Here is a 72089-nt window from a genome sequence, read left to right as displayed (position 1 = left end):
AACTGTGGAGTGTGATTTATTGACTGTTTGTCCAATTTTTGTTAATGAATAACCTCTAAGGGCCAAATTTATAATAACATCCTTCAGATCGGAACTAAATTCCTTCACCTTGCCCATTTGGAACACGCTGATAGATAGACGATAGGCCTACAACAATACCTACGCCAGCATTCCGCTTGACGGGGAGCGTTCAAACTTGCAAAACTGCATGTTCAAACTTGTTACGAAATTGCAAAGTGCACGAAATCGCCCGAATAGCGGTGGCGCTGTATGCGAGGAAGATTGAAACTCTTGCCTATACGAATAACAATGTTGCATGAAACAACGTGTTTTTTCTCTTTTCACACAAATTATATGCTCTGTTTATACACTTTGAACATACATTTTTTATTGACATTTGTTGGTGAAACCTACATTAACATTAATTTCCAGGTACATATGAAAATTGTTATATTTACTAGTAGATATGACATTTTTTCCTCGTAAATTCTATGTGTACGAATAACAATGTTACATACTGTATAATTCTACCTATGCAGTCATCACCTTGTCTTCATATTAACAATTTTTAATCCATTGTTGTTTTTAGTTTAACGATTATTGTCTTTCGTTACTTATTTTTTTCTTTTTTACTCAATATTTCTTTTTTACAAATTTTTGGGTCAAATCGAAATAATTTATTTTTCATTCACCATTTGACTTTTTGCTAACAAGTATTTTTCTATTTGTCTTTTTGTGCCAAATTTGTATTTTAAATTAGCATTCCCTTTTCACTCTCAACGTCTTTCCCCATATCTACCAAACACCCAGGCACGTATCTAGAAATATATTTCGGGAGGAGTCCGAACCAAGTGTATAATAATAATAATTTAAATTAATATGATTGTATTAAATTTATTAAATATATATATTAATTGACATTGTATTGTTATTACATTAGTAGGTAAAGAGACGCTATTAGAATAGATGTAACAGCACGTATTCATTATCTAGCTTACATATACGAGGCGTATTCGGAAAGTAAGTACCGAAAGGGTGTAAAAAATAAAGTAAAATTTTTCATACCTTTTTTTATTTGCATTGCATTCTACAGACCTTAAACTACTTTTCTACGTAGTTTCCACCATTGTTCAAGCATTTGTCGTAGCGTGGCACTAGTTTTTGTATCCTATCATCATAGAATGTTCCCGCCTGTGACGAAAGCTATCCATGCACTGCTGCTTCGACGTCGTCATCCTCGTCGAAACGCTGACCAGCAAGAAACTTCTTCTTCAGATGAAGAAAGAGAGGGTAGTCACTTGGTGCCAAGTCAGGGCTGTTGGCGGATGAACAAATTGTTCCCAGCCGAATGACGTGATGACATTTTGAGTTTGTTGGGCCGTATGCGGACGAGCATTGTCGTGAAGCAACACAATGCCTTCGCTAAGCATTCCACGCCTTTTGTTTTGAATTGCACGACACAACCGGATTAATGTGTCACAGCAGGCATCTTTGTTGATGGTCTGTCCTCTAGGCAAGAATTCTACCATTCTTGCATTGAGAAAACAAATCACAGACCGGACTTCACAGTCGGCGGGTCGATTGATCTTCTTGAACATTTCAAACCTTCAGAAAACTACGAATAAAAACCATGACCTGCTCCCACGCGTGCCCGTGGCTAACTAACGGATGAAGGACGTCAGCGAGAACTCACACGGTCGCGACTGCATTTCTACAGCGGCAATATTTGCAAACGGTACTTACTTTACGAATACGCCTCGTAGTTTAGATCGCCAAAATTAAGAAAATTAATGTAAAATACATAAAGAATTGAATATACATTCAATAACAAAAAAAATAATGTTAGATCGAGTTGGCGAAAAGTAAAGTTCATGATTAATATTTATGCATATTATTATAAGTAGTAATGTGCATAAATCTTCTTTGGTACTGTCGTTCAACATTATGATCCCAATGTAATCCAGTAAGTTCGGCGGAAATAACCATGGACTAAACAAGAAATGTTAAATAAGGGTATTTTCACTATTTAATTTTAGTATTTCGTAAATCTTTCGGAGGGGGGGGGGGTCCGGACCCCCCTAAATACGTCCTTGCAAACACCCTAAAAATGAAAATCACCACTTATTGTAGTAGATTTCTACATGACGATACAATATCGGAAAGGATATTTAGATTCAGTTGACGAAAAGTAAAGTTCCTTATTAATATATATATTATTATAATTAGTAGTGTCATTGGCATTGTCATTCAAAGCTGTGTGATCCAAAACTACTCCTTATTTCGTGTAAGTTCGGGGGAAATGAATAACGCTCGATTATACAACAAAGGCTAAACAAGTAGCCATATTTTCATTATTTAATTGTTTACTTGGTAAGTTTTTAGGGGGAGATGTCGGAACTCCCCCCTAAATACATCCTTGGGTCATAGGTGTGTGCACACCCTCTGATTAAGGGGGGCAAAAGCCTTGATGGAAGTTCAGTAGGAGAAAGAAAAACCTCATTCCATCTCACTGTTTTATTGTATGGATGGTTACTAAACAGGGGCGTATATAGTGTGTGTCCGGACCCACAGAAAAGCTCTCTATTGGAAGAATTCCAGCTTCCGTGGCACAGAAGTTCTCTGTTCCCCTTTATTTTCCTGTGGTTCATACTAATTTACATATAACCATGATTTCGTACAGCAGATTGAAAACAACTATACATAATATTTATGCATTTCCAATGTGTGATCAATTTATTCTGCGACCACAAAGGTGTAACTCAACTAGGGTAACGAATGAAATGTGTGAGTCTTAATAATGAGTAATTTGCTGGAGAACGAAGTGAGATAGTCCAATTTCATAGTAAATAAACTTGAAAGAAAGTAATAATTCTTTTCCCACAATTGACGCATGCGTCACTTCAGATCCAAGAAATGTAATATAAGCTTAGTTCAGCGCTCTCGTGTAAAATAAATACTTCTCCTATATGAAGAAATTAGAATGTAGAAATGCTCATGAATGTCGTCGCAGAGCAAGCTGTCCTTTTTCCAACAATTGACGCATGCGCAGCATGCACCGCATGCGTTCACGAGACGCCTCTGGTATAGAGTACAATACAAAGTCTACGAGAAACAGAATTTCATCAGTGGTTGACTGCCTTCTCTTTAGGAAGTTTTCTTGTTGACTTCTAGCCACATTTAAAACCTTGCATTCTGTTTTTTTTTTCTTTTTTGCATTTTGCCTGTCCGGGTTGTACTGTACTTTATATTTTAAATAGATTAATAGTGTTAATAACGTAAAGAGAATAATAGTGTTAACGGTAATAATATTTCTCTACACTAAATTTCTAAGTGAAAGTATTAGCAGGGGCAACATGGCCACCCCCTTCCCGTGCGCACGTCTATGCAGCTTACTTTCTGTCGTTTGCAAAAGAACATAGGTAGAAGACGTTCTTTTGTCACCGCTTCATGGTGAGATGTCAAAGGAGGACCGACAAGCAATTAAAAACTGCTTGAGAAGTGAAAGGCTTTGTTGCTGGGAAAGCATAATTAATAAGGCTCGTGCACACTGGACGTAATTTTACATTGAAATGACTTGTTGTGTGTAACGATTCTCATTTGCATCGTAGCGAAAGACAGGTTCTGCTTCAGAGCGTAAGCGTCAAGTTAATGTAATTCGAGAGACAGGGTAAATGTCTGGATCGTTAAGTTTGCGAACTTATTTGCTTCTTAGTGCAATGTTAGAAGGTAAAGCTTTCCTCTGTGCGTTATTGTACCATGCCATGGAAGTATAATGCAGGGTTGTTAAATATCCAGGAACTCAAAAATTCTAATGGTTTCTATTGGGTTCCGCGGCAGGACCGGAAACTTTTTCTCGCACAATTTAAATTCGGTCCAAGTTGCGTATTGTTTCATTGGAGAAAGGTTCCTGTGCCGTATTTTAATTGTTCCTGAAAAAAGGTTCGTGGACCGTATTTAAATTCTTCCGGGAAAAGGGTTCGTGGACCGAATTGAAATTCATTCTGAAAAAATGTTCCTGGACCGAATTTATATTCATCAGGAAAAATGTTTCTGGACCGAATTTAAATTCATCAGGTAAAATGTTTCTGGACCGAATTTAAATTCATCCGGAAAAAAGGTTCCTGGGCAATTGAAATTCATTCAAAAAAATGTTCCTGGACCAAATTTATATTCACCAGGGAAAATGTTTCTGGACCGAATTTATATTCATCAGGAAAAATGTTTCTGGATCGAATTTAAATTCTTCCGAAAAAAAAAGGTTCCTGGACAATTGAAATTCATTCTAAAAAATGTTCCTGGACCGAATTTAAATTCTTCCGGGAAAAGGGTTCGTGGACCGAATTGAAATTCATTCTGAAAAAATGTTCCTCGACCGAATTTATATTCATCAGGAAAAATGTTTCTGGACCGAATTTAAATTCATTAGGTAAAATGTTTCTGGACCGAATTTAAATTCATCCGGAAAAAAGGTTCCTAGACAATTGAAATTCATTCTAAAAAATGTTCCTGGACCGAATTTATATTCATCAGGAAAAATGTTTCTGGGCCGAATTTATATTCATCAGGAAAAATGTTTCTGGACCGAATTTAAATTCTTCAGGAAAAAGGTTCCTGGACCGAATTGAAATTCATTCTGAAAAAATGTTCCTGGACCGAATTTATATTCATCAGGAAAAATGTTTCTGGACCGAATTTAAATTCTTCCGGAAAAAGGGTTCCTGGACCGAATTGAAATTCATTCTAAAAAATGTTCCTGGACCGAATTTAAATTCTTCCGGGAAAAGGTTCCTGGACCGAATTGATATTCATTCTGAAAAAAGGTTCCTGGACAATTGAAATTCATTCTAAAAAATGTGCCTGGACCGAATTTAAATTCTTCCGGGAAAAGGGTTCCTGGACAATTGAAATTCATTCTAAAAAATGTTCCTGGAGCGAATTTATATTCATCAGGAAAAGTGTTTCTGGACCGAATTTAAATTCATCCGGAAAAAAGGTTCCTGGACCGAATTGAAATTCATTCTGAAAAAATGTTCCTGGACCGAATTTATATTCATCAGGAAAAATGTTTCTGGATCGAATTTAAATTCTTCCGGAAAAAAGGTTCCTGGACAATTGAAATTCATTCTAAAAAATGTTCCTGGACCGAATTTATATTCATCAGGAAAAATGTTTCTGGATCGAATTAAAATTCACCCAGAAAAAAAAGATTCCTGGACCGTATTTAAATTGATCGGGAAAAAAAGGTCCTGGACCGAATTGAAATACTTTACAGATAAAAGTTCTTTACGGTCCAGAACCCATTTACGCTTGCTGATTCTCTCCTGGACCGGAATTCAATTTTAAAATTTCTGGATCTTTAACGACCCTTGTATAATGGGCAGTGTATTTTCGCTACTATCGGATGGTGATGGTGATTGCTTTATTGTATTTCGCTTTCCTGAAACTTTTGGCACATGGGGATGGATACGATGAAATGAACGAAGGGACAGTCACAAACACACATGGCCCACACAGCACGAGGTCCCACAGAGGATTCTACTGGCCGTAAGTCTAGACGCCAGATCCTCGTTAGTCTAAAATGCAGTACAGGGTGTACCGCCAACGGCAAAGATAACGAGAGAGGTACGGGGATCGTTGCCCCGCATGTCCACCACGTATAAAAGCGCCTACAGGGTTTTTGGGATCGAACCTATGCTGTGCCAGCCTAAAGCAACTCGCTTATTTGAGAGGTACCTTTTATAACGGGTGATTCACAGGAAAATAACACATTTTGACATGTCCTTCCTGGACGTATGAACAGACTGCTGAAGTACACCATCCCGCCTGATAGATATGAATCTTGTGCTGGAAGTTACGAGATTAATGGAAGTGCATAAGAGAAATATTGTGCTATTACTGTGATTTTCGTTATGATGTATAACTTTGGTTCTTTTTAAATTGCATAATCAAGATAAATAGATTCTGAATTCATATGCTAAAACGTAAGTTGTGTGTTTTTGTTTCTATTTACTGCAAATCTTAATGTTTTCCCGTGCCCTGGGAGGTATCACGCGTATACGAATATACAGTCTCATGTTGCTCATTCTTAATTTGTATTGAGATAAATATGAATATATTATGAATATTAATATCCTATGGTTGAACCTGGCACGACCGTGTCAATTTCTTTTCTAATTTATTTCAACAAGAATGTTACAAAATACAATTTGTTATTCCACAAATGTAGAGTAACTTTGGGAGATTTCTACTCTACAGCAAATGCTGAAAATGTCCTCTCTGCTGCTCCAAGTCGGGGTTTGGTGCACAATCTCCGCACGGAGAATAGTGGGAGCAATTTTTTTCGAAGCGACTGTGAACACTGCAGAGTACGGACGCATCTTCATGGAGTTTGTGGAGCAACTGGACGATGTAGAGTTGAGTCAAGGATATTTTCAACAAGACGGCGCCACATGCCATACATCGAACAAATCCATGGAGATCATTGAAAGTTTTGTTAGCGACCGGATAATTTCCAAGAACCTGTGGCCACAGAGATCTCCGGATTTGACAACCTCGGACTACTTCCTATGGAGTTACTTAGAAGACAGTTTACGCCACACGCCCCCAGACTTTGGACGATTTGAAGCATAACATTGTACACGAAATCAACGGTATTGACAACAGCGTTCTCCAACGAGCGGCCAGCAACATGGGACGACGTGTTGCGTTGTGCTTGGAGCAGCAGGGAGGACATTTTCAGCATTTGCTGTAGAGGGTAGTAATCTCCCAAAGTTACTCTACATTTGTAGCATAACAAATTGTGTTTAGCAACATTCTTGTTGAAATAAATTAGGAAAGAAATGTGTTAGTTTTCTGTGAATCACCCTGTATGTAAGGGGACTCACCTCTGTGAAATAAGGAGAATACGAACGACATTCAATGTTTAACACTTCTGTTGACTGGATATGGCGGGGCCATGATAACAATAGAAAGGATGTTCGTTTATCTGTAGATTCCTGTAGAGATGATCGCTCCGCTGATTTGATAGATAAGGCACGTTCCTGAAATGAGACGTCTTTAGGGAGCGCAACTCCCAGCTTCTAACTTTAGCGTAGCACCGATATTCAACTATAACTTTCGGACTACAACTGGGGGCGAGATCTGTTATCGCGATCTATTTAAAGAGGATTCAAATTTCCGATCGTTAAAACCGTTGAGGCAGTTCCATACTGTCGTTAACGGTGCTTTTTGCATAAAGCTGACTTTACTTTATTTCATATGATTTCCTGTCGATTCCCGTGTCAGCGGGGTTTAAATATCCACTGAAGGTCGCGGTGTAATTTGCTTGTAACAAGTTACTTCCAGCGCTTCACTTCCAGCGCTTCAGCCGGGCCGCTTGGCGAAGTGATTCTATCACGCCAGTGTTCCCACGTTCGGATTACGCCGTTTTCATTCTCTTTTATTCAACATCCTGTGTTGTTGTTTTAAGGCATAGAATTCTGTTGATGCGAAGCACTGCTTGCTGACGTTTTCATTTCAGTTCATGATTATCACGTTCTGGAAAACAGACAGTAAAAATGGTGATGGACAATTCGCCTACTGTTTTTTTTATGCTGTTGGGTGTACTACGTGGATGGGAAGTCGACATTTGGGTGTCTTCACAAAGGGTTAGCTCTTACATCCCCGGGGAGCAGGGGCGGCGCCGGAGGGTGCGAAGGGGTGCTTGCCGGAGGTGTACAGAAGGTCGTTTCATGTCCATGGTAACAAAGTTAGAACCCACCTCACCTTAAGAAAATCCGTGACGCCACGAGCGGTGGTGCTCCACGTGATACCCCTGTCTTGCAGCAATGACCCTGCAGCGGAGTTTCCATTGGAGGAGACTGCGTTCAAGAACACATTGGTCCAAACGATCATATTCCTCCTGACAAGCTTTCCAAAGACCCTCATTTGTGCGGGGCCGTCTGCTTCCCAAGGCTCGTTTCAACATCGGAAACCCACAAAAATCCATGGAAGAGGCATCGGGGGATTTCACAGGGATGTCTGTAAAGGGGATTGCATGAATGCCCGTTTCACGTGCCATCCGATCCATGTATGCCTGCGTGGACTTCGCCGTATGACTGGAAACCTTGTCCTGGTGGATGACAACGCGAGATGTGTCGCTGCCATAGAGAGAAGGAATATCATGTCTGTAAAGTGGCTCCAAGAAATTCGTCTGGTAATAGGCTGCATTTATTTTAGCCTTTTCTTCCATTCTGCGCAGTGGAAGTTTGCCGTTATGGCAGTAACCACAAACAACCATGAACCCGCGTGGAAAACTTTCAGCACATTCACGTACCCACTCAGATCGACCTCTTGCATCACGTGGACGATAGTAGATGGCCCTTTTTTACCACATCCCGACAGATACACCCATGCTTCATCCAGGGACACCACATACTTCCAGCGGTCCCCTGCCAGATGGCGTTCGTAGAGCTTCCGACTGTTGGTCTTCCTCTCCTGGACATGTGAGGCACGCAACTTATGAACTTGAGCCTAGTGCTTCCGCACAAGTTGTAAATCTTGGGCTATGATGCGATTTACAGTTGCAGGGAAACATTGCACTGCCTGTGCAATCACTCTTTGCATTGCAGGGTTTTCACATCGCACCAAGGATCTCACTTTCCGCGCAACATCGGAGGAACGCTTGGGCTTCCGATATGTCCGAGGCCCACTTTGACTGGTTCCAGCAACAGGTACAGTGCAAGCTCTATGGCGATTGAACACTGCATTGATGCCATTCTTTGACACATGGAATGCTTTCATGTGGCACTGTTTAATCTGCCTATAACTATAACAAAAGTCGGAAAGGGCACAGATGTACCCCTTCCAAAAGACTGGAAGTTTTGGTGCCATATAAACACTCACTCACACACCAACCATCGTTTTTGCAAGTCAACACACAGTACTTTCGTCCTACTGGCTCTGGCTGCTCTGTGCTATGCCTACGTGCTGCTCCTTGGTGATTGAAATCGTTACCATCAACGTGAAACAACCTTCTGTAAATACCGGTTCAGACTTGTTACGGTCGCTCATATCTCAGAATCCCAGGATCTCAAGGCTCTCAGATGCTCCGAGACAAGGCTCGATAAATTGAGGCAGTTTTATGGATGTTGTGCTAAAATTCAGCAAGAATGAAACAACTCGCCAGTATTCTTCAGTTTCATTGGCATATTACCACAGATTCATACTAAAACTTGATTGGTATTTGATTTAGTGGCTAAGACATGCATGCACGTTTCATATTCTTTATTGTCATCATCGCACCCCTTAAATTTCATTCCGCACCCCCTCAGCACCCCAAGATGATTAATCCTGGACCGCCACTGCCGGGCAATGATTTATTTATTTATTTATTTACTTACTGCCCTCAACAGAGCTAAACCTCCAATTACAGACGGCAGAAAAAAGGGAGCGAATTTACAATATAGAGAAAGTCTCCAATTTTGTTAATTTTCGGTATACTAACTAATTTTGACCTCCTAATCACGAATCTGTTGGAAAAAACCGGGGGTCACGTCTGAAAATTTGAAAAAAAAGCCGATTGAATTTTTTTTATATACCTATAGGTGTAGGCTATATGCGTAGTTTTACGAACAAAAATGTAATCTCCTGGCATTGTGTCCAACCACGCCATTGTTTTACAAGAAAATGATTTATGATGTTCAATTCTAGTACGATCCCTATTTTTTCGATGAATTTAGTGGTGAAATGAGTGCTAATGGAACCTAACCTGACAGGCCTAACCTAACCTCGTGTGAATGGTTCGTGGGGCTACCCGTGGATGGTTTTTGGGGCTAACAAACAATTTTTCATCAAAATGTACAATTTCCAGACGTGACCCCCGGTTTTTTACAACAGATTCGTGATTAGGAGGCGAAAATTAGTTAGTGTACCGAAAATTAACGAAATTGGAGACTTTCTCTATATTGTAAATTCTTACCGAAAAAAGCAAAGAAAACAATACAATTAGCAAATATATAAACATACATCAACCGATAATACAAGTAATCAATAAGAAATTAAACAATCTGGCCCTTTCTCTTGTCTTTCACCATACAAGAACAAAGACTTGTGCAATAATTACAGACATAAAATACTTATAGATATATAATTGTAGAATGCAATGGAAAATAATGGGTAAAATAGTGATACCGGAATGATTACAGTGTATTTTTGTCATAATTCTGATTCAATCATTTGTTTATATAGTTTGAATGTCAATGATAAATCTAAGGCCTGGTTATTCATTGAAAGCGTATTATACAAATCACACATTCTACTTAATGGGCTGCTTTTATATTTCTCAGTTTTGGGAAGTTTCGGAATCAGTAAATTACTTTTTCTCGTAGTGATTAGCACAGCAACAACAAAACATAGTATAACATTGTTCAAAAATATGCATCCTTGTGAAAATCACATTACCAGAACCAAAAGTGTTGTTCAAAGAATTAACACTTTCACTTTGGGGGTGGGGAGATTTAAACTGGCTTTTGAGATGAGATGTTGTTAACTGTTAACTCGTCACCAACAGTACTGCATATGGCAGTAGCAAAGCTGATTTTTCCACACTTTCATCGTGTTGGATTTTCCTCAACACAGAATCCTTGTGAAGTTATTCGACGAGATGCTGAACAGTTTTAAAGCCAGCAAAGGCATTCACTATACGCACGGTCATGAAATAAGGCGGGTGGCAGAAGTGTGCGCTGTTGCCAAGTCGGAGCACAGCCTCGTGTGTTCGGATGTTTGAGAGAATGAAAGATCTCGTTGTAGAGTTGGCATGTGTAATCCATGCGATACAAACTGACAGTATTTGCTCCAAAGGCCAGGGATGACCAGGGGCCTCTGATCACTGAAATAAATGAATGAATGACTCCCTCCCTCCCTTTTTTAAAAATGAAAATTACGTCTTCGTATAGCAGTTTATAAGCAGCTATTATATTCCTCATGCAAATGAAATGTAACATGAAAAACGTGTGTCTGCTCATTTGTTTTTTAGATAACAACATTTTTATTTCAAAGTAGGCTATGTATTTACATTAAGAGGCCAACATAACAGTTTTATGCCGGCCTTGGTAGCCGAGCGTCTTGGGTGGACGGCTCAACTCACTTTGATCCGGAGGTCTCGGGTTCGAGTCCCGGCAAGGGCATGGGTGTGTTTTAATGTCTGCAACAGACTTGTAAAGAAAGGACATGTGACGGGTGCAAAGAACCTTAGTGTTGACGTACCCATAAAAATAGCGAATATTTACAATATTTAACAGTTTTATTTAATTATTTACGTAATTGCTAACAGAAATCGCAGGCAAATAGTTTTACTTTTTTGTTCTTGCTACAATATTTTACTTTTTAAATTTAATTTTACAGTAATAAATAAACACATAGCACGCCGTGCTTTAGCAATAATGCCTTTGATCAGAGCCGCTCCCGCTTTCGCAATACAGACTTTTCATAAGCTTCCCTTGCGTACTTTACTGCAAGCCAGTGTTGAATAAACTCAAAGACTTTAGAATTACTTTCCCCATATTCTTTGGATCAGAGGAAATTTCGAGGATAACTAAATATCGTACATATCAATATTGCCTGAAAGTCGTGTTTACGACCTCAAATTGTTCAGAATTCACTAAACAACATACTGGTATGATTGTCATATCACCTCGTTATTTTGAAACTCTTTTTAGTAAAAATGTTAACAATAGTCATAATTATATACTTAGTAATATATAGTAATAAACCATGTGTTTTTCTGTCTTTGTTCATAACCCCTCCAAAGTTGATGGTTTAGCGGTCTCAGCCCCCCAAATTTGATGGTCTAGAACATTTCAAATGTGCATTTAAAGTTAAGTTCATGTGGCACAATTCAGAGTAAACTTTACAAGAGAAGCAAAATAATACATTAGATCCTCTTAAGCAAAATTATTTGGGGGGCTCTGCCCCCACATCATTAACATTGGGGGGGGGGGGAGGCTCGAGTTCCCCCAAGCCCCATGGAGTCGGCGCCTATGGTACACAATGTGCATACAAACTGTTCAATGCAATTCTCAAGAGGATGAGCAAAAGTGCAATGTAATATGATATGAGTACAAATCAAACTATGATGGCGCCTATGGGAATGACACAAAAGTGCCCCCGAGAGAGGTCGGTCTGACGCTCGACCTAGGCAACGCAGCCCGGTTGACGTTGCCACACAGTGCGCAGGAACCAGCGACTTTTGTCCCGCCCTCGCTTTGCTTTTCCCATATGTGGCAACAGCGCAATTCTCCCCAACCACCTATTTCCATGGCCGTGCGTTTTAGAAGTCAAAATGCAAACATTTCACTCTGGCAAATTTGCAATCTTTAACTAGAAAGTATAACATGAAATAGAACAACATGTTTTCCGCACTCAGGCTTCTAGTTTACGTTCCACTTTGTGTCGTGAAATAATTCAGAGCCGCAAAATCTTATCAACGTGAGTATTTCAAGCGAAGGCAAACTTGATCACAGCGTAAACAACGTGGGGGCGATTTTAATCTTTGGTTCTCATAAAAAGGCCGTAAAAGATGTCCTGCCTGCAAGCATGAAAATATAAAAAAAGGAGGACGAAAATAAATATTAAATTCAACCAAGTGTCAGTGTGAAAGGCAAGAGGTGAAACTGTAACGCTCAATCTTTATTTGGTGGCCACTGTTGCCAATTTAGCTCTTTTGGGGCCAGATCTGGTTCTTTTGCGAACTCGTTTGGTTCCTCAAACTTCAAAATGATCCAAGAAGCTTTTTAGCTCCACGAGGGTAAATTTAGCTCCAAACCTACACCTTTTAGTATTAAGTTGTAATTAAAAAGTCCCTTTCCAAGCCAAATTAATTTATCTTCCTCCGCACAACAATCGTGTTTACGTCCACAAGAATCCGTCGGCAAGCATTGACCAGGGTTGTTAAAGTTTCTGGAATCTTAAATAAATTCAATTCCGGTCCAGGGGAGAAAATCGGCAAGCTTAAGTGGGTTCTGGATCGGTTCAGGAACCATTTTTCCAGATCGATTTAAATTCGGTCCAGGAACATTTTTTCCAGATCGATTTAAATTCGGTCCTGGAACCTTTTTTTCGGGAACCTTTTTTCCGGCTGAATTTAAATTCCGTCCAGGAACCTTTTTTCAATGAAAAAATACGCAACTTGTACCGAATTTAAATTGTACGAGAAGAAAGGTTCCGGTCCTGCAGCGGAACCCAATAGAACCCTTTAGAATTTACGGGTTCGTGAACCTTTAACAACCCTGGCATTGATTGATTGTTGTAAAACTGCAGTTGTTTACCATAGCTGTAATGAAGCTACTGTACCATTAAAATAACAACATTGCCTCGGTTTTAGTACAATTGCATAGATAACATATAGACGGATTCATTAAAAGTAGCGACCGAAGTTTGGAGGAAATGCTCTTGTCGCATTGTAATGCAACTTTTCCCCTGCAACCCAGTTTTCGCGAGGAAGCCTGACTGAAGCGTAGTCTTGTCACGTGTTGTGGTTTGCTGTTGTGTTTTGAAGATCTGTCTATTCCGCACCGCCAGTGGTACATAGTGTTACAACAAATCTTCAGTACAGATAATCAGAACAGTTGGCCAAAATCAAAATAAGGTTGATAGGGCCAGAAGAAAGAAGAAGGAGAATGTCTATTCCGATTTCTGTTCAGTAACATGTGCACGTGGGCCAGTGTGTATGAGTGTTCTTGTCAGTGTTAGCATGTTTAAAACAAAAAGTGTTTTAAGCAACTTGTTTTAAACATTTAAAACACACGGCTTTGTGTTTTCACAAATGTTTAAAACAAAGTGTTTTAAACATGTTTTTTTCAGGTCTTGTTTAAAACACATTTTGATACTTTATGTTTGATGTTTTTTTTGTTTTTTTACTTTTCCGTGCATATCGTGCATAGAAATCTGTCCAGTGGCTTAAAATGTACATTGAAGTAAGAAAGAAACACATCTTGATGAATACCCGTGGGACACGTTTGTAACACCTAGCTGTTTTCTTTACAAGTGTTTAAAACATTTTTACAATTGAATACTATGTGGATGAAACAGTTTTGATTCACGATGAAATGTCGTATTAAAGAAAACAGAGTAGTTACCACGTGGACTGAGTGGGGCCTGGTAACTTTGGCTAGAAACTACAAACGCGGTGTGAGCCATAAAATAAAGAAGGAGCACTGTGGATTAGTTGAAGCTTCTCGAACAGCCTACAACCGAGATTTAAGACCAACATAAATATGTATTTTAAGAAGTCAAGTGTCACTTTACAATAGGAACACAGTTCATCCTTGGATGATTAGCACATTCCTAATTAATCATTATTCTTAGAAAATAAGTCGTCTTGGCATTAAGTTTTAAACGTTTTATTTGTTTTAAACATGTTTTCTTCGGTTCTTATTTTAAAAAAATGTTTGTTTTGTTTCTTAAAATAACACAAATTTTGCCAATCCTGGTTCTTCTGAGGGAGAGAAAATGACAAGGATGATTGTTGCTTGCTCTTAAAGAAGATGGCAGTAAGAGTTATTATTTTTTGTAAATTGTCATCGCTTTAAAGTTATCCTCCCCTACTCCTTGATACCTAAGATTAATGTAGGAAGCAGTTTATCACACCTTCGAAAATCTAGCTCCTTGAAAGTCAATTTTGGCTCCAATTAAGGTGCAACTTAGCTCTTTTATGCCAATCTGGTTTGGCAACACTGTTTGGTGCTTAGTCTCTGTAAAAAGAGAAAATACAAGCGAGCTGCGATGTCTTTTATCGAGGCTTCTTCTCGAGATGGAAACTGTAGGAACAAGGAAGCGTGCCGAGCGAGCCTTGGAAATTCAAACCTCACGAAACTTGAAATGTGATTGTGATCTTTCAAGATTAATGTTGCACATTATTTCTACTCTAATTGTTCGAGGAGAATTTACTTATGAAGAGGACATTCTTACATGGTTTCGTTGTTGTACCAAGTTGTAATCAATATATCATGAGAACCTTGTAATAAAGCGACTGCAGCGCCTCTCGAGATTTAAAATGATATTTAAAATGAGATTAATTTAGTGGAGTTTTTGTTAATTGACGTCAAACTAGTATGCCATACACTATGAATAGGAAGCAAATATATGATTGATTGATTGATTTTGTGTTTACGTTATGCACTGTAAGGCTAATCGGGACCGGACCTACAGTTTAAAGTGTGATCCGAACCACTATGAGCCTCCTCCAGGTATCGAGCCCGGGACCCCTTGAGTACGACGTTACCACTATGCCATCAGGGAGGTTCGCAAGCAAATATATTTACGCATAGTGTAGGTATATGTTATTCTAAAAACAAAACACTGCCCTATTTGTGGATGTCATATTAAGCACATTTTGCGTAGCTTCTGTGCTTTTCTTTATCGAATTGTGACAAACGTGATGTCGAGTGACAGTGCTATGTGCATATCAAAACGGGCAACAAGATACTAAATTTATATTTGTACATTTTTTATAATTGACTGAACTTTCATACCAAGTTTTGCAGAAAATATTTCGAGTTGACTGATAGCATATGCAGCATACAACCTGAAAATAAAAATTAATATGTTCCACATTTCATGGTACAATTATGACACTGTGCAAATGAATCACAAGAAATCCAGTGAATTAGTTTCATTGAAAGATATTAAAGAAAATAATTACACGCCGTATTTGATTGTCTGGAACTAGTCAGGAAATGATAAAATGCACATAAACGTGATACAAGAATGAGCAGCCAGCAATCAACTCACTGTTTGCTGTAATGTAGGATATATTTTCAAAAGGCTAATGAATAACTAATTGCAAATTAGGTCATACATACAACGCATTTGCATTCAATGAAATGGAAATGAATGATAATAATCGTACAGTTTATGTTGGACATTTTTTATTATAAATGACTGTAGAATATTTCAGAATTAACCACATGGGGGCACTCCATTGTCACAGATGGAACACGAAGACTACATTTTTTACATTGAAGTAACTATTCTACTGATAGTTAAGCAACATTTTTCTTACAGTTTCTGTGCGATGAAATATCAAAAATTAAAACTGTTGATTGAACGTAACTACCCTTAAAATACTTTCCCAGATTTATAGTTGTAAGTGAACAATTTTGTATCACGGTTGGGACAAACGAGACACTGCCTCTTGACTTAATAAGAAATTTATTATAATTTCTGTGAAGTGTCAAATGATGAAAAATACATTATTTAAGACAAAGAGAGAAGGAATTGACCTTTGAATATTCTAGTGGAGTTGAGGGGGAAATGTAAGAGTTGAAGGAGCAATTAATTGTTATTTGAAGTCACAGGCGGGACAAATAGAAAACACAAGTATATCAAAAGTCAAAATATACGAATTTTATGTAAAATACCTTCCACCTTCTAACTTAATTATGAATACATTAATTTTTATGCAAATTACAATTTTAAATTGTTCACTCACAAGATAGGCTAAAGTTACAGCATGAGATTGAGGGGTATTTTGACATGGAATGCCCCATATTTAAAATATATATATATATATATATATATATATATAAGCTCCGTTGACTGGTATTTCCACAAGACTCGGAGAAAGCAAGGTTAGTTTTAAAATGACAATTACAGTAACTTTCTGAACATGTTTACTAGAATGCCAAGTCTTGAGGAGAGTCTTGGTGCACATTAGGGTGGGTTGAGAAACTTATTTTTCCCTAATTTCAAAATCATATACGACAAAAAAGTTGCATAGAATTCTTCCGTAATAAAAATTGAGTGTTCTTAATCAATCTTTCACCTGGACATCACGGTCCCCGATTTTGAAGGAGACCTATAAATTAAAACGAAATCTGCTTTTGTTTGATATTTTTGTTTATTGTACTGAAAATGTATATAGGCTAAATCATGGGCGGAGTTTGAGCTTTTGCTTTGGGGTAGCCAGACTCTGGGAGAAGCATGTGATGTACCTGAGGGTTATTGAATATTCCCTAGTTTATAAGGGGTTCGGAGGCCTTCCCCCGGAAAGTAAAAAAACGACAACTTAAAAACCCTGAGTTTTAGGCCTTGTAGATTTGAAAATGTTAAACTTCCTCGCTTAAGTAAACAAATATTAATTAGTATATTGGTTGTCAGTTTTAAGAGAAGCAAAACAGTACGATTATTGCATTTTGCATTTCATTAATTTTTATTGATACAATACTCGTATTACTTTAAAAAAGTTACGGTACAATAGTAAGCTTCAGAAATTTTAGAAAAAATAAATTGAAAAGTTCTTTTGATGCCTCAGCAGTACCTGTTGACTCAACACAAAATCATTTTACATTTTTCTTTCTTCAAACTGTACACATCAATCAAATCGTCTAAGACCCGCTATTGCGGCGCAATTACCGCACATGCCATCATGCCAAATGTCAAGATTTGCGGTATGGCTTCATAACAAAAATGTAGTAACTGAACTTAATCATGTGTTATTTTTTTCTTTTTTTAAGTTGGGGGGGGGCAGGCCCACCCTGGCCCCTCCAGAACTCCGCCTATGATATGTGGTAATAACCAGGGTTGTTAAAGGTCCAGTAATTGTAAATAAATTCAATTCCGGTCCAGGAGAGAAAATCAGCAAGCGTAAATGGGTTTTGGACCGTAAAGAATCTTTTTATCTGTAATGTATTTCAATTCGGTCCGAGAACCTTTTTAGTGGATGAATTTAAATACAGTTTCAATTAAACAATACGCAACTTGGACCGAATTTGAAAGGTTGCAGTCCTGTTGCGGAACGCCAATAGAACCCATTAGAATGTATAGTTGCCTGGACCTTCAACAACCCTGATAATAAGAAAATTTGTGCATTAACCAAAGTCCGGAGGTTGTAGTGAACCGCCCCTCCCTTATTAAGGCAGAGAGCAATCAAGTAATGAATATTCTGTGCTCATAACAAAGCTTTTCAGCCCCGTGATTTTGATTCTCGCAAAATAATAGCATGGGGGCTATTCACCGGATGTTTACAATTCTGTGCTTCCTTGGCCTGGGCGGGAACTTTACTTCCGGTTTTCAGTAGAATAACATGGAGTTCAAAGGTGTAAAGGCAGTGTCTTAAGAAAAGGCGACAATCATTGTGTGGCTTTTGGTCACAACACGAGGTTGGGAACAAATATTTTTTCTCAGGTATCTATGCATAGTTTTCAGACAGATACGATACGGAAAAATCAGTGAATTCAGGCACCAAAGCAAAAAGATTGGACACAAACAGGAGGGAATAGGCTCAATAGTCGACACTACATCACCGGAGTAAATCAAATGAAAATATTTTACGTGTTTCAAAAATCATAATTGTCTAACGCACATGTTTTGACTATATTTAAAAATTGAAACTGTTTATAATCATCCATAACTCCAAAAATTATAATTTAATGTATTCAATGTAAACTTTATTAGTAAAATTTTTACTAACTTCTAAAGTCTTTTCTTGAACGACACTGCAAAGTTAATAATTAAATACAATAACTGTGCATTTCAGTATTGTAACTGTTGTGCTATTATGCACTCCAATAGCATTAATAAATAAATAATAATACATTAAGAATAAAATTTCTTTATTTCATTAGTTTAGTAATTATTTATTGTATAACAGTTATAATAATTATTATTATTATTATTATTTCTACTATTCTACTGTTATTACTGGCCTTCACCCCCTACAAAAATGTCTGACGACGCTCTCTCTAAGCCATATGATAAAATTAAATGGGCTTTGTTTGACTACACAATGTCGAAAATTATACATTTCACTGTTGTAAAATTGAAGTATTTCAATGTTTATAATTTATGTAAGCTTTATTTCAACCTGCAGAAGTCGTAACACGAAACTGTTGGTAGATGATCAACATTGTCTTGGAAAGGACTACTATTTTTCCGTAAATCTTCATCCAAAGGATCCAGGAAATTGCCAATCTTTTCTAGGCACCTTTGTTTCTCTATATCACTCAAAAATTTCAAGTGATCCATTTTGTTTCCGATCTTTTATAAGAAAATATGCTCGGTGACGATCTGTATTTCACTTGTTTACATTGGAAAATTGCCCAAACCGGAAGTTCTTTCCCCGCCATCTATAATCGAATTGTCTGATCGATTATTGTTTGTTTCTTTAGGAATAAGCCCCATTTTCCACACACCCTAAATCACGTATTGCTTTGCGTATCCCTAAGCTTTGGCTTTCCGAGTTGATGAGCGTTAAATAGTCACGGCAGACGATCAAGCAACGAAGCTTGACGACAAATGTTCAGGATTTAAGCCCCGTGACTTGTTGCTCCGAAAGAAATAACCGTGCGGGACTCAATCAGTAGGATTCCTGGAGTGACACAGTCATGTTTCGCGAGCGTTCAGACAGGACATGCTAAACCCACAGCGTCTGAGCTCCACTTCGTGCTTGCTGGCAAGGAATGTTAGTGGAAGAGTGAGCACCAAATACTAACAAATATGATAGAAATCTCGTGCTTGTCAAAACATTCTAATTCGTCCGTTTCGAGCGCCCACGAGTGTTCTCGCGAATTATTCTATGCAACTGACGTAGGACTTGCTCACACTGATTTGGAAACCTGTAGAAATCTACCATAGAGAAACTGTTTAAGCTTGTTGAAACGAAGCAAGTGGTTTCATTGTTCTGGTGCTTTGTGGATGAGTGAAGTGTTTTTGTGCTGATAGAAATGGATATGAGAACCATGCTGTTCTCTGCTTGTGTTCTTCTGATGCTGTTTCTTCCTCTAGGTAAGTCACACCTCACAAACGAGATTGTTCTCAGTATGTTTTATGTCTGCTTGGTGAGCTACAATTCCAGGGATCAAGGGTTCGAATCCCGGTTCAGCATGGATGTTTGTGTTCGTCTGTACTGAATGAGTTTAGCAGGAACGTAGCTATGTTATTCAGTTTTGGGGGATGGGGGGGGGGGGGCAAATTTGAAATTTGTTAGTATGACACTTATGTATATATATTTGAAGTTTTTCTGTGTCTGGTGAGTGATTCCTCCTTCACTTATTATTTAGCCCTTATAGCACTCCTTCCTTTTACCCATATATATATATATATATATATATATATATATATATATATATACACATAAATTTTTGCTACATTAACGGATAAAAGTATAGACGTTAGCATGGTTTATTTTTTGCCAGGCCCAAGTTAACTGATAAAAAATATCATAAAAATAGGTATTCTTCCATTATAAATGGAAACGTACTACAACGCTTTAGAACTCTTTTCACATAGGAACAAATACACTTTGACCGCACCCACAGCAGATAGAAATATTAAATATCAGAACATTATCAGTTATAGGAGAACTCCCATACTATTGACGTTCGGCGGAGACTTCGATTCCATCGATAAGGGAAGAAATTTACAACAAAGGTTCGATTTTCTTGTTTCTAGGAACTTGTGGCAAGGCAGGCAGGTCATATGATTTTGGTTTTAATCCTGTAAGCAACCAAAAGGTGGAAATTTTGGTATACTACATTTGCTTCTGACGATTTTCTTCAAAATAGCAAATGTGTTCCCTGCGCAGTGATCCAGCTCTAATACAAATTTACCAGAAAGGTATGCAAGTATTAATTTATGATAATTTTAAATCGATCAGAATTTTGTTTGTTGCAACTGGTAGGACCAGACCCCCCTGGTCCCTCCCCTAACGACGTCCCTGGAGTTGAGATTAGTACATATGAGTTCGATGTGTGAGGAAAGCTGCCGCTTAGGAATTTGAAAAAAATAAACGCACGTATCGTGGTCTGCACAGTGTGCGTGTACACCACCACCGAAGGTATCAGGTTCGAATCCTAGTCTGGACATGACTATTCCATTGTGTTTGTCCGTTCATCAGCTTCATTTAATCATTCATCATCGGCGTCGCGACTAGCCTAAAGAGGCAGAAAAGCCAGATAGAACCAGAAACATGTGAAATTCAAAGAAACAATTGTCTTAGTACTATGAAACTCCACGACACACACACACACACATTTTCCTACATGATTCAAAATCTACCCTTGGTGCTGTAAACCCTAATGTAATTAGATAACTTATGTTCTTAAACAATAAGTGAATTGAGCAGTATGTTTAAAAATGCCAAAATATAACCACGGAAAGTAGTGAATTTTCACAGTAATCCATGAAACATGCATTCTAATGTTCATTGGATCATACATTTTGTAAACTTGTTACAATATAGCATGTACGAAAACTTGCTAACTTTCATCTACAGCACGCAATTGCCATGTAGTTAAAATAGTGACTCCGTACAAGGCCGCCGCAACAGTGCTTAAAGTGGGGGAAATGTTGGCTGGTGCTTTTCCCAAGTTGCGATTGGTTGGTTGATTGATTTGGTGTTTCAAGATCACTTTATGCACAGCAAGGCTAATCGGGATTGGACCTACAGTTTAAAGTGGAATGTGCCTCCACCGGGTATCGAACCCGGGACCCCTTGATTACAAGGCGACGACGCTATCCCAAGTTGAGAGAATTATCATAAAACATCCCGAGCACTAGGATAATGTACATAGACACTTAATGTACTGTCTTTCACGGCACTTTTCATCTATGTTTTCACGCTACAATATCAAAATTTGAAATAAATGACTCCAGAAATCTCGGGGGGAGGCAGTTGACCCCCCTGCGGGTGCCCTTGACATCATGCCTGTCATTGATTCCCTCGGAGCATTTATTGATATTTTGAGATAACAATTGTAACAAATAAAATAAAACGCCAGTCTCCCAGTGTATATGTCTGAAATTGTAAAGTGGAAGAGATAGTTAGCTTGAAGCAGGGTCGTTAAAGGTCCATGAATTCATAAATTCTAATGGTTTCTATTGGGTTCCGCTGCAGGACCGGAACCTTTTTTCTCGCACTATTTAAATTCGGTCCAAGTTGCGTATTGTTACATTGAAAAAAGGTTCCTGGACCGTATTTAAATTCATCCGGAAATAAGGTTCCCGGACCGTATTTAAATTGATCCGGAAAAAGGTTCCTGGACCGAATTCGGTAACATTATAGTATAAGGGAAACGGATTTCTTCAAATTTACAGGAGAAAGTACTTACACAAATCATTTTCTGTAGCGTTGTTGATGTTCGGGAATGTAGTTTTGATTCATTTTAATACGCGATATTGCCGCTGCTGCTACAAGCCGATGTTGTCCGTATTTGCTAAATTGGACGAAAGGAGTGCTAATGGAACCTAACCTAACAGGCCTAACCTAACCTAGTAGGCATACCTCGTCCCCGTGATGGTTCGTGGGGCTATCGTGAATTTTTGGGCTAACGTCAATGGTTTTTGGGGCTACCCGTGGATGGTTTGTGGGAAATAAGGAACAACAGTAAGTACTCGTTAATGTAAGAAATATACATTATTTTCGTTGGAAATTCATTATTTCACCTTAGAAAATGTTCCGCAATGCAGAATAGTACGTTAGCAATGTAAAAAAGTGCGAAATATATGATTTATAGGTGTTTCCCTTATACTATAATAGTACCCCGAATTGAAATGCTTTAGATATGAAAAGGTTATACACTGTCTAGAACTCATTTACGTTTGCTGCTTTTCTCTTCCAGTCAGGGATTGAATTTATTTACAATTCGTAGACAAGGATTGACCGATGAAAAGTTGCCTTCTAAAAATGTCCGCGAGTACGTTTTACATTGGAATGTCACGCTGCTGTTGTAGAAAGCGTAGCACAGGGAATAAATAATAACGCTGTTTTTCTCTCGTGCGCCAGGTTCAAAAACTCCCATGTCGAAGAGTTACTGTACATAACGCAATGGACTATATTAGCGTGGCGTCACATTGAGCTCAAACAAACCCGTTACGTGTTGCTCCGGCATCCAGGAACTGCAGCCAATAGGAGCCGCCCAGCAGATATCACAACAGGGACAGGTAGTGTTGCCAGAGGTGTTGCTACAACCAAGTGAAGGAACGCGCGCGAGAGAATGGGGCTACATGGAGAGGGGTAACGTAACTGCAGCGTTTGCGTTTCGCCCATTTCTACCTTGTACCTTAGATTCTCGAGGCAGCCAGCACCTGGATTATTCTTTCATGCTCACAAGTGGATAATTGTTTATCGTCAGGTCTGTATTGGATCCAAGTTGCGTATTGTTTCATTTCAATACCGAACTTTCACCCTATTTAAAGTAATTCTGAAAAAAAAGGTTCCTGGACCGTATTGAAATTGAACCTGGAATAAAGGTTCCCGGACCGAATTTAAATTGGTTCAGAAAAAAGGTTCCTGGACCGTATTTAAATTGATCGGGAAAAAAGTTCCTGGACCGAATTCAAATATTTTACAGATAAAAAGGTTCTTTACGGTCCAGAACCCATTTACGCTTGCTGATTTTCTCTCCTGGACCGGAATTGGACCTTTAACAACCCTGGTTGTGAGTAACATTACAGTTATTTTCATACTACAGGTAGCCCGCAGGTTGGGTTGAGAGCTGTACATCCACGACCGTGGCAGGAAATTTTTGTAAGGTGTCAGGTTCAATATATAAATAATATAATAATGCTTAACTAACTGACTAACTCTCTAGCCTTCTTAAACCCGAAGGTTCATGGCTGCAGCAACACAGGCCTTCCATCTGTCCCTATCCTGAGCAAGATCTATATACTCTTTTCCATCCCTGCCGATTTCCCTTAGGTCCATCTCAACGTTGTCCCTCCATCTTCGTCTTGGCCTTCCTACAGGTCTCTTACCATCAGGTTTCCCAACAAGAATCCTGTAAACTCCTCTTTCCTCTCCCATTCGTGCCACATGGCCTGCCCATCTAAGTCTTCTTGATTTGATTGTTATTATATAATAATAACTATTATAGACTGATAGAAATATAACCAATTTGACATGGAATTTCATAATATTTATTGATATTAATACTACAGTATACAGGGTGTCGCAAAACAACTTCAACAACGCTTGGGTGCTGGTAGATATAAAAACAAGTACCTTTTCCTAATAAACTTTACCTTGAAAGAGCTTAGTATCGGCGCTATAAGCGCTTAAAATCTATCCTGTATGTATGCAACCGAACACGGCAAACGACCGCTCTGGCATAACTTCTAGGGGCGCGCGGCAGGGTTGCTACTAGTCCTCATTTATTTGAAATTCTTTGCCTTGGTAAGTTTGTACTCGCGTAAGACTGCCAGGTGACGCTAGTGGCAACCCTGCCGCACGCCCCTGGAAGTTATGTCAGAGCGGTCGTTAGCTGTGTTGGGTTGCATACATACAGGATAGATTTTAAGCGCTTATAGCGCCGAAACTTAGCGCTTTCGAGGTAAAGTTGGAAGCGAATGAAGAATATAGAGAATGTCTCCAATTTCGTTAATTTTTTGGTATACTAACTAAATTTGGCCTTTTAATCATGAATCTGTTGTTAAAATGCGGGGTCACGTGTGGAAATAGGGAAAAAAGCCGATATAAGTGGATTTTTATTTACAGCTGATTCGCATTGTTTTAGGAACAAAATTTTAACTAAGCTTGCCTAACCTAACCTAACCGGAAATGGTTCGTGGGGCTATCCGTGAATGGTTTGTGGGGCTATCCGTGAAAGGTTTGTGGGGCTACCCGTGCATGGTTCGTGGCAACATATAGGCTATATACAAATAAGTGTACAATTTTTTTACGTGACCACCGCATTGTAACAACAGATTCGTGATTAAAAGGCCAAATGTAGTTAGTTTACCAAAAATTAACGAAATTGGAGACATTCTCTGTATTCTTCACTCTAGCGTAAGGTTTATGAGGAAAAATTATTTGTTTTTATGATATCTACCAGCACCCAAGCGTGGTTGAAGTTGTTTTGCGACACCCTGTATATATCTGAGAAGGCTATTCTGTTCAGGTGAATGAATATCTAGCAGACTGTTTTTTATAGCATTTACACACTTCCGTGGCGTAGTAATTAGCACAACGCGTTATGACACCAAGTGTCCCGGGTTCGAATCCCAGCCTGGCCATTGGTGTTCCTTGTGAGTCCTCCATCAATTTCATCGTATTTCCGCTCATCCTCATCGTCGCGATTAGTCAAAAAGTGGCAGAAAAGCGAAGTAAAATAAGCCAAATTAATCAATAAAGATTTGTATTCCCTCCTCCGTTTTGGAATCGAATCCTGTGTTCCAGTGTTGCCAATCATTTTTCGGCAATGTCCCTACAACTGACCAAATGTCCCTACGCCAAGTAAAGCAACTAAAAAAACAACACCTCATGAGCATGCAAAACAGAAGATAAAATATACAAATCTTTCTGCTCGGTGCTTCCATAATTAATGAATAACGTTGAGTCGTTTACTGTTGATTATGTTATTTGAAGTCATACATGCTGCTGCTGTGAAGAGATAGATGTTGCTTGGTGATGCTGTATTTCCTGTAGTCTTCTTCACGTGCCTTAAGGGAAAAATTTATCACTAGCGAAGAATTTAACAATTCTGGTCCCATTTTATTTCTCTTTTTTTGTTTTTGTATCACTTAACATTGTCAATATTCTTTCCGTTTCCGTGTTAGAATGTGGTAATGTTAGCACTATTTTCGCGAGAGTGGAACTTGCCTTGAAAGTTCTTGGTAACCCATAACATGTTCCAAAATTCTGATGGAGATTTGTTAGTTAGTTCTTTGTTCTTCTCCTCGCTAAAGTATCCAGCTTATTCCAAACGGAGCGCGAAGAAAGTGCAACTGACTGGCGAGTAAGTTTTGCACCTTTGCACAATAAAATATTATTTTCCAAGATTGAAAAAGGTCCCTATGTTTTCCCTCATTTGGCAAATCTGACCCTACGCGGGCGAAATATAGTGAAAAGTGCGTAGGGACATGTTCCTACGGTTGGCATCACTGCTGTGTTCTCATTACTGCAGCAGGTCAGCTCCATGAAATAAAGCCCCTATCACACGGAACTGGATTTCTAGTAGGAGTGCCCTAGTTGGCGCTGAACTAACTTTCTAGGTAGCAATCATGGCCGCCTGGCTGACTGCTTGACTGGTTTGGAGGAATAGGACATGTTCTAACTGCTACTTGCTTTCCTCGACTGGATTCTGTGGAACAGCCAATCAGAGCAAAGTTTCGCCATGTGAAGATAATCTGTGAGTGTGCACAGGAGCGTTTTTGTCTGTGGTTTCCGAGTGTTACTCCAGCAATATACAACGTATACAGCATGAAAGGATCGTTGAGTTACACCATCTATGCTGAGTGCACGGTGTTTACATTTGAAACAACTAAGATATTCTTCCATACGTGTACAGTAAGCGTTGTAAAGTACCAGGTGGTTATAATTAAAGTGACGGTGTTCAGAGTGGTACAGCACGGGCTGTAATGAGAGTAGCAGTCTGAAACTTCGTAGATATGCTAATGAAGCAATGCGCTCGCGAATTATGGAAAAAAAAAAATAGTTCCAATTCTCGCCACCAGGGTAAAAAATGGCGCTGTAAGCAGTCAAAACGTGGAATTTTCCGTAACTCTGACGTCAAAGTCGGTGACATTGCCTAACCATTGTGTGAGCTCCCTGGTTATTGTTGGTGACGCTTGTTGCTTTGTCCTTTAGTAATGTTCATGTAATTCGAATAGTGAAATTGTAGCGATATTTTATTACAAAGAGTATTGTTTTCTGCGATTTATAGTGTTTTTCCTGTAACTATACCAAGTTTTGACTGCTTACAGCGCCATTTTTTACCCTGGTGGCGAGAATTGGAACTTTTTTTTTGCATAATTCGCGAGCGCATTTCTTCATTAGCATATCTACGAAGTTTCAGACTGCTACTCTCATTACAGCCCGTGCTGTACCACTCTGAACACCGTCACTTTAATTATAACCACCTGGTATGTATTTAAGCAGCGCTATTGTTTTGTATCTAATAACGTTTTATACGAAACGTTATTTCTCTCGGTTGAATAGTTATCGGCTTTTAAAAATATGAAGTGATACATTGTTTACATCTCACGCGGCCGCCATTACAACTTCCCTCGTATGGGAACAAAAGACTGTCGACAAGTACGCTGATAAGTATCGTGTGAGGCGATAACTAGCAAATTGGTAGCCAGTTCAGCGCCAACTAGGGCATTCCTACTAGAAATCCAGTTCCGTGTGATAGAGGCTTAACTCTTTGCCCAACTAAAACATTTCTTGGTTCAAACTGAAGCAACCAGGGGGAAACGAGGTAGTTCTTTCCACTGATGTTCCCTGGACGTGCACGAACTTCAAAACCTCCAAAGAATTATTTCACAAAGGCGTGCCTAATTCGTCCATCACTGGTCAGTTTAACCTGCGACGTGACATCATTAATCAACAAGAACTGTCCCTCACCAAAAGGTAACCCAACCCTATTTTTTCTCTTGCCCTGAATGTAGTCTTTCCGACTATAATAAGCGTAAAATACGCCTTTCGAGTATGTAATGTTATTTTCGCCTGTTGCTTTATAACTTTAGACCGATCACAAAGAAAGAAGTAAAGAAAAGGGCATTTCTTCACAGCCGTGTTATAAAAAATTCATGAATGCCTCTTTGAACGCAAGTCTTTATCTTCACAGCACGTGGAGTGAGACAACCTCAGGGTTCTGCTGCTCTGGTCTACGGCCTTTAATTCCATACCCAATTATTCGGAACGGTAGTTTGGTTTAAGAAACATCTAACGGTATTTTTGAAAAATATCTGGTCTTGTAAAACAGCAAGGAACATTCCATATCGACTTCACACGTTAAGGAGTGAAAATTTACACGAGATTCAAATAATAAAGAAAATTGCACATTTACAAGCGATTATACTACAGGGTGGCTCAAAAAGTCACTTAACACCCTCGGTACAAGGCCACTGCAGTGAGCAACGTGGAAATGGTGATGACCAATCGTTGCCAGGCCAAGGGGGAACCACATTGACGGTCAGCGGCCATCTTGATATCCACCATCTTGAATTCAACTTCAGAATTTTAAATGGGAAGGGGGTGATATGATATATCAAATCAGGCTAGAATTTCACGAGAAAGGCAATGGTGAAGGTTTTTTTTATGTATATTTAACCAGTATAAAGTTATGACTGAATTCTTGTACCAATTTGCTCTTTTTCGAGGTGTTAGAAAAATGCCTTAAAATTTGTTTAGCGCATCGGTAACGCATCGAGATCAAAGTGACGTCTAGGGAGAGAAGTTTACATGCCATTGCACACAATTTCAATCGGATACATCCATGATGAGCTGCGCATTATGAATGGTTGTCGCGAATAATTACCAGTGTGATGCTTCCATGACATGAAAAGTCCTTCACAGTGACAAGGCTATGCCTCACATGGCCACTTTGCCCGCACTGGCCACTTTACCCTTCCTTTCCCTATATTTAGTTAGAACACTTTCAAAAACAAGGAAATGTGCTTCGTTTTTACAATGAGTCCAACAATTTGGCCAATACTGGACATACATATAAAATTAATGGAAATATGTGATGGATGTTTTGCATTAAAATAGGACAAATTTGCAATCTCATGTGCACCCAGAGGTCCGGCCTAGACCTGACTCTAACCCTGGCACTGGGTAAGGTATAGGGTCATGATATGTTTAATTGTGAGAGTGCTATCATATTTTGCATGTATTCAACATACATTCTCATCTACGATATTTGTCTAGAGGGCAGAAAAATGAAGCAAAATAACATATTTTTTTACCTCTACACCATGTAGTAATTTCACATATTTCTCTTTCAGATGGTTCACATGTCAAACAAGGGCAGATTTCAGCCGAGGAGCAATTCCTTTGTGAAGCCTACGAGAGATCATCATTGGACGATGAAGCCTTCATATCTGTCGAGGAGTATTTGTCACACGACATCAAATTCTACCTGTTTACAAGGTATGTTGTCTTGAGAAATACCAGTAAATTTAACTATAAAAGTAACTTGTAGGCGTAAGAGAATAACATAATAGAAATTTATGGATACAGTAAACCCTAGTTAACACGAATCCCAAGGGACCGAAAAATCAAGAGTTCGTGTTAATAAAATTCGTGCTAACCGGGGACTCAAATTTTATTGTTGCAATACAGTTCTTTCTACACATTAACCATTTACAATAAGTATTATGTATTTAAGTATTGTAGATAATGTAGATTTGGCAATTCCATACTGTTCAGCAATTGTCGTTTTGTTCAATTAATAAAATTCGTGCTAACCGGGGACTCAAATTTTATTGTTGCAATACAGTTCTTTCTACACATTAACCATTTACAATAAGTATTATGTATTTAAGTATTGTAGATAATGTAGATTTGGCAATTCCATACTGTTCAGCAATTGTCGTTTTGTTCAATGCACCACGGTCTACTTCCTCTAGGTTGATTGATTGATTGATTTAGTTTATTTTACTTCGCGTTTTGTGCCTCTTGGCTAATTTGCGAAGATGGGGATGAGTGATGAAATGATGAAATTGATGAATGGACATTCACAAACAACCAAGCCCGACCAGGATTCGAACCCGGGACCCTTGGCGTCGCAGCGCGATGTGCTAACCACTCGGCCACAGGGTCGGGCTACTTCCTCTAGGATTCTCAGTTTTGTTTGCAGATCTATGCCTTTCTGCTTCCTCTTGGGACCATGACTCCCGTCTTACTGCTTGCAACTTGATGTTACTCGTACTGGCTACGTTTTAAAGAATAGAAAAACACATTTGAACACATTGTTGATCTGAATCTGTTGGTTACAATACTGTATAAGTTGATTGTTGACAAGATGATAGAGATTGTTGAGCGATTTCTTACATACCTAGCAGAGGAACGACAGAGGAACAACAGAAAAACTTTAAAAGCTCGTGTTAAATGAGATCTAATGACACAACGGACTAAATCGGAATATTTATAACTTTCGCATCATTGGTGTCCAATTGTTTTTATTGTTAATGGGGTTTGATTAATTTCATTTAGCAAGTATTTATTTATTTCCTTCAACAGAGAAATTATCTCCTTTTACAGAAGGTTGCCAATAAGAAAAACAAACAAAAAAAACACATAATATAATACAGTGAGACATATCACATGTAGAACACATACACAAATATAATGTAATATAAATTACTAAACTATACTATAGAATAATATAACACCCAATTAGCAATTTAGAAGCGCTTCACCCAAAACAATACAAAACAAGACAAAAAAACAGATGTCATTTTTATTCATATGCAGTGATATATTGCTAAGTATAACACTAAATCTGATAATTTATGTTGTAAATTATCTTAATATTATTTTGTACTCATTGATTGAGATACTAAAATCAAGATTAGATTGCAATACAGATATTTTGTTGTACGCAAAAGGACATTCTAAATAATGGTGAATTCTTGAATCTTTCTGTTTTAGGAATATCATAAGACATCAATTGCCGCAGCCTTAAGCCACATTTCTTTGCATTGAAACATATCTTTTGGAGAAAAGTAGGGTTGTCTATGATTCAAGTCATTGTTTTGTACAGAAATATTTGTTGTGCTATTTCCCTTCTATTAATAACACTTTCATAATTAAACTCATTAAGTAGGTCATTGTATGATAAGTTATTATAATCTGATGGGACATTATACTTTTTGTAATACAAATATCTTAAAAATCGTTTTTGAATTCTTTCAATTACCAACTCCTGGGATTTATAATATGTAAACCAAACATTAGAACCATTTTCAAGCTGACTTCTAACTAATGCATTATACAAGAGAGAAATACTGTCTACATTAGTTAGATTCCTCGTATTTCTTAGAAGTAAACCTAATGATCTAAATGCATTGTTTACCATTTATGATACATGTTTGTTAAACATCATATTACGATCCATAATAATGCCTAGGTCCTTAATAAAATTTATTCTTTCAAGCTCTTCTCTACACATAAAATAGGAGATTTTAATAAGGGTAGTGCGATGACAACTATGCTGATGGTATAATTGTTCATATAATTTCTAGGGTTGTCCCTATAATAGCATTCGATTCGTGCACTTATTATTAAACAGGAATGTTAGTAGATGCCCTACTAATGTTGTAATTATAATTAAATTAGTATTCTGTGATCATGGAAGAAGATTTATTTGTTCAATTAATGCATACACCAAAATGTAATAAGAAATATAAGCTAATTAAGCTAGCGGGCTCATATCTCACATATGAAAGTTTTCCCTTTCTAATGCTCGCAACCCCTAAAAGGAAATAATTAAATTCGTAATTTTTCATGAGAATAGTGAGCATCTAGAAAGAAGTTCACTTCCATTCGGGATTCAAGAGAAATCCCTTAACCTGCAATTTCTTGATTCATTCGCTTAGAACCTTTATTTTCAAAAATTTGACTACAGTAAAACCTCGTTAATCCGGACTAATGCGGGGATAAGTTGACCGGTTTAACGAAAGTCCGGATTAACTGAAATAACCTAAAAGAACAGTAGAAATCCGTTTATAGCAACAAAACACGTTTATTATTAGCGCATAAGCCTAAATACACTATACAGTACAGTAAAATGGAAAGCAATACTATACATACAATGCGATTGTTGACTTCTAGCCTAATTTAAAACCTTGCATTCTGCTTTTTTTTTCCTTTTGCCTGTCCGGATTAAGCGAAGTCCGGCTTATCGGTGTCCGTATTAAAGAGGTTTTACTGTAATTTATTTTCAATATAAGTAACGGAAAGATAACGCATATCTGTACCTCAGCTATGTACCATTTGAACAGGACAGAAGATTTCGTTTATTGAGGGCTTGTAGCGTCGAAATGAGGCACTGAAGAGCAAAAACATTACAAAGAAAAGTTGGGTAAATGTCTGTTATATCGGAGACACATTTCTATCGGATATTTTCAGTTTGAAATGGTTCGTACTTACCAATTGTGCCCCAATGGTGTATTGCGGAACATAGTTGAAGGTGCCATTATGCTTTTTACACGAAAATAACTTGGATTTTTCACATTACGAGTAATTCTTTTGGGTCCTTTCTTACGTTGCGGAACATACAATATGGTGCGTACAACTGTGGATCATCGCGCGTCGTGTTTTTGTTTTGTCGATTTGGAGTGGGTATGCATTGTTTCAACCTTCTTAACCGAAAAATACCTACTTTCATGTTCCTTATGTCATCACAAACCATTGACGGATAGCCCCAAAAACCATTCATCATAGCCCCACGGACCATTTCCGGCAAGGTTAGGGTAGGTTAGGTAAGCATAGTTAAAAAATTGAAAAAAAAAATTCTCGTAAAAAAAAGGCACGTTTGGAAACACTGGCGAGACCGCGTGACTTTCGACGCTCGCGCCATCTGCAGGTACATAAAGGAAACAACGGCATAATGTTGTCGCTTTGCACAAAATGCAAGTTTATTATTTCAAAAGTGCTTATTTCTTGTTGTGCAGCATTCTAAGGTGAGAAAATACCTCCACGAACTTTCAAAATGCTACAGAAACCCATTTCCGTAAGTAGTTTATTCTGCAAAAATGAAGAAATGTGTCTCAGATATACACGTAACAGATATTTACCAAAAGTTGTTTGTGTTCATACCTTCTACATGGTATAAAAGTTATATTGGATGTGATTTTAGTAGCGCTGATAACTGTATGTCAACATGCAGCACTAGTGTCAAGTAGATCATTACAAGTTCAGAATTGCCATATTTTTCACTGAACATTTTAAAAATAAAAATCATTGATACCCCATTAAGCATTGCACATGCAAATATAAAAGACAATTTCTATGATCAGTGCTCGAAGTCGTAACATATTGTCATTCAGGAATTAGAACTGAAATGGTAATCGCTTCGCCTCCAAGATGTTCCTCGTCGTTCAAGCAAAAATCCTCCTCTCTCCCCTGCTCTTTGTACTTTTATTATCCTTCCCCATGCATGACCTTTCATGTTTCATTTACCTCGAGAGCGCTTGAACATTTCCACTGACAGGAATGTCTAAAGCCCGCATCACACGGAACTGTATTTCCAGTAGGTATGCCCTAGTTGGCGCTGGACTGGCTATCAATTTGCTAGTTTTCGCCTCACACGATACTTATCAGCGTACTTGTCGACAGTCTTTTGTTCCCATACGAGGGAAGTTGTAATGGCGGCCGCGTGAGATGTAAACAATGTATCACTTCACATTTTTAAAAGCCGATAACTATTCAACCGAGAGGAATAACGTTTCGTATAAAACGTTATTAGGTACAAAACAATGGCGCTGCTTAAATACATACTTTACAACGTTTACTGTACACGTATGGAAGAATATTTTAGTTGCTTCAAATGTAAACACCGTGCACTCAGCATATATAGTGTAACTCAACGCGCATCGCTGCTGGAGTAACACTCGGAAACCACAGACAAAAGCGCTCCTTTGCACACTCACAGATTATCTTTACATGGCGAAACTTTGCTCTGATTGGCTGTTCCACAGAATCCAGTCGAGGAAAGCAAGTAGCAATTAGAACATGTCGTATTCCTCCAAACCAGTCAAGCAGTCAGCCAGGCGGCCATGATTGCTAGCTAGAAAGTCAGTTCAGCGCCAACTAGGGCACTCCTACTAGAAATCCAGTTCCGTGTGATAGGGGCTTTACTCCTCATTCTTTGGCTATTTCCGTTCTGAGTTCTAAATGACAATATGTTACGAAGTGAGAGGGACTAGTAGCCCGAGCTACCAAAAATTTTGCGAAGCATCACCAAAGATGTCTCAATGTCAACATGTTGAACCATAGAAGCATCCGTCAGTTAAAATTTCCCACTTCAAGTACCGAATATGACTATCGATTTCTTGAATAAAATTGACGCCACGGGTCCTGGGTTCGAATCCCGGCCTGGGCATGGATGTTTGTGAACTGTCCATTCATCATATCATCACTCCCCATCTTCGCAATTAGCCAAAAGCAAATCAAATCAATCAAAGTTCTTGAACATCAACCAGATAACACTTTTGCTACTTAATATCACAATCCAAAGCATTCTTTTTCATTACTAATTACCGTATTTATCTGCGTAGAAAACCCATTTTCCCTTTCTGAACACATTTTTGAGGGAAGAACAAACTTTACCACTGAATTTATAATTAATTTATATAAGGGTTGCCCAAATCAAATTGAGACTAGTTTTTTTTTTCTGTAATGATTTTTTTTTGGTTGGAATATATGAACATACAGGAAGTAAACGTCCGTGGTTGACTGCAGAACCAATCTTCAGCATCGTTGGTGAACCGACGGCTCTTCAGATGTTTTTTAGTGGCCCGAAGATGTGGTAGTCGCAGGGCGAGAGATCGGGGCTGTAGGGAGGATGGTCGAGGACTTCCCAGCGGAAACGCCGCAGCAGATCACGACACACCTGTGCAACATGAGGGCGTGCATTGTCGTGTAACAGAAGAACCCCATTTGACAACATGCCAGGTCGCTTACTCTTCAGGGCCGATTTCAGCTTGTTTAGGGTAGTGTGCGCCCAGCCAATCCAAAAGCAATGATCACTTTTCCAGCTCTGATGGACCCGTTTGGACGAATACATGTTGTGAACGTGCTTGTGCACATGTAAACAACACACTGCGCAGTCAGACAATACCAGCTTACAACGCCACCTACCAGAGCAAGCACAAAGCTCTGCGTAGTTAAGCTACGACAAAAGTCTTAGTTCATTTGGGCAACCCTTAATAGTATTTCTAACAAAAAGTAATATATTGGCCTATTTTCAACAAATAACTTACCTAATCTAACCAGAAAAGTAAATATTTTTATCTTCATCGTCACACATCGCAAGGAATCAAGAAAGAAATCGTCTAACTCAGAACAGAGAACATTTCCAGAAATGAAGGTAACCAAAAACTAAGTATCCGCGTATAAGACGCACCCTGTTCTTCAGGCCTATTTTTAAACTTACATCTCAGGGGCACGTTAACTTCATAACTAGAGCCCGGAAGTTTGGCAAAATGCCTCTTTTTATGCTGAGTCAGGATATTGCCTTTCGGTTAACATTTCGTGTGCATGATTGACTGCTGAAGTGGACAGGTTGATTTCGAACACAAAGAAAATATTTCTGAAATCTCCCTCTCAAACCCGAAAATTTCAGGAAGTTGCGATTGAGCTTAGTTTACCTCAGCAACCAGTCTTGACGAGATAGGGAACCTGGATATCAGCAGCTATATATTATGCTAACAACCTTCAAAAAATCAGTGAGGTGATCGATGCTCTTCCAGAAAATGAAGCGGCTTCAATTCGTGAAGTGAAAAAACTCCTGTGCTATTCAAGTTTACTTTTGCACATTATGGCGCATTGCCAGAGACAATTACAATTATAGCATCCATGAAAATCTTCGAGGAATCTATGCAGCAGATGATGGAAGTGCCAGGAGAAAAGGGGTCAGCTGTTGTGGAAAAGTGTTAACGGGTAATGAGGACTTGAAACAATTGAAAACAATTTTTGATATTCTAAAAGGTGAAAATGCTGCTACCAAAATGAGTCCAGCTACATTAGCTTGTTATATGTATCTCCAATAACTTCTGTCGAAGTAGAAAGATCATTTTCTATTATGAAAAACATTCTCTCTGACAGACGACTATCAATGAATGTTTAGAACTTAAAAAGCACCTTGTAGTTATGTGCAATCAAAACGGAGAAAATTGAAATGCTCTTCCCAATTTAGATTTTAACATTTTGCCAGAAATTATAGATAAAAGTAAGCGACTTCTAAATGTGCCTTTTTTGGTTTATTTTGCCTTTTTTTTATTTTTAGTGCCTATTTAGCACATTATAAATGCATTTTTGCCTGCCTATTTTAACGAAAATAAATGCCTGAACTTCCGGGCTCTATTCATAACAAACAATGCTTACAGACTTATGGGATTTATAATGCGTACATGCAAGGAGTTCAAAAGTGTCGGAAGCTTAATGATGCTCTATAATGCTTACGTTAGAGCGAAAATTGAATATGCAAGCGTAGTGTGGCACCCTCAAACCCAGCAAGATATAAACAAAATAGAACAAAGTCAAAGTAAATTCTTAAGACACCTAAAGTACACACAAGATGGTATTTACCCTCAAATGGAATCCCGTGAGAGCCCTCTCAGATATTTTAACTTAACAACTCTCAACAAGAGACGCAACATGCATCAGCTCATTTTCCTCCACAAAATTTTAAATAATCTCATTGAAGCTCCTTTCGCCCTGTCACAGCTCGACTTCTACGTCCCCTCAAGCAAATTACGACCAAGAAGGCAACTCTTCAGCCTCCGTCGTAATAGAACCAACGCTCTGGCAATATCTTTAATTTGGAATATGTGTAAAACATTTAATGATACCATCAAAAGTGAAAACAGTGTGGACTTCTTTTGACCGACCGCAATTCTGAAAGGGAATAGGCTATACTAAAATTACATAAATTACAATAGAACCTAAGACTTGCAGGTTTGTTAAATGTTTCCTGTCTATATACTACATTGATTGATCTGTGCAACTAATCAGTAATGTTATCACAAAATTATTGTACAGAGCATTCCCTGACATTCGCTACGAGACTCGGCGGCAAGCTGCCCGGCGTAGAGTCGGCTATTAAAATTACACTTTTTATATTGTGTACTAACCTTGACTACAGAAGGTGTTGAAAATGATGACCCTCTGCTGCAACACATTCCTGGCATCTCCCAAGAAAATTGGCATTTACACGTGCAAGTTCGTCTACTGTAATTCTCCCGATTTCTCGTACAATACTCACGGATAGTGTACGGATTGTCTTGTATACTTTATTTTTTAAATTTCTCCATAAATAAAAATCGCAGGCTGACAAATCGGGGGACCTAGAGGGTTTTTGAAACACACGTTTCTTGTGGGAGGCGGCGGATAGATTTCCGAGGAGACTGTTCTAACCTTTGTCCTGTCTCATCGAGTTTTTCCTCAGTAAGTACACGTGGGTTTTTCTTTCCACTTATTCAGAACTGACCCTGTTACTCTAAACCTTTTTACGAGGTTTAATATAGTGGTCCTATGTGGAACGGCAACACCAGGAAATTTCGTTGCAAAACGTCGTCGCACTTCTCCACAATTCCTCTTTCCGAAGTAACACTCGACAAGATAAATCCTTTGTTGTAATGTAAACTTTTGTGGTGCCATATTAAGCCACAATCTTCAACACACGGACACGACACAACACAACTTCCGAGGGAGGATTATACTGGCGTCAGTCTGCAACGTCAACAGAAAGGGAAGGAGAGCGAAGGCAGGGAGAGCGAAAGAAACAGACTGTACCGTGCGACTGTCGCGGACCCAATTCACCGGGAAAGTCAAGCGCTGAAGCCGGACCGCATGCCGCATGGTCTCGAAGTGAATGTCAGGGAATGCTCTGTATAATGAACGCCATAAATGGGTAATATACTTGTTGCGTTCAATTCCTGAAATAAATAAATAAAGGAAGAAAGTCCGTTTTATACGCCGGCAAATACAGTATTTGATCAATTAATCCATCCACGGGTCATTTGACTGTAGAAATTGACTTGTTTCTATAATTGTGCACTTTCAGTAATACTAGATTTAATACATATAACATTAAAAAATATATACTGTCAAAGCAGTAACTTGAGTACTGATTTCCACAGGAAGAACCCAACCAAAGGCTGCAAAATCAAGGTGAACGACACAAAGCTGCTTCATAACTGTAGATACAACAAAGGAAAGAAGACGAAATTCATTATTCATGGATTTCTTTCAAGCTCATTCGAGGAGGTAGCCAGTATAATAAAGAATGGTAAGTCTTAATCTTTACTTGAGTTAAAAGTAATGCAGTAAAATTGCACGTAATGAGAAAAAGTTTAATGTGGAATACATTAGATAAACACAATCATTTTGAAAATCTGGTTGTCCGGCGGCTACCCTATTTTCTAGATTTCAATCTGGAAAATCTAGAAAGCCAATCTGTCCACAGGATCCAAGTCTCCAGTCAAAACAATGACTTTCATCCCAATATACTTCATACAGCCATCTCACCCATTCTCATTTGCTGCGAGAATTGGGCCTTCCAATATGTTGTGTTCTTTGTGCTCAGCATATTCTTATAAAATGTGCCACTTCTGTACTTTTCTCCGACTACGTTTTAACCTTTCCAACTGTTTAACATCCAGTAGCGTAGCGTCCTAATACGCCCATACGCCCGGCGTTCCCTGATTTAAAATTTTAAAAATGCGTAAATGCTGTAAATATAAAGTGAAACGTGACTAATTATATACATGTTTGAGCATAATGGCATTATAAAAGCTATTTTTCGCGATCCGTCTACAACGCTCCACTAACAGCTCTCCTTGTAGCATTTCTCTAATGTCTTTGCTTGCCGGACGCCGGCTAGGTTTGGCGTACAGGACCATGCCTGCCTGTAGGCAGAGAGAAGGAGGGAAAGCTTGTGGCTTGGATCTCTACAGCACGGACGAAATGCTCTCGCCATACGCGGGCGTACGGAGACCTGATTGGTTCTAGGGTCCATGTGACCTTTCCTGCCTTCCGATTCAAGGCGCTGTACTTCCGATGCAGACGACAGAAGTAGAATTCCTACCCGGTTTTTAGCGCTCGTGCCTCTGCTCATGCGGTGTGATGCTACAATAAGCAATATTGACTGACGTATCTTTCTTTAATGACCACTGCATCGTGTAATTTATCGCAAGAACAGTGAAGTGCATTAAAAACTAAAAGAACAAAAAAGTTTTTGTCAAACAAGTTGATAAAGTCCTCGTGGTAGAAGTTCAGCCTGTGGCTGCTCTACCACCTAACCCACAAAACTATTTATTTTAAAAAAAATATTTTTTCGTTAGTATCTAACTGCCTAATATTGTGCCAGTGGAAACGTTTAGTATTCGTTTCAAAACTCTTAACATTGTATGATCTCTTGACAAAATTATTTTAAAATGTTTATCAGCATTCTCAAGATACAAAAAATAGTGGTCTGAAACTCTGATTGTTGGATCATCCACCCCCCTTCGTGTCAGTGTGTTTTGCACAGCGCGAGAGGTTTGCGGTTCGAATCCCGAGCCTACGCATGTTTGTTCTTTGTGAGTGTCTCTTCATCAACTTCATCAATATCATCACTCATATTCATATTTGCGATTAGCCAAAAGTGATAGAAAGCGAAGTAAAATAAACCAAATCATTCAATAGTTGTATCATCCACAACAATGAAGTCTACTGTTGTTCTAAAGGCGCTTGTGATTGAGGTAGGTTTTTAATTACTTGCGTCATGCCGAAAGGTTTCCTTGATTATAAAATACTGTTTTGCTACACATGTGTTACGTGTGGAGCAAAATACTCCGAATGGTGTGCGGTGTTTCTGACTTGAGCAATCTAATTAAAAATGGTATAAAACACCAGTGCTCCAAGCATTTATTGCACACTGAGGCATCTTATTTTCTACATAAAACAAGCATGGATCATGTTTTATCGGAACCCGGCTGACTTAATGTAATAAACACAATGAGATTGTGATTTTAAATAGACAATACATATGTCGGCTAATTCCATAAGTAAACTCTTAAGCAAAAAAAAAAAAAGGGCCTACCCTTCCTTCTAACTTGGCGTTCCCATCCGAAATGCTCATGCTACGCCACTGTTAACATCCCTGTTTTTTATCCTCTCCTTACCTATTAATGTGTTATAGTTTTTCTTACGCATGACTTACATTGTAGAATTATTTCTCTTGTAGTCTACGGTTGATACAAGCATAAAAACACAAGTTTTTCGTTCTGACGTTTCGTTTGATTAAAAGCATTAGAAGCATTTGCTTTAACCTTTAAGTGGGTATGTGAGGTGGCCACAACACCCTAGGTCTAAAAATTGTTTTTTTAAAAAATAGTCTTATAAGTTGGCAACACTGTTCATCTTTCAGTTACCTTCATGTTGTTTACTCCTTGAGGGGTATGTCTTTTAGTCGCCTGATCCACAATAACAAAGAGCTCCACTTTCTGGGGTATTATTGATTGATTGATTTAGTTTATTTTACTTCGCGTTTTGTGCCTCTTGGCTAATTTGCGAAGATGGGGATGAGTGATGAAATGATGAAATTGATGAATGGACATTCACAAACAACCAAGCCCGACCGGGATTCGAACCCGGGACCCTTGGCGTCGCAGCGCGATGTGCTAACCACTCGGCCACAGGGTCGGGCTCTGGGGTATTATCAGCACCCCACATACCTACTTGTGTATTGTTTTAAACTTTATTTTGCTCGAGTGTTGCAATCCTTGTGGCTTTTCTTTTCTTGGAAATGGAATACAAAAAGAACAGGAACGTGTCAAAAAGCTATTAGAGTTATTGGACGTAGTTAGTAGTGTAAATGCTCTTGCAGATCCTTATCTGACAAGCTTACTTTAGGTGAACTGTAGTGATATTAAAAAAATTATAGGCCTGTATCTGTTTTCTATATTTTTTGTAGCCTCAAATTCATGTTCATGTGTTACAATTTAATTAGTAATGATTAAATATAAATCCTCGTAAATTTATTTAATACATATGCTACTTTTCAGTAACTATTGTGTATTCTGTTCGGAAGGAAAAATAAAAAAAATATAATAAAATAAGGAATTGTCCCTAAAAAATAGAAGTAAAAAGAAAAATTATAAAAATGTCCTTACAAAGTTTCAAATTGAGTTATTTTCATTATTCGCAATCTTACAACCGTACAAATAATGTAAAATTACACATATTACAATTATAATTGTTAGAATATAACTGTAAGTGTATTTTTTCTGTGGGGTGTCGTGAGCTCCCCACTATCCACTTGTGTACAATTTGGCCACCTACCTACTTAAAGGGACGGAAAACATAGATTTGAATGTCTGGGAAGCTTCGTTCATTGCTGAAGAACACTGGAATAAATTAAAATAATGAAATTCGTAACATAGATCCAGTATGGAGTTTTCTTTTTCACAAATGGAGTAAGCCACCATCTTTAAAATTTAATGTAACAGAAAACATCAAGAAATACTGTGAAAGCAATGATGATTTTGAATTGCCTGATGATATTTGGGATTCATAATTTTTAAATAACAAATAATGTGATCAAAAATTTTATCTGAAATAAAAAGAAAACAAGACTGCATGTTTTCACAGTTAAGTTGCTATATTACAACAATATAACACTGACAATGTCCATTGTATAACTGATTCTTTTTTTTGTTTACACACAGAACCCGAAACGTGTCAATTGACACATATATTTTGAATTCAATAACACGTTAACGTGCATAAACTGCAAATGATGCACCTTTTAGTGTGTCAAAATACACATAGGAATGTATTAAAGGGTATTTTTATGAGAAGTCCGGTGTGATGCACTAAAATGCATCAATTTGGAAGATCAGACAAGATCATTTCGAAGATAACAAACTTTCACTTTTAATGCATCAATTGACACAGCTAAATGTGAAATTTTGTTATCTTCGAAATAATCTTGATCTTCCAAATTGATGCATTTTAATGCATCACACGGATTTCATCTCATAAAAATACCCTTTAATATATTCCTATGTGAATTTTGACACACTAAAAGGTGCATCATTTGCAGTTTATACACGTTAACGTGTTATTGAAATCAAAATATATATGTGTCAATTGACACGTTTCGGGTTCTGTGTGTAAAAAGAATAATCATTGTTATAATTGTATCTTTAGTCAAACTAAAAATAAATGTCTGATGAATGGAGCGTGTGTTCTCCTGAAACGTCACAACGAAAAACTGTGTTTTTATGCTTGTAATAACTACAAGAGAAATATTAATGTGTTGTATTTGTCCTGTGCAGGCTCCTTGACAACCTTGCACGTTTACCCTTTCTCAAGGGGCTCTTTACACCCTTATTTAAGTTTAACCCTTAACTTGTGAGGTGCGGTCTCACAGACCGCTTGAGGTTCTAGAAGTTTCAGATTACCGCCTTTCGTTCAAGCTAGTGTCGCCACCTTTCGTCTACCTTACGCAATACTGTCCTTGGCCCTCATCACAGAATCAGTTTCTCGCCAGCTTATCGCGTGTAAGGAGTGAAGCTTTGTTTAATGCGAAGTGCGTTCTGCCTGACGTACCTCACAAGGAGCGTTATGGCGAGTGAGGCGCAGGTTTCTATTAGAATTAGAAAAACTAAAAATAATTTTGAACACTTTTGCTTTCTGTAGTTAAGCCCCTATCACACGGAACTGGATTTATAGTAGAAATGCTCTAGTTGGCGCTGAACTAACTTTCTAGGTAGCAATCATGGCCGCCTGGCTGACTGGTTGGGAGCAATTCCTCGACTGGATTCTGTGGAACAGCCAATCAGAGCAAAGTTTCTAGATGTGAAGATAATCTGTGAGTGTGCAAAGGAGCGCTTTTGTCTGTGGTTTCCGAGTGTTACTCCAGCAATGTATAACGTATACAGCATGAAAGGCGCGTTGAGTTACAGTACAGTGGTTATAGCAGCTATGCTGAGTGCACGGTATTTACATTTGAAACAACTAAAATATTCTTCCAGACCTGTACAGTAAACATTGTAAAGTATGCATTTAAGCAGCGCCATTGTTTTGTACCTAATAACGTTTTATACGAGACGTTATTCTTCTCCGTTGAATAGTTATCGGATTTTAAAAATGTGAAGTGATACATTGTTAACATCTCACGCGGCCGCCATTACAACTTCCCTCATATGGGAACAAAAGTCTATCGACAAGTACGCTGATAAGTAATGTGGGAGGTGAGAACTAGCAAATTGGTAGCCAGTCCAGCGCCAACTAGGGCATACCTACTAGACATCCAGTTCCGTGTGATGCGGGCTTTAAATTGCACTTACTAGTTGCTAAATACAGAGTGTCCCACTCGTAAGGGGCCCCGGAAAAAGTATTATAATAATCTCAATAAAAGAGGATATGAAACCAATTTGTACATGACATACCTTTATGGTTGAGAAATGAAGGTACATTACAAGAAGTGCTGGAAGTGACCTCCCCCCACCTGTATACGCAGTTCAACACGGCGCTGCATGTTCGTGAATGTTGCTGCCAGAGTATTCGGCGTGACTGCCTGGATTTCACGGCGGATGTTCTCACGTAACTCGTCGATGGCGCGTGGTTTATTCTTGTAAACACTACCTTTAAGGTGACCCCACAGAAAAAAGTCAGGGGTCAAGTCCGGTAACCGTGGGGGCCACATGCCACATGTCTGACGCGAGCATGGCTGCGGTGGAATCATTTTCCCTGACCGAGTGATTTCGAAAGGATTATGGCTTTTCCACAAATAAATCAGGTCGTCGTCTTCTTACTCGCTCACGAAGGGTCGTCAGCACCGTAATTTAATAATGTTGGTTATTTTGCAATAGCTCGAATACTCAAGCGACGATCCTCTCGAATCAGTTCACCAACATTTGCAATGTTTGATTCCGTTTTTGATGTGCAAAGCTGTCCAGGACGCGAGTCGTCCGCAATCACTTCTCGTCCCTCTTTAAACCTATGAAAGCACTCAAACAATTGCGTGCGTGATAAACACTCATCTCCGTACACTTCCTTCAACAAACCATAAGTTTCTGTGGCGGATTTCTGTGGTTTGTTCTTGTACACACTACCTTTAAGGTGACCCCACAGAAAAAAAAAGTCAGGGGTCAAGTCCGGTGAACTTGGGGGCCACATGTCACACGTCTGACGCGAGCATGGCTGCGGTGGAATCATTTTTCCCTGACCGAGTGATTTCGAAAGGATTATGGCCACAAGGTCACCGGACTTGACTCCCCTGACGTTTTTCTGTGGGGTCACCTTAAAGGTAGTGTGTACAAGAACAAACCACGCACCATCGACGAGTTACGTGAGAACATCCGCCGTGAAATCCAGGCAGTCCCCCTGAATACTCTGGCAGCAACATTCACGAACATGCAGCGCGGTGTTGAGCTGTGTATACAGGTGGGGGGAGGTCACTTCTAGCACTTCTTGTAATGTACCTTCATTTCTCAACCATAAAGGTATGTCATGTACAAATTTGGTTTCATATCCTCTTTTATTAAGATTTTTATAACGAGTGGGACTATTTTTTGTGTATATTTTTGACAGTACGACAAGTGAAATGGATATGTTCACATCTATAATATTTTTTATTTATAATATTTTTTGTAGATGAATAAACTAATGAACGTAGTAGCTATACAACTTACGTTCTGGCACTAATTGCTGTCAAATCAGTCACTAATACCCATAATGTATTATTCTTCAATATCAGAAAGTTACATTGGTAATTTATGTTGAGGCAGGGCCAGTGATGTGAGTCTACGCGTAAACAACGATAGTCTACTGCTACACGTAGACTATTTTATACACGTAGATGACGTAATCTATGTAAACAACATGGCGAAAGGTGATAACTTATCAAAGGGCGCCGTGGAATTAAAAGAAAATTATATTGCGTATCAGTTGCTGATGTGTGAAGAAAACTTTTCATGCTCTTCCTTCTAAATTCGAGCAATTTCTCATCTAGGAAAAACCTAACATAAAATATTCTATTGTTTTATGGGAAAAAGACTAATTTTCGCCTCATGCCTGCTATCTGTTGTTTTTTTTGCATACTATTTATCTTTTTACAGAGTTGATGATAGAAGAAAAGATACATTTTGTTGTAAATAGGATTCTTGTCAGTTCGTTAGGAACCAATATAGTTGAAAATGCCACTTTCCTTTCATGAAAGCCTTGAAAATTAATTTTAATGCACTTTAGATTGTCTACGTAGTCTATGTAAACTACAACTCAATGTAATCTACGCGTAGATTACGTGTAGACAACGTATGTAGACGTAAACTTATAGTCTACGGCACATCACTGGGCAGGCGTGAAAAAAATCAGAGCGTTCTGACAGACGTACCTCACAAATTATGTCCCAGTATAAGCACCTCACAAGTTAAGGTTAAGATAAGGATTTTAGGTAAGAGGATTTTTCATGGTATACTTTGAAAGGTACATAAGTCGGCCATATGTACCGACGTACCCAAAAAATTTAACTATTTCATTCTTAAGGCTCTGCTGGGCCGATTCCAGGGCAGTTGTTTTCCAATTTTCGTCTCAATTTCGAAAAACCATCATGATATTCCAGAATCAGAAAAATTACATCAGCTTAGAATTTCTTCTAGACATATGTTTTGGGGGGAAGGGGATCCGAACCAAGTGTCTTAGGAATAATAATAATAATAATAATGTTTAAATTAAAATACTTACATTGAATCAAATTTATACTAATTACAATACATAAATTAATATTATATTATTAATACACGAATAGGTGAAACGACTGAATAAGAATAGAGATATAACAGCGCATATTCATTACAGCTTACCTGTAGTTAAGATCGGAATAATTTACATAAAAACAAGTGCCCTGGCAATGAAATTAATGTCAAATTGATGCATAATTGAATATTTATCGAATAACAAAAATGATGTTACGTGTAGTTGGAGAAACGTAAGGTTCTGCTTAATATTTTATGCATATTATTTTGAGTGGAAGCGTACTTAAATCATCTTTGTAATGTCTTTCAAAGCCGTATGGTCTCAATATAATCCTTGCCTTATAAAACGTTCAGAGGAAATTAATAACCATCGATTATGCAACATATGCTAATATTGTCATTACTTAATTTTAGTACTTGATAAGTCTTTCTGGGGGGGGGAGGTCCTGACTCCATGGATCCCCCTAAATACGTCCTTGCTTCTAGAACATTCACATGAATCTTCTTGTGGTTGTCTTTAGCTGTTGTCTAGATGTTCTCAATTGTCAAGTGACTACGTAAGTCTACTAAACTGTTGATAATATCTAGATAATAGTAATAGTACACCACGCGATGATTCACGTGAACGCTCTAGAAGGAATTACAAGCTGATGTAATTTTTGGAAAATCATGGCCAGTTCTCGAACGGAGACAGAAATTCGAAAATAACTACCCTGGCAGCGAATTTTCTTTTTCCAGTCAACTTGTGAAAGCGGTTTCATTTCTTGCTCACTGATTGGCTGTTGGAAAGTTACGGTGCTGTGATTGTGAGAATGTCTTATTTCCTATTTTTAGCGCTTCTGCTTTCTAATCTAACCTAACCTAACCTAACCTAACGTACAGCTCAAACAAGATATTCTCACTATCACAGCACCGTAACTTTCCAACAGCCAATCAGAGAGCAACAAATGAAACCGCATTCACAAGTTGACTGGAAAAAGAAGATGCACCATCTCGACGATTTTTTTTTATTTTGAAAACTATTGAGACTGGCATGAATACAACAGGAAAATGTAGATCAAATGGTTGTGTTTTAAAAGCAATATTGAATATCATAATAGAAATCATGTAACTTTATGTAGCAATTTTGGCATCAATACCTTGAAAGAAAAAAGAGTATTTAATTATCTAATGTTTTTACTTAAATTAGTAAGACAAGATTGGCTATGTTCTGAGCTGTTAGAGAGAATAAACTTCCTTGTAACACCTTTTACAGCGAGGAACAGAACACTTTTCTAAACGCCATTCTCAAGGTTAAACATCCGCAAAAACTTCCCAATAGTAAGAGTTCAGGAATCGTTTAATGAGTTATTCTTAGTGCATGATTTGGACATAGTTTTCGATTCATGTAATGCTATCAGGCACAAAATTGTGTAAAACATTATATTTTATCGGATTTGTCTGTAAAGGAGTTTTAACTGTATTTATATGTTGTCACACTATCATCAATCTTAACATTATTTTATGTATTAACATTAACATTATTAATATTTGTGTATATTGTTAAATTATCCTTGTGTACATTATGTTCAGCATAAATGGGACTTCGGTCCTGTGATGGACAAATAAAGAAATGAAATGCAGTGGTAGATTCAGAAGTTGCCGTTGGGAGGAACGAATTTTAATTGAGTGCCTCACCTCACCGAGAATCAATTCTAACACACTGTTTTATGTAAATATTATGTACTGTAAACAGGATCCAAGCTGACTTCAATTTCTGTAGATTATACTATTGTGTGAAAATCAGTGGCGTATGCTGGATCCAAGATCTGGGCTGTCTCACAATGTCACGTGGTCCTAGGCTATGAATAGAAATAAATTTACCAACTCCTAAGAAATGAGGTTGCCAACTCCTAAGAAATCAGGTTGCCAAGTCATAGGAAATGAGGTTGCCAAGTCATAGGAAATGAGGTTGCCAACTCATAGGAAATTAGGTTGCCAACTCATAGGAAATTATGTTGCCAACTCATACGAAATGAGGTTGCCAACTCATAGGAAATGAAGTTGCCAACTCATAGGAAATGAAGTTGCCAAGTCATAGGAAATGAGATTGCCAACTCATAGATAATGAGGTTGCCAACTCATAGGAAATGAGGTTGCCAACTCATAGGAAATGAGGTTGCCAACTCATACGAAATGAGGTTGCCAACTCATAGGAAATGAGGTTGCCAACTCATAGGAAATCAAGTTGCCAACTCCAGAATCAGCATAATCTCACTGATATGTATAATATTATTTACAATTTCTGATCGATTTTTCTCCCGTATTTTATTCCCTAGACGTCAGGCTTCGCAGATACGCTCCTGGTGAAAATAGGGTTCTAAGGCTGGAATAGATGGTTGTTATTTTCATAATTCCTCCCATTGCCAAGGTAAACTGAACGATCAAATAGGAGCAAATTGAATAAACAAAGAAAATAGAAGAAAATATTTTCTCAAGGGCTCTCTGGTTCGATCCTCTTTTTGAGGCACATTGCACAGCGGTTCAGATCCAAATTTAAACTGTAGGTCCAGTTCCAATTAGCCTATCTGAACATAAATTGGACTTTACTAAAACTGTAAAAATCATTGTTGAACCTATTAAATTTGATAGCAAAAGACAGATCATTTGAGTTCTTAAAATTATTAGGCATAATTATACAGGGTGTGCCAAAAGTCCCTTAACAGCCATCCTGGAGACGTGTAGTGCAGAGATTGACATGATTGCTGTGGGTGACCATGGCGGCGGCCATCTTGGTATCCGCCATATTGGATGGAGGTCAAATTTTTTAAATGGGAAGGTATACGTGTGGCACATAATTTTAGGCTAGAATTGCACCAGAAACAAGAATATGAAGTCAGTTTTAATATATCTTTAATCTGTGAAACGTTATTCCGCTACATAATGTGCTCGCAATGCTCCAGTAAACACATTCGTAAGCGAGTCTCCAATGAACGGCGATCATTCAAAACAGTTTCGAAGGTGATATCAGTTATCACAATTTCCATACTTTATCGTCATCATTTATTCAAAACTGCATCAATAACTTTTCACAGATTAAAGCTATCTTAAAACTGATTTCATATTCTTGTTTCTGGTGCAATTCTAGCCTAAAATTATGTGCCACACATATACCTTCCCATTTAAAAAATTTGACCTCCATCCAATATGGCGGATACCAAGATGGCCGCCGCCATGGTTACCCACAGCAATCATGTCAATCTCTGCACTACACGTATCCAGGACGGCTGTTAATGGACTTTTGGGACACCCTGTATATCCAAGGACAAGGGAGTTGGGAGGGCCCTATCACCCTCCCCGTGGATCCGCGCCTGATACAATACGGTATCATTATTCGTACTGTGTTTCTTCCGCAGCCTACATGAAAGCCGGTGAGACCAATGTTATAACGGTGGACTGGTCGGCGATCGCCTGGAACATCAACTACTTCCAGGTGGCGGTGAGGACGAAGGTTGTGGGAGAGTACGTGGCTGATATGGTGGCGTTCCTGGTGGACGTCGTGAAGACTAAGCTGCAGAACATCCATCTGATTGGACACAGCCTCGGCTCTCACGTGGCTGGGTTTGCTGGCGCCAGAGTTAAAGAGCTGCTGAAGGGGAGAGGAGTGTCCAGGATTACCGGTAAGCAAATCAAGCTCCTTGAGTCATTAGTTATTGATCCCGTCCTTTCACCATTTAGGTCATCTTAACATCTTAATTTCTTGTTTAAATTTGGCCAAATTTCTCTCCTTTCTTCAGGGTACAGGCAGTTGATTCGAGTCCGTGTCTCTTGCGCCGAGTCATTTGCGGCGAGGCTTCATTTCCGCCGGGACATATGTCAAGACCTTCCTTGGTGGTTTTTCACACAATCCGGAGTGTCATTACCGCCGCGCGCACGTGTGTTTATGACGTTGCCCAGTTCCAGCTGTGTTCGATTGAAAAAAAAAGGTGATTGGTAAACAAATGTAAGATGAAAGTATACATGGTGTACCAAAAGTCCCATTACCCCCTCTTTGAATTGTAGACAAACCTGCAAAATGTGATTTTAACAGCATGCGTATGATATAAGGATGCTATACCATTAAATCAAACCAATGGCCACCATTTACTCAGTGTGCACACCGCCATTTTCATGGCACAGTATTATTCGCCTCCAGGTGCGATGTGAAATCCTCCGTAACTTGGCTGGCGTGAAGGAAGCAAACGCACTGCGAACAGTTTCTTGAAGTTTCTCAGTTATCTGATAACAATTATGGGCGACTTTCTGTTTGATGTGCTCCATAGCGCATTATCACAAGATGTCAGATTTGGACTTCGGGGTGGCCATTTTAAAGGTGCTGGTAAATTTGGCGATCCTCGTCCAATCCGTTTGTCTCTGAACACATCAGTGAGGAATTCTCTTAAAATGGCCACCCCGAAATCCAGATCTGACATCTTATGTTACGGAGGATTTCACATCACACCTGGATTCCCGGGTTCGATACCCGGTGGAGGCACAAGTTGTTCGGATCCCATTTTAAACTGTAGGTCCAGTCCCAATTAGCCTTACTGTGCATAAAGTGGACTTAAAACAACAAATCAACCAACCAACCAACATCGCACCTGGAGGCAAATAATACTGTGCCATGAAAATGGCGGTGTGCACACAGATCCTCTGGAGTAAATAGTGATCATTGGTCTGATTTAATGGTATACCATCCTCTCATCATACGCATGCTGTTAAAATAACCTTTTTCAAGTTTTTTCTACAATTCAAAGGGGGGTAATGGGACTTTTGGTACACCCTGTATATGAGGGATATACATTGGGAAATTAGTATTTATGTAAAACTGAGACTTGAGAGAGACAAGATGGCTGAGAATATGGAAATGATAGAAACAACGCGTGCAATGCCTTCGAGCATTTGCATACCTACAAGAATTCAAATAACGTTTGTATTGTACTTGTGCAAGTGTATCGAAATATTGTGTTTATATATACGTAGCTATTACGTATATAATGTTTGCAAAAAATTACACTGTATTTATAATGTTTTTGACGATTTTATGTAGTGTATAATAATTAAGTATAATAGACTGGCACATTTATGTTGCTTCCAAAGTGTACATTTACGTAGTACTTGTAGAATGCTTTCAATATTTTAACATATACTGTATTTACAATGTTTTTTGACGATTAACGATAAATGATTAATAGTTAATAGGCTGATACTGATTTATGTATTTTCTGTTGTGGAATAAAATTGATACAAGTAATCCTGTGTAACATCCTTTGAAATAAGTAAAGAAAAGTCAAATTTGACTCTCTGGATAGGTTTAACATTTCAGTGTAAACACAGCTGTGCAACGTCATAAACACACGTTTGATTTTATGTTTTAAGTCCACTTTATGCACTATGCACCGTGTGCCCATAAACACACATGCGCGCGGCGGTGATGACACTCTGGATTGTGAGAAAACCAGCCGAGGAAGGTCTTGACATATGTCACGGCGGAAATGAACCGATAAGAAGCCTCGGCGCAAACGACACGACAGCGTTGATTCCACGCCTTACTTGCCAGCGATGATAAGGATTTCGATCCTTATCTTGCCTTGTTACATTTTGGTATTCTCATACGGTTTGTGTTGTTAGATTGCAGATTGGGATAATGCATGGGTAAATATGCGATATCGCCCGGACGGATTTCTTCAAATTTACAGGAGAAAGTAGTTACTGAAATGAGTTTCTTTAGCATTCTGGACGTTCTTGGAAGTATTTTCTTTCACGGAAAGTAAAACCTTCGTAGTTTAATGCTGCCGAACAAAAATTAATCACTTTTTACGTAAGATATTGGCATTGTTTGCCACATTACGCCGTTGTTTCCATTGTGTGCGTGCAGATGGCGAGAGCGTTGAAAGTCACGTGATCTCTGCAGTGTTTCCAAACGTGCCTTGTTTTTACGAAAATTTCTATTTTTAACTATGTTCGCCGCGCTTTCTTCTTTCGATGAATTTAGTGGTGAAATGAGTGCTAATGGAACCTAACCTAACAGGCCTAACGTAACCTTGTGTGAATGGTTTGTGGGGCTATCCGTGAATGGTTTGTGGGGCTACCCATGGATGGATTTTGGGGCTAACGTCAATGGTTTGTGGGGCTACCCGTGGATGGTTTTTGGGGCTAACGTGCATGGTTTGTGGAGGTAAACATGAAAAAAAAAAAAAAATGAAATAGTACGTAATTTTCCGTCATGAAAGTTTGAAACACTGCTTGCGCACTGAAAATCGACAAAACACAAGCTGGCGCGTCATGACGCGCGATGATCCATTACGAGTGCACGCCATATTGTCTATTACAGAAGCGGAACAAGTAAGACAAATAATCAATCGTAATATGAAAAGTTGACAGTATTTTACGGAAAACGGCATAGCTTCACCTTAAAGAATGTTCCCAAGGCAAAATAGGTAAGTACCAGTGGTAAAATTAAGGAAATAAATGAGTGAAAGGTGTCCGGGCGTTATCATATATTTACCAATGCATGTTATTACATATAATTAGATTACCGCTTAGTAAGTGGTAGAACTGTCTTATGAATTTTTAGTAGGAACGCATATTTTCGCCTGGATTCAAGCGTGGGTAGTTGTAATAATGATAGAAAACTATTAAGCATTTACTTATTTACAGGTCTGGACGTGGCTCTGCCATGTTTTGCCTTGAAAGAGGTCTCCGGTCGATTGGACGCATCTGATGCAGAGTTCGTCGACGTCATCCACACCGGTGCGGGTCCTTTGGACCTTGGACTTGGTTTTGCAGAACCCGTTGGGCATGCAGACTTCTACCCAAACGGTGGTAAATGGCTGAGGCAGCCTGGTTGCGGGGGTGAAAAAGATTGTAAGTTTCGTCTCTCTCTGTATCATGCATTTTGCCCAGCATGTTCCAAGGGTAGATGCAAATTCTCTTGACAGACATTCACTCATTTCTTTCGCACTGCAATAGTGCAGTGGGTAGTATGGGAATGACTCATCACTAGAGCAGTGTTGCCACAATCTGTAAGCACAATTTCCCCTTGCAAGGGGTAAAATTTCCCTTTTTCGCCCATTTTTTCCCTTCATCTAAAGAATTAATAATAATAATAATAAATATTATCGTTGATCCATGTTCGTATGTATGTATAAAATGTTAAACAATTAAACTTTGAAATGCTACGACGCCAGTGGCCCCGGGTTCAAATCGCGGCCTGGGGTGGCTGTTTGTGAGTGTCCATTCATAAATTTCATCATATCATCACTCATCCCCATCTTTGCAATTAGCCACCCACTCTCAAAGCCGGGGACATAAGGGTGAATGGTCAATGACCTCCAGCCCCAAACGGTAGCCAGTTGTGGACCAACCCAAATTCCACCCTTCCTCTCAGAACAAAGTATACGACCATTTTTTTTTAAAAAAATCTCATTTTCAAAACTGGAATCTCTTATAATGTTTAATATAATTAATATTGAGTCTGTCCTAATATTTCCCTGAAAATTTGCTATTTTTCATCGAATTTCCCTTTTCTCTTTACACTTAAAATTAGCTCCAAATTTCCCTTCAAAAAGGGAAATTTCCCTTCATGTGGCAACACTGCACTAGAGGCATGCACGTTTCGTTTTTGACGAAAACCCGAAATGTGAAATAACATATTGTTAATGTTAATTTTTCATGTTTCTGAAAGGTGTGAGGCCGTGTCCGAAAGTTGCAAGAGCGAGCATCCTCCGAGTATGGTCTTGGAGTGCGGTCTTCAAGTCGTGGACTGGAAGTACACGTCTTTCGAATTGCACTTCGACTGCAGCGCCAAATACGATCAGTAGATAAAACTGAGTACTCGTTGTTTTCCTCGCGTTTTAAACACTTGTCTTTCACCATAGAAATCACATAGCATTTTCAAATGTTCGTACACATATATTTCTACACATTATAAGAACTTTAACCAACAACTTGCTGACCCATAACGTATATTTAACTTGTGTTGCTGGCTTTCTACCTCCGTGATTTTAAACAAATGAACAACGAGAGTGGAAATCACGTGACCTAGTCAGGTCCCGTCTGTACTGCAAGCTGTGCACTTGCGTGCTTCTGTTCTTGGCGCTTTCGAACTGTACTAGAGTCGTTTTCACGTTCAGAAGACACAATGGGCTCTTATGGGCAATGCTTTTCTTATGGGAAATACGAGCGCGCTGTTGTCAAATTTCTGGATTTACAAATTTAGCTTAAGTAAAATCGGTACCTGCAGTTTTGCAGGAAATTATGTAGAGAATACGATGGTGGACACAAAAAACTGGTAACTTGCTTACATAATTTTAGATAAATTAAAAACGCAAATTTTCTGTGAAAACACAATTTTTACATTGTTTTCATTCCTAACGTTGAAACATGCCGTAAAATTGAAGCTTTCATTATGAAAAAAATTGACACTGTTTTTTAATTGTCATAGGTGACGGTGGTACTCAGAATTTATCAATACTTTAAAGCATATTTGCATTAAAAAATATTCAAATAAAGTATGTGGAGATTTTTTATATTCGTGCAGTAGAAAATGTCGTCGCTGGCCATTTTTTGTTCTGTAATTCCAAGTAAAAACTTCCAGCGACAAAGTTGTGGAGAAAATAATGAAATTATTTTTTATAACCACTCAAAGGTTCCCAGAAATGTTACTTCCATGCATTTGGAGTTTCTTTTTAACCCGAATCGCGCGCGAGGTAAGGAGACGTTGTCTGGCCATCTTGAGCTGACTCACCGCAGCATTCCGGCTAATCACCACCATGTTTTCCAGTTGTTATTTTATTTCCATTCAGTAAAAATATGAACTTCATGCAGTTTGTTATAATAGAATTGAAATTACTTAAATTTAATAATTGACAATTATTTCCAATGCTGCTGTTGTGAGCAACATTAGTGCTGTCGCAAATACACGTTGTTTTCGTTTACATTACTGTCGACATTAATACTGAAATGAAGATCACCTTTCAGTTTCCAACGTACACATAAATTCATAGACACCATATTAACCTTTGAAAGGCTTTCCAACACGTGACAAAATATGGGGCTTCAAGATAGAAATATGACATGCCTTGCTTGAGTCATTCACGTCTTATCACTTCACGTGGGCCATAACTCATTTGTTTGTTTGGGTTGCAACTTAATCTAACCCATGTGCCAGGCAGGTTCCCCTTACTTGAGTGAGAGATCTGCTTTGGTCTGTTTAGACTTTTTCCCTCTCCCGAAAAAGCGTTTTCAGTTGTGTGAGCTCTCAGTGATTTTTACTTTTTTATGTGATTTCTGAAGTGTCATATTCGTGCATTACACTCGCGTGTGTAGTGATCGCAATGGATCATAGTAAAAAGGGTAACTGTAACGTTCACAGTATAATATTAATATTAATAATTACATATAATTATCATTATATATACAAAATATGTAACACCTTCATTGTGAAGGGAGGTCATCATTTCCCGGCGACATGAGCTAGCGCTGTATTGGCAACACTGTGCGGTTTCTCCATAAGCGCCGTTGTCTCTTCTGAACGTGAAAACGACTCTAGCTGACGTCACTTCCGCTAAGACCATAAGTCCGTACTTTGTACCTTTCGGACAGAGCCTCAGGTGCATTTTCCTACCCTGTTTTGTCACGAAATGGACTGCAAGATGCGAAATATAGTTTATTTACTGACACAACTCTTTCTGAAGTTTGAATTATGCTGTGAGTTTTGCAATTCACGGAAAATTAACCCCTTTATACAGGAATAAACTTAATACTCTGTCAACGACATAAATGTGCTATTAGAAAGGGTGTGTTTCTTTTGTGTTATTAAGTGCAGTTTCTAAATCAAATTTAGGCTTATGTCCACAATTTTAAAACGAAAATGTCATTTTATATACCGCTATTGATCAGATTTTTCATCGCTATAACGCCAAAATTAGGTGGAGGCACAAGTGGTTCGGATCTTACTTTGAACTGTAGGTCCAGTTCCGATTAGCCTTACTGTGCATAAAGTGGACTTAAAGCAACAAATCAAATCAAACACCAAAATTAAATTTTATTTTCAACACGAAATTGACTGTTTTTGTACCGAAATTTTGCTTTTTTATTTACCTGTACGCATCACTTAAACATCATATTCTGTTTGCTTGCACAAGATGCGTAAAATTCTAGATGATAAATAAACTCGTGGAGCTTCGAAGAGTCTAAGAGAAAGTATCCACTTAACATTTAACACGTACACAAGATGCCTCCTGTAACAGGCCATGTGTATCAAATTGATACACATCTTTCAGGCAGCGTGTAAGGTTCTTATACACAGCTCCTTTGAAAACGAATGTTTGTATTAAACTAATTTGTTACTACAGGGTGTGTATAATTATTATACACACGGTCTAGGGAGGAAGAACTTCTTGAAAAGTATTATTGTGTATTGTTTAGCTTTATTTGACTTCGCTTTCTCTGCTACTTTTGGCTAATTTGGGAACATCAAGATGTTGTGATGAAATTGATGAATGGACACTCACAAACATCCATGCCCAGGCAAGGATTCGAACCCGGGACCCCTGGCATCATGGACGTAACTTGGGGCTTAATTTTGAAGGGGCAGTATCAAGCCTGGGACTTAACTTTGGGAGAAGAAATTCGAAAAGTTATCCATCTCATAAAACACAGTCCAGGATTATTTGCTCAATAACTGTGACGTTTGCGAAATATTACTCTTATTACTTTGCTTCTCAGATTCCTTAACTTGTAAATTTTAATAAATCTGGATTTGGGTGTGGGGGGCAAGTGCCCCCACCAAGTTACGCCTATGCCTGGCGTCGTATGAAAAGTGTATTACACAGGCCGTGTGGATAATTTATGGCGTTACCAGAGTAGTAAGTTTATTCCTGTATAAAGGGGTGCATCTCAAATATTTACAGCAGAATTAATCAATTTTCCGTGAATTCCATACTTCACAGGATAATTCAAGCTTCAGAAATTGTTGTCTGTAAATAAACTATACATTTCATGTTTAAGAGTCTATTTCACATTTTGAAGTTTATTTCGTGACAAAGTCCAAATAGCTCCAGAAAATGCAAAATTCCCTTCTTGCAGTTAGTGTTAATACTCTCATTAAACTTTGTTTGGAAGTAAAAGTTACTTTTGGGAAGAATTCCAACGGTAAGTAATTACTTTTGATAGTAAGTAGGTTTAGATTATATTTTTATAAATTGGAGTAGTACCTGCTTGATTGGAATAATATCGATTAATGCTTTCATTATATTTTCAGGTGTAAGTTTGAAGATCTTGCCTCCGCTTGTGGGATGCAAAGCTAGCACCAGGAGTTTCAACATTTCAGAATTTAAGACACGCAAGAAGGTGGCTATGCAGACGGTCAACCACTACGTCGAGGAGGTTTATGGGAAACGGAGCTCTCCCTTCTGTTGCTACTGCTGTAAGTATAATACATGTTTCTGCAGAAGGTTAGTGTGTGTTTTGATTAGATTTATTTCATCCATGAATCACATGTTTGATACATGCTGTGATATCGGACATGTCAATTCACATTACAATATAGTAATACAGAAGGTTGTTTCACGTTGATGGTAACGATTTCGATCACCAAGGAGCAGCACGTAGGCATAGCACAGAGCAGCCAGAGCCAGTAGGACGAAAGTACTGTGTGTTGACTTGCAAAGATGATGGTTGGTGTGTGAGTGAGTGTTTATATGGCACCAAAAATTCCAGTCTTTTGGGAGGGGTACATCTGTGCCCTTTCCGACGTTGGTTATAGTTATAGCCAGATAATTAAACAGTGCCACATGAAAGCATTCCATGTGTCAAAGAAGGGTGTCAATGCAGTGTTCAAACGCCATAGAACTTGCACCGTACCTGTTGCTGGAACCAGTCAAAGTGGGCCTCGGACATATCGGAAGCCCAAGCGTTCCTCCGATGTTGTGCGGAAAGTGAGATCCTTGATGCGATGTGAAAACCCTGCAACGCAAAGAGCGATTGCACAGGCAGTGCAATGTTTCCCTGCAACTGTAAATCGCATCATAGCCCAAGATTTACAACTTGTGCGGAAGCACAAGGCTCAAGTTCATAAGTTGCGTGCCTCACATGTCCAAGAGAGGAAGACCAACAGTGGGAAGCTCTACGAACGCCATCTGGCAGGGGACCGCTGGAAGTATGTGGTGTCCCTGGATGAAGCATGGGTGTATCTGTCGGGATGTGGTAAAAAAAGGGCCATCTACTATCGTCCACGTGATGCAAGAGGTCGATCTGAGTGGGTACGTGAATGTGCTGAAAGTTTTCCACGCGGGTTCATGGTTGTTGGTGGTTACTGCCATAACGGCAAACTTCCACTGCGCAGAGTGGATAAAAAAGGCTAAAATAAATGCAGCCTATTACCAGACGAATATTTTGGAGCCACTTTACAGACATGATATTCCTTCTCTCTATGGCAGCGACACATCTCGTGTTGTCATCCACCAGGACAAGGCTTCCAGTCATACGGCAAAGTCCACGCAGGCATACACGGATCGGATGGCACGTGAAACGGGCATTCATGCAATCCCCTTTACAGACATCCCTGTGAAATCCCCCGATGCCTCTTCCATGGATTTTTGTGGGTTTCCGTTGTTGAAACGAGCCTTGGGAAGCAGACGGCCCCGCACAATTGAGGGTCTTTTGAAAGCTTGTCAGGAGGAATATGATCGTTTGGACCAATGTGTCCTTCAACGCAGTCTCCTCCAATAGAAACTCCGCTGCAGGGCCATTGCTGCAAGACAGGGGTATCACGTGGAGCACCACCGCTCGTGGCGTCATGGTTTTTCTTAAGGTGAGGTGGGTTCTAACTTTGTTACCATGGACATGAAACGACCTTCTGTACAATGGGACACCACCTCATTATGGACGACAGGTTCCTCACTATCTGGACCTCCAGTTCCCTGGTCGATGGATTGGTGAACGTGGGTCAGTGGAATGGCCTCCCCGATCACCAGATTTGTCTAATAGAAGATTGGGATAAATAAATACCCGGGCAACGCCGGGCAATTAGCTAGTATTATATATAAAAGAATGATCTCCCGTTGTCAAACTCGGTGTAACTCCCATAATGTTTCTGGTTCTATCTTTTCAACTTTTGATATTAGTTCTATGTTGACGTTGAGAAATGCCAGAAGTATTTTTAATTTGTAGAGCAGTGAATGAGAACACGATACAAAATCTTCAAGGATACGTCGGCAAATTATCATATTTAAATTTTAAATAATAATAATAAATTACTGACGAAAATGATATTCCTATTTAATAATTTCACTCACACTTAAAATATCTTTCCCTGTTTTCTGGGAGCTGAAATCTGAAGCTGTAGGAAGGAAGAACTACTAATATTATGCATTGCCTCCTTTAAGTTGAAAATGCCTCACACTTGCTTCGTGGCAGTTGGAGGTGCTTTATTGTTAACATATAAAAATCCAGAGTGCAAGGTCGAGAGAAAGAAGAAAATACAAGACAAAGTGCTTTTTCTTCACGAAAGGAATGAATGGGTAAAAATGTCCAAGCCAAGTTATCGTGAATTTTTGCGTAAATGTTTTACATAAGAAATATGACAATAATTTTAACTTTTGCGGGCCCTGTTAGGCTTGGGGTCCGCCTGCCTCAAGGTGTGGAGCACAATGTTATTGTGAAAGGAGGTGTGGAGCACAATGTTTTTGTGAAAGGAGGTGTGGAGCACAATGTTTTTGTGAAAGGAGGTGTGGAGCACAATGTTATTGTGAAAGGAGGTGTGGAGCACAATGTTTTTGTGAAAGGAGGTGTGGAGCACAATGTTATTGTGAAAGGAGGTGTGGAGCACAATGTTTTTGTGAAAGGAGGTGTGGAGCACAATGTTATTGTGAAAGGAGGTGTGGAGCACAATGTTATTGTGAAAGGAGGTGTGGAGCACAATGTTTTTGTGAAAGGAGGTGTGGAGCACAATGTTATTGTGAAAGGAGGTGTGGAGCACAATGTTATTGTGAAAGGAGGTGTGGAGCACAATGTTTTTGTGAAAGGAGGTGTGGAGCACAATGTTATTGTGAAAGGAGGTGTGGAGCACAATGTTATTGTGAAAGGAGGTGTGGAGCACAATGTTTTTGTGAAAGGAGGTGTGGAGCACAATGTTATTGTGAAAGGAGGTGTGGAGCACAATGTTTTTGTGAAAGGAGGTGTGGAGCACAATGTTATTGTGAAAGGAGGTGTGGAGCACAATGTTATTGTGAAAGGAGGTGTGGAGCACAATGTTATTGTGAAAGGAGGTGTGGAGCACAATGTTTTTGTGAAAGGAGGTGTGGAGCACAATGTTATTGTGAAAGGAGGTGTGGAGCACAATGTTTTTGTGAAAGGAGGTGTGGAGCACAATGTTATTGTGAAAGGAGGTGTGGAGCACAATGTTTTTGTGAAAGGAGGTGTGGAGCACAATGTTATTGTGAAAGGAGGTGTGGAGCACAATGTTTTTGTGAAAGGAGGTGTGGAGCACAATGTTATTGTGAAAGGAGGTGTGGAGCACAATGTTATTGTGAAAGGAGGTGTGGAGCACAATGTTTTTGTGAAAGGAGGTGTGGAGCACAATGTTATTGTGAAAGGAGGTGTGGAGCACAATGTTTTTGTGAAAGGAGGTGTGGAGCACAATGTTATTGTGAAAGGAGGTGTGGAGCACAATGTTATTGTGAAAGGAGGTGTGGAGCACAATGTTATTGTGAAAGGAGGTGTGGAGCACAATGTTATTGTGAAAGGAGGTGTGGAGCACAATGTTTTTGTGAAAGGAGGTGTGGAGCACAATGTTTTTGTGAAAGGAGGTGTGGAGCACAATGTTATTGTGAAAGGAGGTGTGGAGCACAATGTTATTGTGAAAGGAGGTGTGGAGCACAATGTTATTGTGAAAGGAGGTGTGGAGCACAATGTTATTGTGAAAGGAGGTGTGGAGCACAATGTTTTTGTGAAAGGAGGTGTGGAGCACAATGTTTTTGTGAAAGGAGGTGTGGAGCACAATGTTATTGTGAAAGGAGGTGTGGAGCACAATGTTATTGTGAAAGGAGGTGTGGAGCACAATGTTATTGTGAAAGGAGGTGTGGAGCACAATGTTTTTGTGAAAGGAGGTGTGGAGCACAATGTTATTGTGAAAGGAGGTGTGGAGCACAATGTTATTGTGAAAGGAGGTGTGGAGCACAATGTTTTTGTGAAAGGAGGTGTGGAGCACAATGTTATTGTGAAAGGAGGTGTGGAGCACAATGTTTTTGTGAAAGGAGGTGTGGAGCACAATGTTATTGTGAAAGGAGGTGTGGAGCACAATGTTATTGTGAAAGGAGGTGTGGAGCACAATGTTATTGTGAAAGGAGGTGTGGAGCACAATGTTTTTGTGAAAGGAGGTGTGGAGCACAATGTTATTGTGAAAGGAGGTGTGGAGCACAATGTTATTGTGAAAGGAGGTGTGGAGCACAATGTTTTTGTGAAAGGAGGTGTGGAGCACAATGTTATTGTGAAAGGAGGTGTGGAGCACAATGTTTTTGTGAAAGGAGGTGTGGAGCACAATGTTTTTGTGAAAGGAGGTGTGGAGCACAATGTTATTGTGAAAGGAGGTGTGGAGCACAATGTTTTTGTGAAAGGAGGTGTGGAGCACAATGTTATTGTGAAAGGAGGTGTGGAGCACAATGTTTTTGTGAAAGGAGGTGTGGAGCACAATGTTATTGTGAAAGGAGGTGTGGAGCACAATGTTATTGTGAAAGGAGGTGTGGAGCACAATGTTTTTGTGAAAGGAGGTGTGGAGCACAATGTTATTGTGAAAGGAGGTGTGGAGCACAATGTTTTTGTGAAAGGAGGTGTGGAGCACAATGTTATTGTGAAAGGAGGTGTGGAGCACAATGTTATTGTGAAAGGAGGTGTGGAGCACAATGTTATTGTGAAAGGAGGTGTGGAGCACAATGTTTTTGTGAAAGGAGGTGTGGAGCACAATGTTATTGTGAAAGGAGGTGTGGAGCACAATGTTTTTGTGAAAGGAGGTGTGGAGCACAATGTTTTTGTGAAAGGAGGTGTGGAGCACAATGTTATTGTGAAAGGAGGTGTGGAGCACAATGTTTTTGTGAAAGGAGGTGTGGAGCACAATGTTATTGTGAAAGGAGGTGTGGAGCACAATGTTTTTGTGAAAGGAGGTGTGGAGCACAATGTTATTGTGAAAGGAGGTGTGGAGCACAATGTTATTGTGAAAGGAGGTGTGGAGCACAATGTTTTTGTGAAAGGAGGTGTGGAGCACAATGTTATTGTGAAAGGAGGTGTGGAGCACAATGTTTTTGTGAAAGGAGGTGTGGAGCACAATGTTATTGTGAAAGGAGGTGTGGAGCACAATGTTATTGTGAAAGGAGGTGTGGAGCACAATGTTATTGTGAAAGGAGGTGTGGAGCACAATGTTTTTGTGAAAGGAGGTGTGGAGCACAATGTTATTGTGAAAGGAGGTGTGGAGCACAATGTTATTGTGAAAGGAGGTGTGGAGCACAATGTTTTTGTGAAAGGAGGTGTGGAGCACAATGTTATTGTGAAAGGAGGTGTGGAGCACAATGTTTTTGTGAAAGGAGGTGTGGAGCACAATGTTTTTGTGAAAGGAGGTGTGGAGCACAATGTTATTGTGAAAGGAGGTGTGGAGCACAATGTTTTTGTGAAAGGAGGTGTGGAGCACAATGTTATTGTGAAAGGAGGTGTGGAGCACAATGTTTTTGTGAAAGGAGGTGTGGAGCACAATGTTATTGTGAAAGGAGGTGTGGAGCACAATGTTATTGTGAAAGGAGGTGTGGAGCACAATGTTTTTGTGAAAGGAGGTGTGGAGCACAATGTTATTGTGAAAGGAGGTGTGGAGCACAATGTTTTTGTGAAAGGAGGTGTGGAGCACAATGTTATTGTGAAAGGAGGTGTGGAGCACAATGTTATTGTGAAAGGAGGTGTGGAGCACAATGTTATTGTGAAAGGAGGTGTGGAGCACAATGTTTTTGTGAAAGGAGGTGTGGAGCACAATGTTATTGTGAAAGGAGGTGTGGAGCACAATGTTTTTGTGAAAGGAGGTGTGGAGCACAATGTTTTTGTGAAAGGAGGTGTGGAGCACAATGTTATTGTGAAAGGAGGTGTGGAGCACAATGTTTTTGTGAAAGGAGGTGTGGAGCACAATGTTATTGTGAAAGGAGGTGTGGAGCACAATGTTTTTGTGAAAGGAGGTGTGGAGCACAATGTTATTGTGAAAGGAGGTGTGGAGCACAATGTTATTGTGAAAGGAGGTGTGGAGCACAATGTTTTTGTGAAAGGAGGTGTGGAGCACAATGTTATTGTGAAAGGAGGTGTGGAGCACAATGTTTTTGTGAAAGGAGGTGTGGAGCACAATGTTATTGTGAAAGGAGGTGTGGAGCACAATGTTATTGTGAAAGGAGGTGTGGAGCACAATGTTATTGTGAAAGGAGGTGTGGAGCACAATGTTTTTGTGAAAGGAGGTGTGGAGCACAATGTTTTTGTGAAAGGAGGTGTGGAGCACAATGTTATTGTGAAAGGAGGTGTGGAGCACAATGTTATTGTGAAAGGAGGTGTGGAGCACAATGTTTTTGTGAAAGGAGGTGTGGAGCACAATGTTATTGTGAAAGGAGGTGTGGAGCACAATGTTTTTGTGAAAGGAGGTGTGGAGCACAATGTTATTGTGAAAGGAGGTGTGGAGCACAATGTTTTTGTGAAAGGAGGTGTGGAGCACAATGTTATTGTGAAAGGAGGTGTGGAGCACAATGTTATTGTGAAAGGAGGTGTGGAGCACAATGTTTTTGTGAAAGGAGGTGTGGAGCACAATGTTATTGTGAAAGGAGGTGTGGAGCACAATGTTATTGTGAAAGGAGGTGTGGAGCACAATGTTATTGTGAAAGGAGGTGTGGAGCACAATGTTTTTGTGAAAGGAGGTGTGGAGCACAATGTTATTGTGAAAGGAGGTGTGGAGCACAATGTTATTGTGAAAGGAGGTGTGGAGCACAATGTTTTTGTGAAAGGAGGTGTGGAGCACAATGTTTTTGTGAAAGGAGGTGTGGAGCACAATGTTATTGTGAAAGGAGGTGTGGAGCACAATGTTTTTGTGAAAGGAGGTGTGGAGCACAATGTTATTGTGAAAGGAGGTGTGGAGCACAATGTTATTGTGAAAGGAGGTGTGGAGCACAATGTTATTGTGAAAGGAGGTGTGGAGCACAATGTTTTTGTGAAAGGAGGTGTGGAGCACAATGTTATTGTGAAAGGAGGTGTGGAGCACAATGTTATTGTGAAAGGAGGTGTGGAGCACAATGTTTTTGTGAAAGGAGGTGTGGAGCACAATGTTATTGTGAAAGGAGGTGTGGAGCACAATGTTTTTGTGAAAGGAGGTGTGGAGCACAATGTTATTGTGAAAGGAGGTGTGGAGCACAATGTTTTTGTGAAAGGAGGTGTGGAGCACAATGTTTTTGTGAAAGGAGGTGTGGAGCACAATGTTATTGTGAAAGGAGGTGTGGAGCACAATGTTTTTGTGAAAGGAGGTGTGGAGCACAATGTTATTGTGAAAGGAGGTGTGGAGCACAATGTTTTTGTGAAAGGAGGTGTGGAGCACAATGTTATTGTGCAAGGAGGTGTGGAGCACAATGTTATTGTGAAAGGAGGTGTGGAGCACAATGTTATTGTGAAAGGAAGTGTGGAGCACTAACCAAGAGGTGCATAAGCACTTCCTGACACTGCACATGTACTGAAGTAATTCTTCTTTCCAGGTTTGAATTGCGCTCACAGCAGAGCGTACGAATTCTTCGCCGAGTCCATCACCTCCAAGAGGGGATTCGGAGCCACCAAGTGCGACAGCTGGGAAGGGTACGAGGAAGGGAGGTGCCGATGGAACCTCTACACCCTGATGGGGGAGCGGGTGAGCAATCGGTAAGCCACATCCTTTCTAACTTACCTCGTATAACACTGGATAACATTATCAAAATGTTAATTCTTAAAAGTTTAAGTCCACTTTTACCCGGATCTACAGTTTAAAGTGGAATCTGAACCATATGCAATGTACTAGAGTAGTGTCAAGTGCCCATATTTCGGATAGGTTCCTAATTTCGGATACCAAGAAATTTCCACCTTAGAACAGCAGCGCCGAAGTGCAGATAGTGCCAACTAACACGCTACTTCGTCCCAAAGTTTCACCCTTTTGCGTGACCTTGAGGAATGTTTCTTTAGTGTGTGGCTGATATTTCTGACTTTTCCGGAGTTTTGATGTAATATTTCACCATCCAAACTTAAGGCCTACAACTGGAATGTTAGTATTTACTCACTTCTGTCTAAATTTTATATAATCTTGAGAGATTCAGCAATCATTATTACGTAGTTTCAGTCACATTATTTCAGAGGGGGAACGCACAGAATCGCCATATTGAATATGCGACTGGGTTTCCTAATTTCGGATGCTACACGGGTACCTAATTTCGACTATCCGAAATTGTGCACCCTTTCCAAATACTCATTAGTAACCCTATCCGAAATTGGGAAATACCCTATCCGACATTAGGCAACCTTTTTGTCAGACTAAAAATATGCATACAATTCTTTGTTTCATAAAATATACCTAGTATTTCTTATAAATGTTAATATAACTTTCAGAAACATTAATAAATATATGTTCAATGTTTATCAACACATTTATGGCTTATTTTGTTTACATTTAGGTACTGAAAATCTAATGTGAAATTAAGTATCCGAAATATGGGCACTTGACCCTATATACAGGGTGGCTCAATAAGTCACTTAACACCCTCAGTACAAGGCCACTGCGGCATGGAATTTGAAATTGGCGATGACCAATCGTTATCTGGCCAAGGGGGAACCACATTGACGCCACCCACACGGTCGGCGGCCATCTTGATGTCCGCCATCTTGAATTCAACTTCAGAATTTTAAATGGGAAGGGGGTCGTGCGACATATCAAAATGGGCTAGAATTTCACGAGAAATGCAATGGTGAAGGTTTTTTCGACGTATCTTTAACCAGTAAAAAGTTATGACTGAATTCTTGTACCAATTTGCTCCTTTTCGAGGTGTTAGAAAAATGCCTTAAAATTTGTTTAGCGCTTCGGTAATGCATCGAGATCAAAGTAACGTCTATGGAGAGACGTTCGCATGCCATTGCACATTATTTTAATCGGATACATCCATGAAGAGCTGCTCATTATGAATGGTTGTCGCGAACAATTTACAGTGTGACGCTTCCATTGAATTAAAAGTCCTTCACAGTGACAAGGCTAATGTTTATGTTCATAAGGAAGTTTATAAACAGAATATTCGATGATTTTTATCTGATAACCCATTTTTGACAGATCAAAGCTGAATGGTTAGTGTTGGTAAGTTAATGGTGTGGCGTGCTGTGTGGAACACGATTGGTTAGTCAATTTTCCATCAACGGAACCTTAAATGCTTAGGACTACTTGGATTTGTTAAATAAACAGTTTTTTCATCCTTGCTTATGGAAGAAGGTACTTTTTACAGAGTTTTTTCAATAGGGAAGAACACCAGAACACTTATGGGAACGTTATGAACCAGTTTTTGTCCAAAGTTAGTTATCAGATAAAAATCATGGAATATTCTGTTTATAAACTTCCTTATGAACATAAACATTAGCCTTGTCACTGTGAAGGACTTTTAATTCAATGGAAGCGTCACACTGTAAATTGTTCGCGACAACCATTCATAATGCACAGCTCTTCATGGATGTATCCGATTAAAATAATGTGCAATGGCATGCAAACGTCTCTCCATAGACGTTACTTTGATCTCGATGCATTACCGAAGCGCTAAACAAATTTTAAGGCATTTTTCTAACACCTCGAAAAGGAGCAAATTGGTACAAGAATTCAGTCATAACTTTTTACTGGTTAAAGATACGTCAAAAAAACCTTCACCTTTGCATTTCTCGTGAAATTCTAGCCCATATTGATATGTCGCACGACCCCCTTCCCATTTAAAATTCTGAAGTTGAATTCAAGATGGCGGACATCAAGATGGCCGCCGACCGTGTGGGTGGCGTCAATGTGGTTCCCCCTTGGCCAGATAACGATTGGTCATCGCCAATTTCAAATTCCATGCCGCAGTGGTCTTGTACTGAGGGTGTTAAGTGACTTATTGAGCCACCCTGTATAATTATAATTAAAGTGACGGTGTTCAGAGTGGTACAGCACGGGCTGTAATGAGAGTAGCAGTCTGAAACTTCGTAGATATGCTAATGAAGCAATGCGCTCGCGAAGTATGCAAAAAAAATAATAATAATAAAAAAATAGTTCCAATTCTCGCCACCAGGTGAAAAATGGCGCTGTAAGCAGTCAAAACGTGGAATTTGCCGTAACTATGACGTCAAAGTCGGCGACATTGCCTAACCATTGTGTGAGCTCCCTGGTTGTTGTTGGTGACGCTTCTTGCTTTTTCCTTTAGTAATGTTCATGTAATTCGAATAGTGAAATTGCAGCGATATTTTATTACAAAGAGTATTGTTTTCTGCGATTTATAGTGTTTTTCCTGTAACTATACCAAGTTTTGACTGCTTACAGCGCCATTTTTACCCTGGTGGCGAGAATTGGAACTATTATATTTCCTTTTCATAATTCGCAAGCGCATTGCTTCATTAGCATATCTATGAAGTTTCAGACTGCTACTCTCATTACAGCCCGTGCTGTACCACTCTGAACACCGTCACTTTAATTATAACCACCTGGTATATACATTTTATATATTATGAAACTTACCATTTTAGGAGGGTCACGTGTCCCCCATTGTTTGTGTGTGTGTGTGTGTGTGTATGTATGTAAGTGTGTGAAATGAAAACTGTTAATTGATCAAATCTAAAACTTGAACTTATTTATTTTACAAGTAACACAAATTATCACAAATCGTTGCAAAAAAAATTTAGTTGATGATTAGTTTGTCCCCGAGTTATTGTTTGAAACATTGAGAGAATTAGGCCATATCCTATAAGAACAAACAGTGTTTCAATAACGACTAACCAACATTTTATAAACTGCATTCTTAAACATTATAATGATTTGAGCCATTTCTAAAGAGTACACTAAATTTTATAATTTTGTATTCCATTTGTACTCTTTTGTCACCTTTATATTTAAACTACTGAATGAAGGTTTTTTAAAATCTTTTCTTCGGAAGGGTATTCTAAATATAAATAGATTGTTAATACGAAATTTATTGTACGTTATTTACGATTTAAGACTTATTCTTTGATGTAGCTTCATTGCACTCAAAAGTTACACAACAAAAATAATAATTATTGTCTGTATTATTGGCATCTGAAATTCTCCCTTTTTTTCTGTTATCTACCTCAGTGGCCTCTGTGGCTACAACGCCTGGGGTCCCGGGTTCAAATCCCGGCCTGGGCATGGATATTCTTTGTGAGGGTCCCATCATCAATTTCATCATATCATCACTCATCCTCATCTTCGGGATTAGCCAAAAGAGGCAGAAATGCGAGGCGAAGTGAACCAATTCAATCAACCAACCTCAGTATAAGCAGATGCTTGATGCAACGATTAAGAAATAAGTTTTCATTTTTATTCGTTTCAGAGCCCGAGGTACGTTCTATCTGAGGACAAGAAGTGTTTCACCTTTTGCCATTTCAACTGCAACTTGCTCTTCTAGCTCTACTCGAGTTGCTTTGCTTGCATCACTATCTGTAAGCATCTGGAGTAAACTCTATGGTTCGTAGTTGGAGACACTGTGCGGTTAGAGGCCATCTTGGTTCACAAATCAATTACCCAAAGAGATTTTAATAAATGTTCCATTTCTAATGGACGTACTGAAGAGTTGGTTAGACTACATGCTGGAGTGAAATAGTTTGGACAGATGAAAGGCCAGTTTGTTAGAGAGTTCCTGATAGTAGTTCCTAGGAGTTTGGTTTGCAACACTGTTTTATGTGGTTTTGAAAGTGTCCAGTGTATTTACATATCTAGTCCCAGGCGCCATGTGGTTGACGAAAAATAATGCAAGTGTACAGTGGGATCCATAAGTATTGCCGTGCAAATTGTCCATGACTATTTTCATTAATTTTTCTCTTACATCCTCTGTGTTTATAAGCGATGGATTTTTATGTATGCTGGTGCAGAAGTTGTCAACAGCTTGTTTTGAGTTTTCTTTTAATTCTTGAAGCTCTTATTGGGTCAAATAAAGTGCACGAACATGGAGATGGACAATTTGCATGAAAATACTCATGGATCCCACTGTGCATGTTCACCAGTTAGCAGTAGTGTAGAGAAACATGTTGGTATTTCACACACCATTTAAACTTGATAGTGGGTTGTATAAGGATTCTTAAACACAGATGTGTGTCATAGGCGAAGTGTTATTCAATTATATTGAGGTGATTAGTAATTTAGTTCGAAAACTAATCTAAAGAAAACACATTCAATATTCTAAACAAGGCACTTTGGTAAATTTCTCGTAAGGGACAGACAGCTGAAATTTGCTAGTTCATTTAATTTGAATATTCGTACTTACGTATTCTGCATTGAGAAACATTGCTGAAGGTGGCATTTCGCTTATTTCACGGAAATAAGCTCTATTTGCGACATATTGAGTAAGTTTTCTTCGTTTGTTTTTGCCTTCGGTGACACACAAAATGGCGGTCACAGTTTCACTAACGTACTTGGCATGCAGTGTTTCCACCCCACTGCACCCAAAAATACCTACGTAGCCCCACAAACCATTGACGCATAGCCCCACGAATCATTTCCGGAAAGGTTAGGTTATGTAGGGTCACGTATAGGTTACAATAGTTAAAATTGGTTTCGAAAAAATATACATAGCCCCACACACCATTCTCGCATAGCCCCACGAACCATTGACACATAGTCCCACGAACCATTGACACACAGCTCCACGAACCAATAGCCCCACAAACCATTTGCGGAAACGTACCTTCTTCAGTTACAAAAACACATGTTTGGAAACACTGACCGGGATTACGTCATCACACACAGGCTACATCCACCAGGAAGTAAATGGATGCAAGAGCTTTCGTGCATCGGTCACACATTTATATCGAAAAATAGATGATTTACCAGCAAAATTCAATGAACAATGCGAGAAAACACTTCCCCGAACTTCCACAAGGCTAAAGAAACTGCATTCGGTAAGTAATTTCTCCTGTAAATTTGATGAAATCTGTCTGTCCCTTACGAGAAATTTACTGGCACTTTTATATATATAAACTTTGTGGTTTTCTAAAATTATGAAACAAACAAAATGAGTTTTTTAAATTTGTATTTTACGTTACTGCTATAAATATTGGTTTTTGTGTATTCTATCACATACAGAAGCTTACGAATAGAATAATTCAGGGAATGTTTCATTTATCTTGCCAATTTGTAGTGAATTCTTGCTACACACTGTGTAAATACAAACTTGTATGCTTTTCTACAACAGAGCAGTTTGTTAATCTTAGATTTTAAAATTATAGGAAGGGAAGTGTAAATGATATTTATATATTTGGTCGTTATGGAGCCTACAGCAATGCATAAGGATTCTTTTCCGAATCTGATAACTAAAGAAAAACTCTTTACTATGAGATTATTTATTTTATAATTTATTTTTTATTAAAATATATTCTCAATGTTAGATGTTTCATTTTTATGCAAATATATTTTTCAACTATATTTTTGTTTTATTAATTATGTCTTCACTAGAACCATTGGTGGATTTTAGAGGGGGCAGGAGCGTTATATTTTTTTTCTTTATATGCTTGCGTTAAAAACACTGAACTCTTGTTCAGCTTCTCATGCCGGTAGTGACAAAACTCAAATGACATGTTATTGAGTAGTAATAAGCACATTTTTGATATTATTATTTATCATTCTCATATAATTTGTGATAGGTATTGTTCTTCGTGCTTCGAAGCATGGTATTTGTAGTATTACTGCACATTTAATACGCACCACACATGCAGACTATTCCAAGATTGAGGAAAGAAGAATAAAATATATAAGCGTAACGCAACTCCCATGCTGCGTTTGGGATCGAACCAAGAACCTCTAGATTGAATTGAGTGATGTAGTTATTTCTCATTCATCTCTCAGATGGTTATCACTCGCTTGGCCTAAATGTGATAAATGCAAGAGGTTACTTTTAAAGGAATAGCGATAGAAATTAACTTAAATTAGATATGGGTTTTATACTCTCCATGACTGAATCGATATGGATTGGTTAAGAAAAGGATATTACTTGCCTTACAAATACGTGGAGATTGTTCCTACACTTGTCCTCTCAAACGTCACTTGTCTGACCTCCCTGTCAGACATCGATCCAATCACACACCATCGTCCAATAATCGTTCTCCATTTTGCTTCTCTCTCACAATCCGCAGACCTTACTCTCTCTCGTATTCTCGCCAACTGATCACACCTCCTGACAATTCCAACACTCATGCCACATACGCCTTCCAAGTCAATCACCTGATCTTTGCCTGATTACTTATTCAGCATTCCTTTCTCTGCTACCTGCTATGCTAAGACTTTATACTTCTTACCCAATACCTTGGGTACGATACGTAAGATATCCAGACTATTTTTTTAAACGCTTGTTACTTAGCGTCGCTTTTCCGCCACTTTTTGGGTAATCCCAACGATGAGGATGAACAACAAATTGATGAAGTAAAAGTCACAAAGAACATCCATGCCGGGTTTCGAAACCGAGCCCCTGGCGTCGTAGCTTGCTAACCACTTCGCCACAGAGGTCATGATTTGTGTACAACGTAGCTATTTTAGCCAGGGTTGTTAAAGGTTTAGGAATTTGAAATAAATTCAATTCCGGTCCAGGAGAGAAAATCAGCAAGTGTAAATACGTTCTGGACCGTAAAGAACCTTTTTATCTGTAATGAATTTCAATTCGGTCCAGGAACCCCTTTCCAGCTGATTTTAAATACGATTCAGGCACCTTTTTTTTTCTGGATCAATTTAAATTCGGTCCAGGAATTTTTTTTAATGAAACAATACGCAACTTGGACCGAATTTAAACTGCGAGAAAAAAGGGTTCCGGTCCTGCAGCGGTACTTAGGGGTACTAAATGCAAGGTGAAGATTGAAGGAGAGCTCACAAGGGAATTTGCAGTGAACCAAGGTTTGAGACAAGGAGATGTGCTATCTACGATATTATTCAATATAGCTTTAGAAAAGATCAGGAGAAGAGTGGGTCAAGGATGTAACCCAGGAGGAACTCTCTTCAACAGAGTGAACCAAAATCTAGCATATGCTGATGACATTGATATGATGGCACGAAGATTGCAAGAAGTGAAGGAAGGACTGGAAAGATTGGAGAACACAGCTAGTGAGATGGGACTCCAAATAAACCAACCCAAGACTAAATACATGTTCTCAGCGCGAAATATGGAATTCAGGGAAGGCCAACTTAATGGAGGCACCTATGAAAAATGCAAAAGTTTTAAATATCTTGGAACATTAGTTACCATGGATAATAATATTAAGGAGGAAATAAAAGCAAGAATTGCAGCTGGTAATCGAAGCTATTTCTCACTGTTAAGAGTTTTCAAATCTCGCAGCCTGAGTAGAAATTTGAAAATCAAAGTATATCAGCTAGTCGTAAAGCCAGTGGTGACATATGGAGCAGAGACGTGGACTTTGGTGCAAGCAGATGAAGAACTTTTGCGAAGATGGGAAAGAAGGATACTGAGGAAAATATACGGGCCAGTAAATGAGAATGGACAATGGCGAATAAGGAGAAACGATGAAATTAGAGCTATAAGAAGCATGAGACTGAGGTGGCTAGGACATGTGGAAAGAATGCCTGAAGACAGAGCGGTTAAAAAGGTCTATAAAGTAAAGGGACACCAGGAGGAATGCCAAGGAATAGATGGTTGGAA

General features: G+C 39.0%; 1 protein-coding gene across 1 annotated transcript; it reads left to right on the top strand.

The window, feature by feature from the left end:
* The first annotated feature begins 19662 nt into the window (after positions 1-19662).
* On the top strand, positions 19663-68261 carry LOC145981686 (endothelial lipase-like). The gene is made up of 8 exons (XM_083115080.1): positions 19663-19761; positions 28705-28849; positions 37567-37715; positions 48567-48830; positions 51850-52056; positions 56456-56620; positions 63948-64107; positions 67785-68261. Exons 1-8 carry the CDS (start codon positions 19701-19703, stop codon positions 67924-67926), a joined length of 1293 nt encoding a protein of 430 aa, XP_082971206.1. The 5' UTR covers positions 19663-19700; the 3' UTR covers positions 67927-68261.
* Positions 68262-72089: the final 3828 nt, after the last annotated feature.

This window comes from Lepisma saccharinum, chromosome 30 (genome assembly GCF_977018435.1).
Source record: "Lepisma saccharinum chromosome 30, izLepSacc3.1, whole genome shotgun sequence".
Lineage (NCBI taxonomy): Eukaryota > Metazoa > Arthropoda > Insecta > Zygentoma > Lepismatidae > Lepisma > Lepisma saccharinum.
The sequence above is the reverse complement of the archived record's forward strand: the minus strand, read 5'-3'. Positions and strand labels throughout refer to the sequence as shown.

Bases quoted from the DNA above. Each gene is read 5' to 3' on its own strand.
- LOC145981686 (XM_083115080.1), top strand. From the start codon at position 19,701: ATGGATATGAGAACCATGCTGTTCTCTGCTTGTGTTCTTCTGATGCTG. The intron at 28,850-37,566 runs GTATGTTGTCTT...TGATTTCCACAG, and splicing joins AAATTCTACCTGTTTACAAG to GAAGAACCCAACCAAAGGCT. The intron at 37,716-48,566 runs GTAAGTCTTAAT...TTTCTTCCGCAG, and splicing joins AGCCAGTATAATAAAGAATG to CCTACATGAAAGCCGGTGAG.